The sequence below is a fragment of the Phyllobates terribilis genome, unplaced genomic scaffold (genome assembly GCF_046119375.1).
Source record: "Phyllobates terribilis strain yellow unplaced genomic scaffold, ASM4611937v1 Scaffold_1__5_contigs__length_1240528914, whole genome shotgun sequence".
NCBI lineage: Eukaryota > Metazoa > Chordata > Amphibia > Anura > Dendrobatidae > Phyllobates > Phyllobates terribilis.
Genome location: NW_027362761.1, coordinates 1,039,922,670 through 1,039,994,758, shown reverse-complemented (window position 1 = coordinate 1,039,994,758; position 72,089 = coordinate 1,039,922,670). Strand labels below are relative to the sequence as shown.

Below are 72,089 nucleotides of genomic sequence, written 5' to 3'. Positions count from 1 at the left end.
TCTTTGTGAAGGTCTTTTACAGTCAAGCGGGGGTTCTGATTTGCCTGTCTAGCAATCCTACGAGCAGCTCTCACTGAAATTTTGCTTGGTCTTCCAGACCTTATCTTGACCTCCATTGTTCCTGTTAACTGCCATTTCTTAATTTCATTTTGAACTAAGGAAAGGGCAACTTGAAAACGCTTTGCTATCTTCTTATAGCCTTCTCCTGCTTTTTCGGAGGAGGCTGAATTTTTATAAAGCTGGTGTGGTAAAGCAACTTGCTCGGCTCTCCAGAGACGGACACAGGACACACAGTTCGGGTAAACTTCCTGCGGGTTTATTGTGCGGTATAAACTCCAACAGTGTCCCAAAAAAATAAACAGTCCCTCTCGGGGTTAACGGGAAAACAAAAGTTAACGTATAACAGAGTCCTTTAGCTAGCAAGGCTCTGCCCGCTGCAGGTAGCACAGTGAAGTCTCAGCAACACCAGTCCTCCGGTGTTGCTCTCTGGCTTCAGCCCAACACAGCCTAGAGACTTCCCTCTCCAGACCACACACTACAGACAGTAAACAATAGTGACTGAGCATTTAAACCTTGCTCTGCCACACCCTGAGGGGAGGTAGGGGGAATGGCTTCACACCCTCTTTGCCATTCCCATAAAACCACACACTTTAAGAGAGTTAACTCCCAGCATATAACATGCTGGCAGAAATTTAGTAAGTTTTAGTTCACACAGGAGAGCAACCTGAATGACACATACCTCCCTTTGTATATCACACCAGTGACTCTGTCACATATTCCCCCCTCTGCCCAAAGCCGGGGGTTTGAGCACCTTCCAATACCAGGCAGGGAATTCTAGAGCGGGCATCTGCGTTCCCGTGTAACTTCCCGGGCCTATGCTATATGTGAAAGTTAAAGTCCTGAAGACCTAGGAACCATCTAGTTACCCTGGCATTTTTACCCCTCTTTTCCCTCAACCATCTCAAAGGGGTATGGTCTGACACCAGCTTAAACTTCCGGCCTAGTAGATAGTATCTCAGTGTATCTATGGCCCACTTTATGGCTAAGCATTCCTTTTCTACTATTGCATAGTTCTTCTCGCAGGACGAAAGCTTCCGGCTCAGATAGAGAATGGGATGTTCTTCTCCATTTATCTCTTGAGAAAGTACGGCTCCTATAACAACCTCTGAAGCATCTGTCTGGACCACAAACTCTTTCTTAAAGTCTGGCGCGACCAGGACCGGCTGCTTACACAGTGCTAGTTTCAACTGTTGAAATGCGGTCTCTGTTTCCTCCGTCCACTTCATCATGGTTGATCTGGTGCCTTTAGGAGATCCGTCAGCAGTGCAGCCATCATGGCAAAATCCGGGATAAACTGCAGGTAACATCCCACCATTCCCAGGAATGCTCTTATTTGCTTCTTGGAGAGCGGTTGTGGCCAGGTCTGGATTGCCTCCACTTTGTTGACATGCGGCTTTATTTCGCCTCTCCCAACGACAAAGCCCAAGTACTTGGCCTCCTCTTTCCCAACGGCACATTTTCTCAGATTTATAGTAAATCCCGCCTTCCTCAGGGCATCCAAAATGGCCTGTAGTTTAGGTAGGTGACTAGTCCAGTCTGGGCTAAAGACTACAATGTCGTCAAGGTAGGCTGCGGCATACTTCTTTTGTGGGGCTAGGATCCGATCCATAGCCCTCTGGATGGTGGCTGGGGCCCCCTGTAGCCCGAACAGCATCCGAGTATATTGAAAGCACCCATAAGGTGTCGAGAAAGCCGTCTTCTTCTTGGCCGTCTGGGACATGGGGATCTGTCAATAGCCCTTCGTCAGGTCAAAAGTGGTGATGTACCTCGCCGGTCCAAGCCTCTCGATGAGTTTGTCGACGCGGGGCATCGTGTAAGTACCACACTTAGACACCTCATTTAGCCGGTGGTAGTCATTACAAAACCTCCACTCTCCGTTGGGTTTTGGCACGAGGGCGATTGGGCTCGACCACCCACTCTTGACTCCTCTATCACACTGACGGCCTCAGATTCCCTCTTACATGTGGCTCTGTTAGCACATCATGTTCTACCTCCTGAGTATGTGAGAACAGCTCCCGATTCCGCTGTAGTAGTTCTCGACACTGTTGCTTCTGGGCCAGCGATAGAGTCTCTGCTATAGTGACCTCCACCTTGCCTTCGGAAGTGGCTCTCTGGCAAGGAGTTTCCAAGGGTTCCCAGTCCCGCCACGAATTGAGCAAGTTCACATGGTATATTTGGTGCGGCTTTCTTCAGCCAGGCTGGTGGACTTTATAATTAACCTCGCTGACTTTCTCCACCACCTCGTATGGACCTTGCTATTTGGCCAGGAACTTGCTCTCAACTGTAGGGATTAGCACCAAAACACTGTCCCCAGGCTGGAACTGCTTCAGCCTCGCCGATCGGTTATAGACCCTTGTCTGAGCTTCCTGCGCCTGGAGAAGATGCGTTTTCACGATCGGCATCACTTTCACTATTCTTTCCTGCATCCTGGCGACATGTTCAATGATGCTCTGGTGTGGTGTAACCCCGGCTTCCCAGGCTTCCTTAGCGATGTCCAGGAGCCCTCGAAGCTGTCGCCCATACAGGAGCTCAAACTGAGAAAAACCGGTAGAGGCTTGTGGAACCTCCCTTACTAAGAAAATCAGGAAGGGCAGCAGGTAGTCCCAGTCACGTCCATCCTTCGCTATGACTTTCTTGAGCATCTTTTTCAGGGTCTTGTTAAAGCGCTCTACTAAGCCATGTCTGCGGATGGTAAACAGAGGTTTGCAGCTTGGTAATATGGAGGACCCTACACAACTCCTTCATTACCTTGCTCATGAAAGGGGACCCTTGGTCCGTTAGGATTTCCTTCGGCAGAAAGATTCTGGCAAATACACTGCTCAAAAAAATAAAGGGAACACTTAAACAACAGAATATAACTCCAAGTAAATCAAACTTCTGTGAAATCAAACTGTCCACTTAGGAAGCAACACTGATTGACAATCAATTCCACATGCTGTTGTGCAAATGGAATAGGGAATAGATGGAAATTATTAGCAATTATCAAGACACCCTCAATAAAGGAGTGATTCTGTAGGTGGGTGGGGACCACAGACCACATCTCAGTACCAATGCTTTCTGGCTGATGTTTTGGTCACTTTTGAATGTTGGTTGTGCTTTCACACTCGTGGTAGCATGAGAAGGACTCTACAACCCACAGAAGTTGCTCAGGTAGTGCAGCTCATCCAGGATGGCACATCAATGCGAGCTGTGGCAAGAAGGTTTGCTGTGTCTGTCAGTGTAGTGGCTGGAGGTGCCGCCAGGAGACAGGCCAGTACACCAGGAGACGTGAAGGGGGCCGTAGGAGGGAAACAACCCAGCAGCAGGACCACTACCTCCGCCTTTGTGCAAGGAGGAACAGGAGGAGAACTGCCAGAGCCCTGCAAAATGACCTCCAGCAGGCCACAAATGTGCATGTGTCTGCACAAACGGTTAGAAACCGACTCCATGAGGGTGGTATGAGGGCCTGACGTCCACAGATGGGGGTTGTGCTCACAGCCCAACACCGTGCAGGACGCTTGGTATTTGCCACAGAACACCAGGATTGGCAAAGTCGCCACTGGTGCCCTGTGCTTTTCACAGATGAAAACAGGTTCACGCTGGGCACATGTGACAGACGTGACAGAATCTGGAGACGCCATGGAGAGCGATCTGCTGCCTGCAACATCCTTCAGCATGACCGGTTTGGCAGTGGGTCAGTAATGGTGTGGGGTGGCATTTCTTTGGAGGGCCGCACAGCCCTCCATGTGCTCGCCAGAGGTAGCCTGACTGCCATTAAGTACCGAGATGAGATCCTCAGACTCCTTGTGAGACCATATGCTGCTGCGGTTGGCCCTGGGTTCTTCCTAATGCTGGACAATGCCAGACCTCATGTGGCTGGAGTGTGTCAGCAGTTCCTGCAAGATGAAGGCATTGAAGCTATGGACTGGTCCGCCCGTTCCCCAGACCTGAATCCGATTGAGCACATCTGGGACATCATGTCTCGCTCCATCCACCAACGTCACGTTGCACCACAGACTGTCCAGGAGTTGGCGGATGCTTTAGTCCAGGTCTGGGAGGAGATCCCACAGGAGACCATCCACAAGCTCATCAGGTGCATGCCCAGGCGTTGTAGGGAGGCCATACAGGCACGTGGAGGCCACACACAATACTGAGCTTCATTTTGACTTGTTTTAAGGACATTACATTAAAGTTGGATCAGCCTGTAGTGTGTTTTTCCACTTTAATTTTGGGGGTGACTCCAAATCCAGGCCTCCATTGGTTAATAAATTTGATTTCCATTGATGATCTTTGTGTGATTTTGTTGTCAGCACATTCAACTTTGTACAGAACAAAGTATTCAATGAGAATATTTCATTGATTCAGATCTAGAATGTGTTATTTGAGTGTTCCCTTTATTTTTTTGAGCAGTGTATATGGACGATTTCCCTGGCTATGCATTTGCTTGATGAGTTTCTTAGCAGTCCCACTTCTGGATATCGGGTCGCATAGTCCGTAATCACCAGAATGTATTGGTGGCCTCGGGCTGATTTGACTAAGCAATCCTCTCAAAGGGGATCTCTATCACTGGTAGTGGAACTAATGGACTACCATCTCACCCTCATCACTGGCAAGGACGCACAGTGGGAACTCATCCACTTGAGACTTCGTCGGGGGTTTTTCTCCAGGGACCTGGCTTTTGCCCATGCTACTTAGTCCATTTCCATGTCCCCAGAAGTCCCAAAACAAAGAAAAATCACGGCTCAGTATGACGGGATGTATCAGGTCCTTAACCACGCCGAGCTCGTGGGACTGGGCACTACAGTCTGTTCCCACTGTCACTGTGGGCACGGGATAGTCCTTGGCATCCCCATGGATGCACTGAACGCCCACAATTGTGGAAGGGACCAACTGGTGGGGAAAGGTAGCTCTGATTAAGGTCACCAGACTCCCAGAGTCCAACAGTCCAAGCATGTTTACTCCATTAATGGACACGGCACACGTCTGCGGCCCCTCGCCGGGTCGACCTTCACATTGCAGGCTGGATAAGCATAACAGGAGACCCATCTGCCTAGACTGCAGTCCATGGGCTCAGGGGACATATGACACCTGGCGGCTACGTGTCCAGGGTTGTGACACCGCCAACAGACTATCTTTCATAACAGTCCTTGTGGCACCTTCAGTGGTAGTGGGATGCCCACCAGTGGTGGCTCTAGACCCCTTCTGTGGTGAACCCGGCCCCTTTTGGGTATCCCAGTACAGGGAAGTGACTGTATCTGGTTTCCTGAGGGATTTCTCAACCACCTGGTACTTCTCTACCAGGCCGATGAAGTCATCTGCATTCTGGGGATCGCCCTGGGCTACCCAAGTCTGTACCGACTTGGGAAGGGAGTGCAAGAATCTATCAATCACCACCCGCTCGACCATCTGGGCCGGAGTGGAGGATTCTGGCTGCAACCACTTCTGGACAAGATGCAGTAGGTCAAACATCTGCGAGCGAGGGGGTTTGTCGCTGACGTATGCCCAGTGGTGGAGTCGTTGGGCTCTCACCTCCATATTCACTCCCAGGCGTGCCAAGATCTCTGTCTTTAGCTTGGCAAATTCCTTGGCATCCTGCAGTGCTAAGTCGTAATATGCCTTTTAGGGTTCACCCGACAAATATGGCGCCAGAACCTCTGCCCACTGTTCTGGTGGAAGTCTCTCCTGATCAGCCACCCTCTCAAAGACTGTCAGAAAGGTTTCTACATCATCCCCAGGAGTCATCTTCTGCATGGCTCATCTTACCGCCTTCCTAACGTGTGAGTCATCAGTTGGCCCTGGGGGTGGGGCGGTTGCTCTGCACTGGATGGTGTCCGCCAGAATCTGTATCTGGTGTTGCTGCTCCTGCTGGTGCTGCGCCTTTTGCTGCAACTGGATCTATTGTAGTAACAGTTTGGTTGTGTCCTGTTGAGCTTGCTGCTGTTGCAGGATCTGTTGCTGCTGTAGCTCCTGGTGTTGCTGTAATTGTTGCAGGTGCTGCTGATGTTGCTGCTGCTGGCTCTGGACTAAATGCTTGATAACCTCTTCCATGCTGCCGGACATCTCTGGCTGGCTGACGGCCTTCAGCCAGGATATCCACCGCTCTCTGTGGCAGGTACACGTGTTCCTGGATCTTTGCCTGCATTCTCCACCAACTATGGTAAAGCGATTTGCTCGGCTCTCCAGAGGCAGACACAGGACACAAAGTTCTGGTAAACTTCCAGCGGGTTTATTGCGCGGCATAAACTTCAACAGCGTCCCATAAAAATAAACAGTCCCTCTCGGGGTTAACGGGTAAACAAAAGATAACGTATAACAGAGTCCATTAGCCAGCGAAGCTCTGCCCGCTGCAGGTAGCACAGTGAAGTCTCAGCAACATCAGTCCTCCGGTGTTGCTCTCTGGCTTCAGCCCAACACAGCCTAGAGACTTCCCTCTCCAGACCACACACAACAGACAGGAAACAATAGTGACTGAGCATTTAAACCTTGCTCTGCCACACCCTGAAGGGAGGTAGGGGGAATGGCTTCCCACCCTCTTTGCCATTCCCATAAAACCACACCTTTTAAGAAAGTTAACTCCCAGCATATAGCATTCTGTAATGCACACGCCCGGGCTGAGTGGCGTGTGCGTGTATATGTAGTGATTCCACTGGACCGTGCCGGACAGTGAATGCCTGGAGGGGCGTAACTAAGTATCCACCCGATGCGACCAGGGTCGCACGACGGCATACGACGCCAGTGCACCAAGGAGGAACCGAGCAGAGGGACCAGGTGCTAATCCAGGACAGACCCCGGACACGGCTGTTGACCCACACAGGGGAATACAGGAACAGGCAGGTTAGGCTGGCACACAGATTGCTGGGTATAGGCAGACACGGCTGGTATGCAGACTGGCGGATGCTGGTAAGCACGACTGGTATGCAGGCAGGGAAGTACTGGCAGGTACGACAGGTTGGAGCACCGAGTGGATAGGACCCAGTACAGACTGGGACTCAGGAACAGAACCGCAGATGCGGTGGACAAAGACAGCAGAGTGAGGCCGCCCAGAGCGGCGAGCAATAACAGAACAAGACGAGACCGCCTGGAGCGGTGAGCGAGAGAAGAGCAGGACAAGGCCGCCTGGAGCGGTGAGCGAGAAGAGCAGGACGAGACTGCCGGAGCAGCGAGCAAAGGGTCAGAGCAGAGCGAGACTGCCGGAGCAGCGAGCAAAGGGTCAGAGCAGAGTGAGACTGCCGGAGCAGCGAGCAAAAGGTCAGAGCAGAGCGAGACTGCCGGAGCAGCGAGCAAAGGGTCAGAGCAGAGCGAGACTGCCGGAGCAGCGAGCAAAGGGTCAGAGCAGAGCGAGACTGCCGGAGCAGAGAGCAAAGGGTCAGAGCAGAGCGAGACTGCAGGAGCAGCTAGCAAATTGTCAGAGCAGAGCGGAAACCACAGGAGCGGTGAGCAAGGCAGAGCAGAGCGGAAACCACAGGAGCAGTGAGCAAGGCAGAGCAGGCAAGAACCGCCGGAGCGGTGAGCAGGTCAGAGCAGAGGGGACGGGGCTCTGTTCACACGGAACAGACTGGAAGGGAGAGGCAGAACCAGGTACACACAAGATACTTGCAATGAAGTAGCGAGTGGACTCTAAACTCACAAACGGGAGTACAGGGACAACGAGTAGGAGTTAGGTACGGGATCAGATTCTGCAGGAAAAGGGAAGGTACGGACATAGAGAAAAACAGGTAACAGGCTAGGAGAGTATTCAGACAAGAACAGACACAGCAGCAAGATACAGGAGCGGTTCTAGGTATGCGGCCCCTAGAAGGCGGAAAGAACAGGCTAGGAGAGTGTTCACATTGGCCTGGAAATACAGCCTCCAGGATAGGCAGAAGACAACAGGCTAGAAGATAGTTCAGACAGGACACAGTTCAGACACGGGAACTGATACCGCAAGGCAGAAAACATAGACAGGACCTGGCACATCAGTGACTAGATGCCAACTGACAGAACACAATGCTCAGGCATGGATTCCAGGGAGGAGCTGGGTTAAATACCAGGTGACAGACAGCAATAGGCTGAGGACGCACAAGGGGTGTGCCTGCAGCAGCTACAAGAAGCAGGAAGTGCTCGGGCGCTGCCCTTAAGCAGCAGAAACAGAGGCAAGCAGACAGCATGGAGGGAAGCCAGGCTAGCAGACTGGACTGGAGATCAAGTGCGCGCTCTTGCACAGTGGGAGATGGTCCACTATGCAAGGACGCCGCCAGGTATGTTACACATTCTGGCAGAAATTTAGTAGGTTTTTGTTCACACAGGAGAGCAACCTGAGTGACTCATACCTCCCCTTGTATATCACACCAGTGACTCTGTCACACTGGGAAATTTGCATCACCTGGCTTTTCCTAATGATGATAGTGAGCAAGCCATAACCTTAACATGCTAATTAAAATCTGAAGCCTTGGTCAAAGTTATCTGAGCACACAAATCTCCATGGGTGCCCAAGCTTTTGCATTGGCCCATTTTCCATAAAAAATGACTATATACGTGTGTGTGTGTGTATATATATATATATACTAGCTATTGAACCCGTTCTACGCCCGGGTGGCGAGCATTTTTATTGGTATATGGTCTCCCATGCTGGTATGTGCTGCCACCCTCCTGGTATTTGTGCTGCCCCCATCCTGTCCCCACCACCCTATCCTGGTATGCATGGCACCCCTCATCCCCAATCCCGGTATGCATGGCACCCCTCATCACCAATCCCGGTATGCATGGCACCCCTCATCCCCAATCATGGTATGCATGGCACCCCTCATGCCCAATCCTGGTATGCATGGCACCCCTCATGCCCAATCCTGGTATGCATGGCACCCCTCATGCCCAATCCTGGTATGCATGGCACCCCTCATCCCCAATCTCGGTATGCATGGCACCCCTCATCCCCAATCCCAGTATGCATGGCACCCCTCATCCCCAATCCCGGTATGCATGGCACCCCTCATCCCCAATCCCGGTATGCATGGCTCCCTCATCCCCAATCCCGGTATGCATGGCTCCCTCATCCCCAATCCCGGTATGCATGGCTCCCTCATCCCCAATTCTGGTATGCATGGCACCCCTCATCCCCAATCCTGGTATGCATAGCACCCGTCATCCCCAATCCTGGTATGCATGGCACCCTTCATCCCCAATTCTGGTATTCATGGCTCCCTCATCCCCAATCCTGGTATGCATGGCTCCCTCATCCCCAATCCTGGTATGCATGATACACCTCATCCCCAATCCTGGTATCCATGGCACCCCTCATCCCCAATCCTGGTATGCATGGCTCCCTCATCCCCAATCCTGATATGCATGGCACCCCTCATCCCCAATCCTGGTATGCATAGAACCCCTCATCCCCAATCCCGGTATGCATGGCACCCCTCATCCCCAATCCCGGTATGCATGGCACCCCTCATCCCCAATCCTGGTATGCATGGCACCCCTCACCCCCCAATCCTGGTATGTGTGGTACCCCTCACCCCCCAATCCTTGTATGCATGGTCCCCTCACCCCCCAATTCTGGTATGTGTGGTACCTCTCACCCCCCAATCCTTTTATGCATGGTCCCCTCACCCCCCAATCCTGGTATGTGTGGTACCCCTCACCACCCAATCCTGGTATGCATGGTCCCCTCACCCCCCAATCCTTGTATGCATGGTCCTCTCACCCCCCAATACTGGTATGTGTGGTGCCCCTCAACCCCCAATCCTGGTATGCATGGGCCCCTCACATCCCAATCCTGGTATGTGTGGTACCCCTCATCCTGGTATGCATGATCCCCTCACCCCACAATCCTGGTATATGCATAGTCCCCTCACCCCCCAATCCTTGTATGCATGGGCCCCTCACACCCCAATCCTGGTATGTGTGGTACCCCTCATCCTGGCATGCATGATCCCCTCACCCAACAATCATGGTATATGCATGGTCCCCTCACCCCCCAATCCTGGTATGTGTGGTCCCCTCACCCTCCAATCCTGGTATGTCTGGCCCACTCACCCCCCAATCCTGGTATGTCTGGCCCCTCATCACTTTCACGCTGTACACACATCTCGTATCTTGATGGTATGATGTGGTATATGGGGTACAAAGATAGTGGGGCCATTCTTCATCAATGGAAACCTCAATGCCACTGGATATCTGAAATTGCAACATGATGATGTGTTGCCTTCTTTATGCACTGAAGGTAGCACGTTGCCTGAGTTTTTCCAACAAGATGGTGCACCACCACATTATGGGTGTCAGGTCTGAACATTCCTACATGAACAGTTTCCTGGAAAGTGGATTGGTCGTCGTGGGCCAGCTGAATGGCCACCAAGGTCTCCCGATCTGACCCCCTTAGACTTTTATCTTTGGGGTCATCTGAAGGCAATTGTCTATGCTGTGAAGATACGAGATGTGCAGCATCTGAAACAACGGATACTGGAAACCTGTGCTAGCATTTCTTCTGTGGTGTTGCTATCAGTGTGTCAAGAGTGGGAGAAGAGGGTTGCATTGACAATCCAACACAATGGGCAGCACTTTGAACACATTTAATAAATGGTCATAAACTTGTAAAAAACTCATGAAAGAATAAAGTTACGTTAAAACAAAGCACACCGTTGTTTTTATTATGAAATTCTCAATAAGTTTGATGTGTCACATGACCCTCTTCCCATTGAAAAAAAAAAAACTTGGATCCAAAATGGCTGACATCAAAATGGCTGCCATGGTCACCACCCATGTGGAAAAGTTTTCCCCCTCCCATATACTAATGTGCCACAAACAGGAAGTTGATATCACCAACCATTCCCATTTAATTTAGGTGAATCCATATAAATAGGCAGATTATTAGATCATTTTTATTATATCTATTGACTAAAAAACAAAGTCCACTAACATGACATAGCATGAACCTCTGCTTTGCTTAGCTTCAGTTGGCAGTCATACCGTATACAGAGTATTTCCGTGCCTTCATGTGTCATATCCAAAATGGAATATTTAAAGAATAGATTGGATTAAATAATATTTCTTTCGTTTTAGTTTAATTTCATTTTTTTAAACCTGACGGTAATATATTAATGAATACATAGCTAAAGCGTGAGGTTTCCAGTGAATAATGATACAGTATCTTATAATCTGCATGCTGATAGCCCTAATATAGTATGATGGTATCTGATATACTTTATGGTATGAAGCAAAGTCCAAATATTACACTGCAAAATATTTCCTTATAAAGAAGCTGCATACACAAAGAAAGAAAAGACACAGAGAAAGAAGAGACGTGTGGGCAGAAGCACAGCCGGCTCAGTGGTAATATAATGTCTCGTGGTTTGCTGCATTAAAGGGATGTTACACTTGGAGCCTATTTAAGGCCTAATGCACTGGTCATATTACAGCCCTATGTTACACATACATACAGTTATATTGAGCTATAATACAGCATTGTTAGATTTCAACTACTGCGCCCTACTGCACCGTCACCTACAGTACAGACCAAAAGTTTGGACACACCTTCTCATTTAAAGATTTTTCTATATTTTCATGACTTTGAAAATTGTACATTCACACTGAAGGCATAAAAACTATGAATTAACACATGTGGAATTATATACTTAACAAAAAAGTGTGAAACAACTGAAAATATGTCTTATATTCTAGGTTCTTCAAAGTAGCCACCTTTTGCTTTGATGACTGCTTTGCACACTCTTGGCATTCTCTTGATGAGCTTCAAGAGGTAGTCACCGGAAATGGTTTTCACTTCACAGGTGTGCCCTGTCAGGTTTAATAAGTGGGATTTCTTGCCTTATGAATGGGGTTGGGACCATCAGTTGTGTTGTGCAGAAGTCAGGTGGATACACAGCTGATAGTCCTATTGAATAGACTGTTAGAATTTGTATTATGGCAAGAAAAAAGCAGCTAAGTAAAGAAAAACGAGTGGCCATCATTACTTTAAGAAATGAAGGTCAGTCAGTGTGAAAAATTGGGCAAACTTTGAAAGTGTCCCCATATGCAGTTGCAAAAACCATCAAGCGCTACAAAGAAACTGGCTCACATGAGGACTGCCCCAGGAAAGGAAGACCAAGAGTCACCTCTGCTTCTGAGGATAAGTTTATCCGAGTCACCAGCCTCAGAGTTCTAGCAGCAGACACATCTCTACAACAACTGTTAAGAGGAGATTTTGTGCAGCAGGCCTTTATGGTAAAATAGCTGCTAGGAAACCACTGCTAAGGACAGGCAACAAGCAGAAGAGACTTGTTTGGGCTAAAGAACACAAGGAATGGACATTAGACCAGTGGAAATCTGTGCTGATGTGTCCAAATTTGAGATCTTTGGTTCCAATCACCGTGTCTTTGTGCGATGCAGAAAAGGTGAACGGATGGACTCTACATGCCTGGTTCCCACCGTGAAGCATGGAGGAGGAGGTGTGATGGTGTGGGGGTGCTTTGCTGGTGACACTGTTGGGGATTTATTCAAAATTGAAGGCATACTGAACCAGCATGGCTACCACAGCATCTTGCAGCGGCATGCTATTGCATCCGGTTTGCGTTTAGTTGGACCATCATTTATTTTTCAACAGGACAATGACCCCAAACACACCTCCAGGCTGTGTAAGGGCTATTTGACCAAGTAGGAGAGTGATGGGGTGCTACGCCAGTTGACCTGGCCTCCACAGTCACCAGACCTGAACCCAATCGAGATGGTTTGGGGTGAGCTGGACCGCAGAGTGAAGGCAAAAGGGCCAACAAGTGCTAAGCATCTCTAGGAACTCCTTCAAGACTGTTGGAAGACCATTTCCGGTGACTACCTCTTGAAGCTCATCATGAGAATGCCAAGAGTGTGCAAAGCAGTCATCAAAGCAAAAGGTGGCTACTTTGAAGAACCTAGAATATAAGACATATTTTCAGTTGTTTCACACTTTTTTGTTAAGTGTATAATTCCACATGTGTTTATTCATAGTTTTGATGCCTTCTTTAAAATCTTTAAATGAAAACGTGTGTCCAAACTTTTGGTCTGTACTGTATGTATATATATATATATATATATATATATATATATATACACACATACACACGCATACATATACAACCCCTGGCAAAAATTATGGAATCACCGGGCTCAGAGGATGTTCATTCAGTTGTTTAATGTTGTTGAAAAAAAGCAGATCACAGACATGGCACAAAACTAAAGTCATTTCAAATGGCAACTTCAGGGCTTTAAGAAACACTAAAAGAAATCAAGATTAAAAATGTGGTACTCAGTAAGGGTAATTTTTTTCAACCAAGCAGAGGGAAAAAATTATAGAATCACTCAATTCTGAGGAAAAAATGATGGAATCACCCTGTAAATTTTCATTTCCAAAACTAACATCTGCATCAAATTAGATCTGCTCGTTAGTCTGCATCTAAAAAGGAGTGATCACACCTTGGAGAGCTGTTGCACCAAGTGGACTGACATGAATCATGGCTCCAACACGAGAGATGTCAGTTGAAACAAAGGAGAGGATTAACAAACTCTTAAAAGAAGGTAAATCATCATGCAATGTTGCAAAAGATGTTAGTTGTTCACAGTCAGCTGTGTCTAAAATCTGGACCAAATACTAACAACATGGGAAGGTTGTTAAAGGCAAACATACTGGTAGACCAAGGAAGACATCAAAGCGTCAAGACCGGAAACGTAAAGCAATATGTCTCCAAAACAGGAAATGCACAACAAAACAAATGAGGAATGAATGGGAGGAAACTGGAGTCAATGTCTGTGACCGAACTGTAAGAAACCGCCTAAAGGAAATGGGATTTACATACAGAAGAGCTAAACATAAGCCATCATTAACACCTAAACAAAAAAAACAAGGTTACAATGGGCTAAGGAAAAGCAATCGTGGACTGTGGATAACTGGATGAAAGTCATATTCAGTGATGAATCGCAAATCTGTATTGGGCAAGGTGATGATGCTGGAACTTTTGTTTGGTGCAGTTCCAATAAGATTTATAAAGATGACTGCATGAAGACAACATGCAAATTTCCACAGTCATTGATGATATGGGGCTGCATGTCAGGTAAAGGCACTAGGGAGATGGCTGTCATTACATCTTCAATAAATGCCCAAGTTTACATTGATATTTTGGACAGTTTTCTTATCCCGTCAATTGAAAGGATGTTTGGGGATGATGACATCATTTTTCAAGAAGATAATGCATCCTGCCATAGAGCAAAAACTATGAAAACATTCCTTGAAAGAAGACACATAAGGTCAATGTCATGGTCTGCAAATAGTCCGGATCTCAATCCAATTGAAAATCTTTGGTGGAAGTTGAAGAAAATGGTCCATGACAAGGCTCCAACCGGCAAAGCTGATCTGGGAACAGCAATCAGAGAAAGTTGGAGCCAGATTGATGAACAGTACTGTTTGTCACTCATTAAGTCCATGCCTCAGAGACTGCAAGCTGTTATTAAAGCCAGAGGTGGTGCAACAAAATACTAGTGATGTATTGGAGTGTTCTTTTGCGTGTTTGTTTTTCATGATTCCATAATTTTTTCCTCAGAATTGAGTGATTCCATAATTTTTTCCCTCTGCTTGGTCTGAAAAAAATTACCCTTACTGAGTACTACATTTTTAATCTTGATTTCTTTTAGTGTTTCTTAAAGCCCTAAAGTTGCCATTTGAAATGACTTTAGTTTTGTGCCATGTCTGTGATCCGCTTTTTTTAAACAACATTAAACAACTGAATGAACATCCTCCGAGCCCGGTGATTCCATAATTTTTGCCAGGGGTTGTGTATATATACACACACAACACACACACATATATACACACGCACACATATATACATATATACACACACATATATATATATATATATATATATATATATATATATATACACTGCTCAAAAAAAATAAAGAGAACACTTAAACAACACAATGTAACTCCAAGTCAATATCACTTCTGTGAAATCTACCTGTCCAGTTATGAAGCAACACTGATTGTGAATCAATTTCTCCTGCTGTTGTGCAAAGGAACAGACAACTGGTAGAAATGATCGGCAATTAGCAAGATACCCCTATAAAGGAGTGGTTCTGCAGGTGGTGACCACAGACCATTTCTCTGTTCTAATCCTTTTTGGCTGTTGTTTTGGTCACTTTTTCATTTTGCCATTGCTCTCACCCCTAGAGGTACAGTAGCATGAGGTGGTGTCTACAGTACAACCCACAGAAGTCGCTCAGGTAGTGCAGTTCATCCAGGATGGCACATAAGTGCGAGCTGTGGCAAGAAGGGTAGCTGTGTCTGTCAGCACAGTGTCTAGAGCATGGAGCAGAAACCAGGAGATGTGGAGGGAGCCATAGGAGGGCAACAACCCAGCAGCAGGACCGTTACCTCCTCCTTTGGGCAAGGAGGAACAGGAGGAGCACTGCCAGAGCCCTGAAAAATGACCTCCAGCAGGCCACAAATGTGCATGTGTCTGCACAAACGGTTAGAAACCGACTCCATGAGGGTGGTATGAGGGCCCGACGTCCACACATGGGGGTAGTGCTCACAGCCCAACACCGTGCAGAACGCTTGGCATTTGCCACAGAACACCAGGATTGGCAAAGTCGCCAATGGCGCCCTGTGCTCTCCATAGACATGCATACACATGCATACAGTGCTGAAAAGATATGGGAACAGCATGGGGAAGACCCCTGGAAGCATCTCTAACTCCCAGGTCACTGCCTAAAAGTGTGCCCATCAGAAGTGATCCTTGCCACATCAGAAGATGCAGACTTGCAACTATCCCCGTGCAAGTCCTTGTCCCAGGGCAGTGTTCAATAGTACCTCCCCCATTCCTTGCAATGCAAGCGCAAATATGCAGCCAACAACCCACCCACCCCCAGGCTGCAATACCATACTGCTAGCTTGCACTTGAAATGGGGCCTTTTAGTTTGGAGGAGGCCGAAGCTGGCCACTACCTCATGGCTGCTTCAGCAGCGAAGTATCCATACTCAGTCCCCAGCCGCCCGGCGGCCGGGTGTCCACACACGGTCCCCAGCCACCTGGGGGCGGCCAGGTGTCCAAAAATGGTCCCCAGCCGCCCCTATTTCTCCTGTCACCTTCCCACACACTTTTCTTAGCCTTGCCTGCTTTAGGGCAGCATTGGACGAGCCCACCAGAGAACCAGACTCCTCCGGTGGGCCCTGGCTTCTCCATCAGGGGAGTTGAGAGTGCCAAGGTGAGGAGCATGATGATGATGATAGAAGTTAGCATCTGCTTTGTTTTCTTGGAATGCAAGCGTAAGTGTGCAGCCTGCCACCCACCCACCCCCAGGCTGCAATACCATACTGCTAGCTTGCACTTGAAATGGGGCCTTTAAGTTTGGAGGAGACAGAAGCTGGCCACTACCTCATGGCTGTTTCGGCAGCGAGGTATCCATACTCAGTCCCCAGCCACCCGGCGGCCGGGTATCCACGCTCGGTCCTCAGCCGCCAGGGGGCGGCCGGTTGTCTATACTCGGTCCCCAGCCGCCCCGCGGCCGGGTGTCCACACACGGTCCCCAGCCACCTGGGGGTGGCCAGGTATCCAAAAATGGTCCCCAGCCGCCCCTATTTCTCCTGTCACCTTCCCACACACTTTTCTTAGCCAGGAGAAAGAGAAGGAGGAAGAGGGACCATTCACATCAATATCAGGCCAGTCAACCACATATGTCTTGTAGGATATGTTTCTGTAACAAAAGGAGCGGTTCGGCTACACAGTTATAGGGTATACAGTGAGTGCAATGCCTACCAAAAATTTTGAGGCACTCCAATGCCCCTTGGAAATTACATGGAGGTCAGAGGGCCTTAACTAAACCGTTTTTTCCATTTATAGCAACTGGGTCTCCTGTACACTGTTGGCCTAAGCAGTGAATGGAAGGCTTTCCAAAAATTATGAGGAACTGCAATGCCTCTTGAAACAGACGTGGATTACAGCGTACTAAAAACCTTCTACCCGTTATTGTGGAGTGGGTCTCCCTTAGTTTTCGCCTTTGCATTGAAAAGCAAAAGCTGGCTAAAATTAGGAGGAAATGCAATGCCCGTTGGAAGAGTTGTGGAGGTTAGAGGTAATTAAAAACAACATTTCAATGCCCCTTGGAAGAGCTGTGGAGTTCAGAGTGGTTTAAGAAGACGCTTTTAATGCCCCTTTGAAGAGACGTGGAGGTCGCAGTAGCTTAACAAGACGGTTTTAATGCCCCTTACAAGAGCCATACAGAACAGCATCTTAAAAATATTCTTCCCATTATTGGGGAGTGGGTCTCCCACAGTCTTTGCTTATGCCTTCCAAGCAAAAGCTGACAAAAATAAGGACTGAGGAACTTTCAATAATGGCAACACGGACCACGGTCTCCCTGGTGGTATAGTGGTGGTGGAGGCTGAGGATAAGGAGAAGAACATAAAACAGCCGAAATGAGGAAGCGTATACCCATGTGTGGGTGTGAAGCGGTGCATGTGAATACACCTCCCGAAATAACACAGTGGATTTGACTTTATGTTACTCTGCTGTCATTTGGTGATGATGAGAAGTCTGGCCCAATCCAGCCCTTGTTCATTTTGATAAGGGTCAGATTGTCAGCATTGTCAGTTGACAGGCGAGTGCGCTTATCAGTTATAATTCCCCCAGCGGCACTAAAAACACGCTCCGATAACACGCTAGTGGCAGGGAAGGCCAGGACCTCCAAGGCGTACAGAGCGAGTTCATTCCAAGTGTCCAGCTTGGATACCCAATAATTAAAAGGCACAGAGGAATCACGGAGGACGCTGGTACGGTCGGCAAGGTACTCCCTCACCATCTTTTGAAACTTTCCACTCCTTGTGAGAGTACCCCGCGCCTCAGGGTCTGTCCGAAGGGAGGGTCTGAGTAAACTGTCCCAGAACGTTGACAGTGTTCCCCTGCCTCTGCTGGATTGGAGTTGCGTCTCTCTCGCATGTACGCCTTGGTTGGGCAACGAACTGTGAGCTCTGCCGCTAGCGTGTTCAGATGGGAATTTTTTTAACAGTTCTGCAGCAAGGGTCTTCTGGTACTGCCCCATTTTTGTAGACCTCTCCACCTCAGGAATAAGAGCGTGAAAGTTCTCCTTGTAGCGGGGGTCTAAAAGTGTCACCAACCAGTAATGACTGTCACCCAACATTTTGACAACGCAAGGGTCACGGTTAAGGCAGCGTAACATAAAGTCAGCCATGCGTGCCAGACTGGTAACGGGCAAGACTTCCGTGTCCTCACCAAGATGACGACTGACCATGCTCTCCTCCTCCTCCTCCCCCCTGTCCTCAGGCCACCCACGCTGAACCAACGGTATGACAGTTGTACAGGTACTACCGTCTACAGCGCATGATACAAGCTTCTGTTCTTCCTCCTCCTCCTCTCCCTCATTGTCCCCGAATGCACATTGGGATGAGATGAGGCTGGGCTGTGTGTAATCGACCGCTACGGCTTCTTCATCCATCTCATCATACTCTGGCTGCAATGCCTCCTCTTTAATTCTCTACAGAGAGCGTTGCAAAAGACAGACAAGTGGAATGCTGACGCTAATGATGGCGTCATCGCCACTCACCATCTTGGTGGACTCCTCAAAGTTTGTCAAGATGGTACATATGTCAGACATCCAGGTCCACTCCTGAGGTCTTATGTGTGGAGTCTGACCAGAATATCGACGGCCTTGTTGCAGCTGGTACTTCACAACTGCTCTCTTCTGCTCACAAATCCTTTGCAACATGTGGAGGGTAGAGTTCCAACGTGTGGGGACATCACACACCAGTCGATGTGACGGAAGCTGCAAACGCTGCTGCAACACAGCAAGGGCGGCGGAAGCTGTAGCCGACTTGCGAAAATGAGCTGACAGGCGGCGTACTTTGATGAGCAGATCTGGCAACTCGGGGTACGATTTAAGAAACCTTAAATCCTTTTCAAAACAAGCAGTAATTTTCATCATTGAGAAAAGGAAACAGCATTTAAGAGACAGTCAAATAAAAATCTCCAATCTTTTTAGAGAAATCAAACCCTATCTAATAATATTAAACTGAGAATTAATAGTAAAGAAAAAGAAATCATCCAAAAGAAAAGAAGGAAATTTTGGCAGAGATTCCATCCCAGAACCAACCTCTACAACACCAATAATTGAATTTGAGATCATTGATCAAATAGATGGCTCCACTAACTTTGACAGTCCGGAAGATGACTTCTCTATACACCCTACTTCGGACAATGAAATAATGGAAAATTGCCCTGATATCCCCCCAAGGTGATACCATTCATCCGGAGCCTAATATGTCCAATACCCCAATCTCCACTCAAAATCGTTTTGAGATTTTGGAACAACTAGAGGAATCCTCTCCCCTTCTAGCCCTACCCTCGTCCTCTAATTTTGCTCTGAACAATACTCACCGAACCAACAATAGGGCCAATGAAATCACCACTAGACCCCAGGACAAAACCAAAGGTCCACAAGTAAGAAAGACACAATCCACCACTAATTTTTTTCACAGGGGCACTCAAAGAAACGGAAAAGAGGCTGTAGGGTAGGGAAACTCTCCAAAAAAAAGATACAACCTAAGGAGGTAGAAAAAGAAAATCCCTATCACCCCCCCCACTACTATTTACAACCTTAGCAAATACCAACTACAGCCCAATGAAATACAATTATTAAACAAAGGCCATAAGTATACACCCGCCACGAGATTCAACAAGTTTGAAGCTTTCATAGGGGTCAAAAAATTTATGAGAAAATTATATATAAAAAAGCACTTTACCAAAAACAAACAACCAAATACAGCATCACCCAATATACTGTAATTACATCCATACAAATGTGAAAAAGAAATCCAACTTCCACCCCACTCATGAATATTCAGAAGCATTTGAAACTTTTCAAAAAAATGTGATTGATGACATCAGAAAAACAAGTGATAAAAATGCTCGAGATATAAATATAATCTCACAGTCAGTGAACAAAAAGCTATCCAACAACTGTCCAACAATAAAAATGTGGTCATACGCCCAGCAGACAAAGGAGGGGGAATTGTCGTGCTGAACTATGAACAATACCACGCAGAATCCATGAGGCTATTAAATGACCCACGTACTTATGAGCTATTAAGTAATGACCCCACAAAACATTACCTTAATGACATGAAAATCTTAATCAATAAGGGCTTAGGTATGGGCTTTTTAAACAAACAAGAATTTGATTATATAAACACACCATTCCCCAGAACTGCCATTTTTTATCATCTACCAAAGATTCATAAAACCCTGGAAAACCCGCCAGGTAGGCCAATCATTTCTGGGATCCAGAGCCTGACCTCAAATCTATCCAGATATGTGGACTGCCATATTCAGCAACTAGTACACCAACTACCGGCTCATCTAAAGGACATCAAACACACTTTACAATTGCTCAGCCAAATTCAATGGCAGGACCACTATATCCTAGGAACCATAAATATCACTTCTTTGTATACAGTAATACAACATGACAAAGGGTGCCAATCAACATGTTTTTTCCTGAAAGAACTTAGTGATATGCCAAATGCCCAAATTGGCTTCATCAAGGAATGTATGCTTTTTATTTTAAATCATAACTGTTTTAAATATGAACATAATTTTTATACACAGAGATGGGGCACCGCCATGGGGACCATGTTCGCACCAACTTATGCAAATTTATACGTAGGGATGTGAGAACATTCCAATATATACCCCAATGGAAAGTTACGTGCGAACCTGGTCCTCTGGCGTAGTTTCATAGGTGATATTCTATTCATCTGGTCAGGAGACCGACCCTCTCTGGACACTTTTTTAATTGATCTTAATAAAAATGATTTTTATTTAAATTTCACCTCTTCTATCAGTCAAAATGAAATAAGTTTTTTGGATCTCAACATTTTTATCAATGAAGGACAGTTATGCACTTGGACACACTTTAAACCCACAGACACAAATAGATACATCCATACAGATAGCTGCCACCTACCAAGTTGGCTGCTAAATGTACCTAAGAGTCAATACTTGAGACTTCAAAGAAACTGCTCTCATAGCCAAGATTTTACAAATGAAGCAGACATACTAACAAAAAAATTCCTTAACAAAGGATACAGTGAAGAATTCCTCAATAAAACCAAAGAAGATGTAAGTAGAATACCCCGCTCCACTATACTTATGGATAAAAAACAGGAACCAGCTAGACCCACAATGGACATTCCCCCCATTATAACTACATACAACTCCAATACCTTAAAAACATGATAAAAAAACATTGGAGCATATTGAAAGATGACCAAGTACTGGGGGGAACAAATACCCCCATATCCTAAATTTATATTCAGGAAAGCTAGAAATATAGGAAATAAGGTAGCTCCCACGGTAACACATCCACCAATGTCTCTTTCTCTTAAGCCACCTGGCTTTTTCCCATGCAAAAAATGCTTAATTTGCAAAACTTTACATACTATAAAACAGAACACCATCTCTCATGGAAAGATTGAACACTCAATAAAAGATTTCATAACCTGTACCAGCAAGGGAGTGATCTATGGGCTCAAATGTCCCTGCAAAAAACTTTACATAGGACGTACCATTCGCCCTTTGAAAAAAAGACTGAGTGAACATTTACGAAACATCAAAAATAAATTTGAAGGCCACCCTTTATCCAAACATTTTAGAGATAAACATGGTGGCTCAATTCTTGGAAGTGAAGTGACTGGTATACAGATTATCCAGAAAGACTGGAGAAAAGGGAATTACATTAATCAAATGTCAAGAAACGAAACCAAATGGATTTATGAAATGGACTCTCTAAAACCAAGAGGCCTCAACTGTGGTATAGAATTGTTTGCCTTCAATTGACTACATCTGCCAATCATCACTCTCTGATTGAGAGGGTATTTAAACAAGCACCATGAGACCAGAGGCTATCCCTGATGAAGGATACCGTGTATCCGAAACGCGTAGGAAAAGCCTTTCTGGTCCTCTCCGCTGCCAGTAGCACGTGACTGCTACCACTGACGTCACGCAAGGCCCAGCACGAAGGTCCTTGTATGCCTCTCAGCGCTTCTTCCGGAAAGTGCCCGCCGCACGCTGCACCGTGGTGTCGGAGTCTCTGGCCGGGGCTCTGACACCCACTCTCTCTATCATCCTCCCCTACTTACCAGCAAGTAACTTCGGAGGAACAGAAGAAACCATTACCGACAACGGACCGCCAGCAGCACCCGGACACCACGGGACTGCAACCAAACACCGTGGTCGCATATACAGGTATCGAGCTGTATCACCAAAGGGTGGTGCACCTTCACCCTTGGCACACATAGAGGCCCTCCCCTTATCCATCCCTGTACAAAGCTAATTTTCAAATTAACTCACCCATTTATGCCATCCTCTGACTAATGCCATTTAATTAATTATTTCTTTTCACCAGCAGCCACCGGCTGTTAATCCAACCAGCTGTTACTCCCCTTTCTGTTAAGGGGCTATCTACTTGGTACCGATACCCACCATTGAGGTTGCCAAATCATCTCTATAAGACAAAATAATACCCTAATCGGGTCCAGGATCACTTATTAGCAACTTCCTAATGGTATCAGGTAAACTGTTGAACTAACAAATACAATATTTAATGAGCCCTAAATAACTTTAAATTTAAAATTGCTAATTTTCGATTCAGGCCGCAGGATTAACCAGTTACATTAATCAGAATCAAGCCTCAATAGCCCCCCAGGAGCATATCAAGGTTCATGCTTTACATGTAAGTCCTTCAATAAGCTATTACAATTTATATAACCTAAGAGAGATAAAGCCTGTTTTTAATGGAAATTTTTTCATTACAGCATTTATTCTGACATTCTATTTAACAAGAAGACCCACAATCCCGTTTTTATCCTCTTCTTCAATATCCAGTAAGATCCTCTTGCGTTTTAAGGTAAATAAATACATGCATAGTAGCTCTATCAAAAAGCATCATACCTATACAGGCCAGTAACGATAGTCCTTATATATCCTATTACAGGTCCTAAACAGCTCTGGATCCCTGGAAGACTAATCCCATGGTCTATTTTTAACATAGCTCTAATTTTTGATTTTATACTAATTTATGCATTCATGAAACCTTTAAATAACAATTTTGAAATAATAAAATAATAATATTCACTGAACAATTGTCAATTCTATTACTCTCTTATATTCCTCACCTATCTTCCTCAGTATATAAGCGCAATGGTTTTATACATTTTATTTATTTTTTATCCCCTCAGTGGTTTATGGTGACACATACCATTTGCAGCAGACCTACTGAGTTTTCTTACCAGCGCCCCTATTTTTAGATTTAAGAAACCGCTGAACCACGAGGTTAAGCACATGAGCCAGGCATGGTACGTGTGTGATCTCACCTCGCCTCAGAGCCACCACCAGGTTACGGCCATTGTCACACACGACCATGCCTGGATGTAGGTTCAGCGGTCTCAGCCACACATCTGCCTGCTCTTTCACAGCTGTCCACAACTCACAAGCAGTGTGAGGTTTCTCACCTAAGCTTATGAGTTTCAGCACAGCCTGTTGCCGCTTGCGGAGGCAGTACTGCAGTGCTTCCATGCTTGTAACCGATGTGGTGATATCTGAGATGGAGGCTGAACATGAGGAGGAGGAGGAGGATGATGCGCAGGAGCTGTACACTGTGGGGGCAACTCTGACTGACATAGGACCTGCAATCCTCGGTGTGGGGAGGATGTGTTCCGTCCCAAGGTCTGACTGGGTCCCGGCTTCCACTATGTTTACCCAGTGTGCCGTCAGGGAGATGTACCGTCCCTGGCCACAAGCACTTGTCCACGTGTCCGTTGTCAGGTGGACTCTCCCAGTAACTGCGTTGTTGAGGGCACGGCAGATGTTTTGGGACACGTGCTTGTGTAGTGCGGGGATGGCACACCGGGCAAAATAGTGTCGGCTGGGGACCGAGTACCGAGGAACGGCCACCGCCATAAGGTTGCGGAAGGATTCAGTCTCCACCAGCCTAAAAGGCAGCATTTCCAACGCAGTCGTGAAATGTGCGAATTTAGGACTGTGGCCTGTGGGGCGTTAGCTGCGAATTTCAGCTTTCGTTCAAAGGTCTGGGATATGGACAATTGAACGCTGCGGTGGGATGTGGACGTTGATGCTGTTTCTTGAGAAACTGCCATAACAAGTGAAGACTGAGAGGAGGGGGCATCTTTGCATGCAGTATGGACAGGGGATTGCCTTGCACACACAACAGGGGGTTCTATTGCACGCACAACAGCGGAAGAAGCAGTGGTGACACCCGCTGACACTGGTCGTGGACCCTGGGGTTCACCCCACAAGGTCGGGTGCTTTGCTGCCATGTGCCTGATCATGCTGGTGGTGGTCAGGCTGGTAGTTTTGTCACCCCTGCTGATGCTGGCATGGCAGGTGGTACAAATGCCCTTTTTGGGGTTATCAGCAGAGCCTTTAAAAAAATTCCAGACTCTGGAAGACCTACAGGTTGTACTGGCAACGTCCCTCGTGTTGGTGTTACGGGGAACTGTTGCCTGCCTTCTGTGTGCGGCCACCACACTGCTTCTTCCTGCCTGTTGGGGTACTCTGCCTCCCTCACCCTGTGTGCTGCTGGCCTCGCTCTGCATGTCCTCCTGCCACGTTGGATCAGTTACTAGATCATCCACCACCTCCTCCTCTTCCACTTGCGCACCACGATCCTCCTCCTCACTTCCTGGCAATTGTGTCTCGTCATCGTCCACCTCTTGTGACAAATTGCCAGCGTCGACTTCCTGTGGCCGTGGCTGTTCAAATATTTGGGCATCGCTACATGGGATCCCCTCTTCCACCACTTCAAGCGGAGCAGGCGAGTGGCACAAATCTGGAAATGGACCAGTGAACAGCTCTTCAGAGTGTCCAAGTGTGGGATCAGTTGCTGTCTGACGACACTCGGCATGGTGGGAGGAAGGAGCATCAGGGTGAGGAGGAGTATGCGGTCGAGACTCACGGCTACTAAGATTTGACCATGTGGAAGACAGACCGGAGGTGGTGGTGCCCAGGTAACTGGAAGTATTATCTGCTATCTAATTAATAACCTGTTCACACTGATCAGTTCGCAATACTAGTGTTGTTCTGTGCTTCCCTAGTAATTCGGTCAAGAAGTGGGAGCGAGAAGATGTGGCTGTTGGTTGTGGCACATTTTCACCTTGGCCACGGCCCCGTCCTCTGCACACACCATCACCAGAACGTCCAGTTCCACGTCCCTTGCCACGCGCCTTGCCCATTGTAAAGGAAGTAAAATAGCTTACACTCGCACTATCAATTGAAAAAGGGTAATAAAAAGTAGATTAGAACCGTGTAAGAGGAAAACCACAGTTCTATTTCTCTGGCCTACACCCGACTCTTTTAAACAATCTGAACAATCAGGGAGAAACTATTACTGTTTTTCTTTACGGAAAAAATAACAAAATCTGGATAACAGAGATTTTTTACCGTGGAACAGCAATACCACAGTTATAATTTAGTGGTGTATACCAGACTTATTTAAATATATATATTTGCGGCTGAACAGTGAGCGACACACTTAAACTGTTTTTTTTTAGATACAAATGGACAAAAAGTGGATAATACAGAGGTTTGAACCGTGGAACTGCAAAACCACACTTCTGTTTCTCTGGCCTACACCAGACTATTTTCAACAGATATATTTGTGTCTGAACAATCAGGGAGACACTATTAGTTTTTTTTTTACGGCAAAAAATGCCAAAAGCAGGATAATAGAGATTTTTTACCGTGGAACAGCAAAACCACAGTTATAATTTACTGGTGTATACCAGACTTTTTAAAATATATATTTGTGTCTGAACTGTCACGAGGTGAAGCTGTGCGGCCAGCCAATCAATGTAATGCCCACAACCAACATGGATGCGGCATTAAAGTGACTGGCTGGCAATTCCTGCATGTTCATTTGCTCTGTAAAGAGCGCCAAACATGAAGGGCGGAGACCCGAGCTCCCGCCCGAGTAACCCGGAAATGCTCGGTGCTCGCCAAACATCCCGAGTAGTGTGATGCTCGGGCGAGTACCGAGCAGTGTCGAGCATGTTCGCTCAACACTACTAAGCATCTCTGGGAACTCCTTCAAGATTGTTGGAAGACCATTTCCAGTGACTACCTCTTGAAGCTCATCAAGAGAATGCCAAGAGTGTGCAAAGCAGTCATCAAAGCAAAAGGTGGCTACTTTGAAGAACCTAGAATATAAGACATATTTTCAGTTGTTTCACACTTTTTTGTTAAGTATATAATTCCACATGTGTTAATTCATAGTTTTGATGCCTTCAGTGTGAATGTACAATTTTCATAGTCATGAAAATACAGAAAAATCTTTAAATGAGGTGTGTCTAAACTTTTGGTCTGTATTGTATATATATATATACACACACATATATATATATATATATATTTTTTGCCTAAAATACAAAGGACATGTATCACCTTTAACTTTAGGCCTCTTAGAGATCATTTCGTCTTCAACTTGCTTTACTCTTCACAATAACAGTAATTTTGAACAGGGGTTCCCAAACTTTTACATGCCACTGTACATGTATTTAGCTAATAAATCAATAAATTAAAGAAAAAAATTATGTGGTGTACCCCTTATTTTTATTAACCAGCTGAGGGAAATCGGACAGCTGGTCTTAATAGTCTGGGAAGGGGGCAATAAACATGGAGCTTCCCAGGCTATTAATATAAGCTCACAGCTGTCTACTTAAGCCTTTACTGTTTATTAAAAAGAGAGGACCCCCCCACAAAAATGACGTGGGGTCCCCCTATTATTAATAACCAGCAAAGGCTAAGCAGACACTTGCGGGCTGATATTAATAGGCAGGCAAAGGCCATTGGATATTGGCCCCTTTCAGACTTATAGCACCAGCCCTCAGAAATGCCTTAGCCTCGGCTCTTCCCACTTGCCCTGGTGTGTTGGCAAGAGGGGTAATGGTTTTGGGGTTGATGTCAGCTGTGTAAGGGGGGGACCCCACATCATTTTTTGGGGGTTCCCCTTTTTATTAACCAGTAAAGACTAAGTAGACAGCTGTGAGCTGATATTAATAGCCTGGGAAGCTCCATGTTTATTGCCTCCCTTCCCAGACTAATAAGACCAGCTCTCAGCTGTCTGCTTTCCCTCAGCTGGTTAACAAAAATAAGGGGGACCGCACGCCATTTTTTTCTTTTATTTATTGATTTATTAGCTAAATACAAGTACAGAAAACTACACAAGCAAAGCACTGATTATATATCTCACTGACATATTCCTATCTATCTATATCTGTATATAAGATTGTTTTATTAGGTTTGTAAAGTAGCTTGAAATGACAGAGAATTACTATATTTAAAAGCTGATGTTAAAAATGCATTGCAGACTGCATATGCCCGTCATACGGATGGTAGTGAGTAAAATCTCATTGTAGTCGCATGACACTTGTCCTACTTTTCAGGAACAACATCGGAGCGATTTTATTTACGCAGATGATTGCGACTCCTTAAGCTGTTCCCAGTGCCGCTCCGCCATCTTGTGACCGCAACTTCTGAATGACTGGAAGTCAGAGATAACGGACACAAGCTCTCAATGTAAGTCCATGACACTGTTATCCTGGCTCTCATAGACTTATATTAAAGGGAACCAGGTTTTTCCCATATAAAGTAGGGCCAGTACCTGTAAAGCCCTCATATACAGTTTTCTAGAATGCTGTGTGTCCCCAGTGCACTCTCCATAAAACAAAAAATAGCTTTTATTATACCCACTGTAGGGGTTTGGTGCTCACTCAGCCACTTTTGAGGTAGTCATAGGAGTCAGTTTCTTTAAAATGTCCAAGGCAGGTTTATTCGGACTTCATAAACCGCACTTTCAAAGTAAATGAAGCATAGCCTTGTCTGGCACAAAGTAACAAAACACAGCCTTGTCTGGGACAAAGTAACAAAAACAGGAAAATAAACAGTCCATACAATACTGCGGGTTCACCCGCTCACAGTCAGTGTCCTATAGCACAGACACGCTGGAGGTCTCCACACCCCCAGCCATAGACACTGAATGAGACACTCGGTCTCCATTTTATACACACGCCCTGGGGTGGGGATACGTGAGCAACCAATCCCACCCGTCTCTTATGACTGCTCGTAAAAACAGGCCCTGATACACCCAATTAACCCTCTCAGCACTATGTGTGCTGGAGCATGCTTTTTCCTGGTTTTACATCATTGAAGCTACCAACCTCAGCGATACATATCTTCCCTCAAGGACATGTCCGGGGGCCATCTTACACCACTATGGGGCAGCCTGGTCTGATGGGTGTCGCTGGTCTAGGTCTGACGCCTCCTCTCTTCTTGCTTTGTGTGGACTACGTGTTCTACATCATCCACACATTATCCTCAATAGCGCCCCTGCACAGGCACACTTCTGCTAAGGGAAGAGAGAAGTACTGTAATGCGCATGCGCCGGAAAGGCCAAAGAGTGCTGACGCATGCGCACTACAATACTTTGCTCTGCCCTCGGCATGGCAGAGAGCAGTGCGCCTGCGCAGGAGCGTGATGCCGGGGACATTGTGTGGATGATGTAGGACATGTCATCCACACAAAGCACGAAGAGAGAAGGTGCCGGTCCAAGAACAGCCCATCAACATTTTTTTTAATGGAGAGCGCATTGGGGATATATATAAGCATTCTAGAATGCTCTATATGAGGGCTTACAGGCAGGGTTGCCACCAGGAATTTCAGGGCCCCATACTGGCAACATTTTCGGGCCTCTTTGAAACTCCGCCCAGGTTTCACCCCAGCTCCGCCTCCACCCCCGTTTCGCCTCCACCCCTCGAATGTTCCACAGTCCCACCGCCCACTCTTTGAAAAACTCTACTTTCTGCACCACGTCTTCACCAATCACACATAACAGTTCCCATCGAACACCATATCACACACATAGCCAACAGCTTTTGTTTTGGCCAAAAGATTTTTTAAGCCGCGATCACGACAAGGAGACTCTTCTGGCCGGGCCATACTCTATTCTAACCTAATAAACATTTCTTCTAATACCCAATACTCTTTGAGGTATATTTTTATTTATGGGAATGTGTCACAAACATTTTTTAAAATGGCCAATAATACCACATACAAGGGACAAATACCACCACACTATGACCACACCACATATTACCACCACATAGTGACAGAATAATACCACATACAAGGGAAAAATACCGCCACACCATGACTGGACCACATATTACCACCACATAGTGACCGTATAATACCACATACAAGGAACAAATACCACCACACCGTGACCAGATTACATATTACCACCACATAGTGACCAAATACTACAATACTGATCATTAATAAAAAAAACAGAATTCTAGTATTACCATAAGTACCATTATACACAGGATCTCTGTACATAGCATGTAGTGTAAGTGTAGAGATAACACACTGACTCACCGGTGACGTCTCTAGTTGAAGTCTTTCATCTTCACTTTTCCTCTTTATCCTGCGCAGACCGCCATCAATTATTCCAGACAGTACTCGTCTCTGCATAAAATAACAGTTATCTAGAGCAGCTTACACACCACATTCCCTAATTTTTCCCAACTTCTACACTCCAGATGAAGAAAAAAAAGTGACATAGTGCCGCCCTGCACAGTAACAGGACCCCCCTCACTGAAAACAGTATCCTCAAAATAGCATACATCACAGCATTAATAATATCCTTTAATTAGCCCCTACAGTAATAATGTCCCACATCCTGCCCCCATGTCTCTCCATCCTGCCCATCATGTCTCTTCACCCTGCCCTCTATGTCTCCATTCTACCTCCATGTTTCCATTCTTCCCCCAATGAGTCACATTCTGCCTCCATGTTTTCCATTCTGCCCCCAATGTCACATTCTGCCCCCATGTTTCCATTCTTCCCCCAATGAGTCACATTCTCCATGTTTCCAGTCTGCCCCCTATTTGTCTCTCATTCAGCCTCCATGTTTCCATTCTGTCCCAGGTCTCTCCTTCCTGCCCCGTTTCCATTCTGCCTCCATGTTTCCATTCTGCCCCCATTGTGTCACATTCTGCCTCCATGTTTCCATTCAGCCTCCATTTGGCCTCCTTGTTTCCATTCTGCCTCCAATGTCTCACACTCTGCCCCCATGTTTCCATTCTGTCCCAATGTCTCACATTCTGCCCCCATGTTTTCTGCCTCCAATGTCCCCCATGTTTTCTGCGGTTGCCCCCAGTGTTCCCCATCCTGTCCTGGTGCGTCTTTAAAAAAAAAAAAGTCTCTTCTTACCTTGCGACGCTCCCGCGGCGTTCTGGTCTGCCATCGCCGGAAGCACGATCGCTGGCGCAGGACAGTGATGTCATGCACCAGCGACGAGCGCGCTGATGTCAGCCGCTGGCCAATTACTGTGATTAACTATTGGAGGACACACGTTCACTGAACTGGCAGAATGCTGCCGCTCGGGCCCGGTGGGCAGAAGAACGAGGCCCTAACCGGGCCCTCTCTTGACACCGGGCCCCACATGCCAGTAAGGGTAGTAATGCCCTAATGGCGGCCCTGCCTACAGGTGCTGGCCCTACTTTATATGGCCCTACCTGATGACAGGTTCCCTTTAAGAAGTGACTTAAAGTTCACCCAGCAAACACTGGAGTGATCAGGTAGGTCACAACCTGCAGAAGACACACCAGAGTGGCACCATTAACAGATGAAGATGGCAGCTGGGGCAGGAAACTTAGATTACTGGCAACACGCCAGCATTAAAATAAAAAACGTGCAGTAGTGGTGCTTTAACATTAAGGCTATGTTCACACGCAGTGGTTTTTATGTAAACAAGAAGTTGTGTTTAAAGTACAAAAAAAGCTGAGATTTCAATAAACTCATGCATATTTAGGGTTTTGTCTGACTTTAATTTGAATATTTTGGTGAATAAAACTAACTTTATTAACCATGTACTGTAGACAAATCATACATGCAATCCACACCCAAAAATGCAGCAAAAAAGGTCACAAAATCTGCGTTTTGAAAGTAGCATTTTTACTGCCAAGAGAGCAGGTTTTGACTGGAGGAAAAAAATACTGCAAAAATGCTGCATATGAACACAGCCTAACAAGCCATATTTAAACCTTACTTCCTTTTCGTTGCTTATTGTTCAAATCTTCCACTATAGACCTTTTTATTATATGAACTGTGTGCAGTTTTATTTTGTATAATAAATATGTAAATGTCATATGTGATGTTGTCCTGCTCAATTTTTTTGGGGCTATGCTCTATAACATCCACACTTTACTTTGCACTGACACCAATGCAGTGTATCCTCCTGCAGAAGATTGTGCAGAGCTAGCTGCCGCATAGAGAAGACAGATAAGATTCATTATAGTTGTCTCCTGATCGCCAAGCACTGTGTGTACAAATCCTCCTCAGGACCCAGTGATCATCACAGGCTGTAGGGAGCAATGATCAGCCTGGGTGACTCACAGCTCTGCTGTGCAGCATGAGGCTGGAATGTCCCTGTAGCTTGGCTCACAGAACAGCGCCAGTTACAGGGGACAGCGCCAGTTACAGGGGACAGCGCCAGTTACAGGGGACAAAGCCAGTTACAGGGGACGCCAGTTACAGGGGACAGCGCCATTTACAGGGGACAGCACCAGTTACAGGGGACAACGCCAGTTACAGGGGACAAAGCCAGTTACAGGGGACAACACCAGTTACAGGGGACAGCGCCAATTACAGGGGACAGCAACCAAGAAAAGAAGTCTCTTAAGATCTTATGGAGGGGCAGAGTGTGTGAACTAAATGAAAAAAAGAAACCTATAAAAACCCCAAACAGAAACACTGCAGGGCATGAAGCGGCTTATGAAACCCAACTACAAAAATGATTGTCATCCACAAGTATTTGTGTCCAAGTAAAAACTAGTCCACCAAGGTGCCAGCTCCTCTATGGGCTGCGCTTCTGTCTGCATAAAACGCCATTTGCAGAAGCCGTAGTCTGTACAGGCAGCAGGGTTGTCAGAAAACTGAGGTCACACACAGTGACAGACCCTCCGCTCTCCTCAGACTAGCTGCAGTGTCCCCACGTCATAGCGGCGTCCTAACTCCGCGCTGGTCGGCGGCTCCGGCCACAGTGATGTAGCCGCTGAGGCCTGCACAGCATGACAGCCATTCCGCGCGCTGTGATTGGTGGAAATTCCCGCTTCAGCCTTACACTGCCGCGCTGACTTCTGGGACTGCGGTGTTGGCGACGAGTAGGCGGAGTCACAGGGCAGTTTTGGCGGTTATTGGGCACAGTGTCGCATCATCCTTATCTCCTGCGAACGCCATTATCTCCTGTGTCCGCGGAGCCAGCACCGTTATGAGCCTCAGGGGGAGACACACACTAGGTCAGTGGAAATCATATTTCCCTTATGGTTAAAATGGCGGACAGTCCTGTGTAGTTATAGGCTAGTCACTGCCTGAACTACTGATCCCAGGATGGCCGGTCTGCGCCACCAGTGACAGCTGTCTCCGGCCTTGTCCTCAGTGTGCAGCCTCGGGGATACTGCAGGAACAGTGACTGCACTGTGGAAGCTGTCAGGTATGACCAGGTCTGCTGACACAGCCGGGCTCTACAGCTGATCACCATGTACCAGCACTAATGGCTGAGCCCACCAGTCCTGGCCCCTGAGCGTCTCTACAGCTGATCAACATGTACAGTACAGACCAAAAGTTTTAACACACCTTCTCATTTAAAGATTTTTCTGTATTTTCATGACTGAAAATTGTACATTCACACTGAAGGCATCAAAACTATGAATTAACACATGTGGAATTATATACTTAACAAAAAAGTGTGAAACAACTGAAAATATGTCTTATATTCTAGGTTCTTCAAAGTAGCCACCTTTTGCTTTGATGACTGCTTTGCACACTCTTGGCATTCTCTTGATGAGCTTCAAGAGGTAGTCACCGGAAATGGTTTTCACTTCACAGGTGTGCCCTGTCAGGTTTAATAAGTGGGATTTCTTGCCTTATAAATGGGGTTGGGACCATCAGTTGTGTTGTGCAGAAGTCTGGTGGATACACAGCTGATAGTCCTACTGAATAGACTGTTAGAATTTGTATTATGGCAAGAAAAAAGCAGCTAAGTAAAGAAAGACGAGTGGCCATCATTACTTTAAGAAATGAAGGTCAGTCAGTGCAAAAAATTGGGAAAATTTTGAAAGTGTCCCCAAGTGCAGTTGCAAAAACCATCAAGCGCTACAAAGAAACTGTCTCACATGAGGACCGCCCCAGGAAAGGAAGACCAAGAGTCACTTCTGCTTCTGAGGATAAGTTTATCTGAGTCACCAGTCTCAGAAATCGCAGGTTAACAGCAGCTCATATTAGAGACCAGGTCCATGCCACACAGAGTTCTAGCAGCAGACACATCTCTACAACGACTGTTAACACAAGGAATGGACATTAGACCAGTGGAAATCTGTGCTTTGGTCTGATGAGTCCAAATTTGAGATCTTTGGTTCCAACCACCGTGTCTTTGTGCGACGCAAAAAACGTCAACGGATGGACTCTACATGCCTGGTTCCCACAGTGGAGCATGGAGGAGGAGGTGTGATGGTGTGGGGGTGCTTTGCTGGTGACACTGTTGGGGATTTATTCAAAATTGAAGGCATACTGAACCAGCATGGCTACCACAGCATCTTGCAGCGGCATGCCATTCCATCCGGTTTGCGTTTAGTTGGACCATCATTTATTTTTCAACAGGACAATGACCCCAAACACACCTCCAGGCTGTGTAAGGGCTATTTGACGAAGAAGGAGAGTGATGGGGTGCTACGCCAGATGACCTGGCCTCCACAGTCACCAGACCTGAACCCAATCGAGATGGTTTGGGGTGAGCTGGACCGCAGAGTGAAGGCAAAAGGGCCAACAAGTGCTAAGCATCTCTGGGAACTCCTTCAAGATCGTTGGAAGACCATTTCCGGTGACTACCTCTTGAAGCTCATCAAGAAAATGCCAAGAGTGTGCAAAGCAGTCATCAAAGCAAAAGGTGGCTTCTTTGAAAAACCTAGAATATAAGACATATTTTCAGTTGTTTCACACTTTTTTGTTAAGTATATATTTCCACATGTGTTAATTCATAGTTTTGATGCCTTCAGTGTGAATGTACAATTTTCATAGTCATGAAAATACAGAAAAATCTTTAAATGAGAAGGTGTGTCCAAACTTTTGGTCTGTACTGTACCAGCACTAATGGCTGAGCCCACCAGTCCTGGCCCCTGAGCGTCTCTACAGGTGATGAGCCGTACAGATACCAGCACTAATGGCTGAGCCCACCTGTCCAGTCCTGGCCCCTGAGCGTCTCTGCAGGTGATGAGCCGTACAGATACCAGTACTAATGGCTGAGCCCACCAGTACTGGCTCCTGAACGTCTCTACAGGTGATGAGCCGTACAGATACCAGTACTAATGGCTGAGCCCACCAGTCCTGGCCCCTGAGCGTCTCTACAGGTAATGAGCCGTACAGATACCAGTACTAATGGCTGGTCCCACCAGTACTGGCCCCTGACCGTCTCTACAGGTGATGAGCCATACAGATACCAGCACTAATGGCTGAGCCCATCAGTCCAGTTACTGGCCCCTGAGCGTCTCTACAGGTGATGAGCCGTACAGATACCAGCACTAATGGCTGGTCCCACCAGTACTGGCCCCTGACCGTCTCTACAGGTGATGAGCCATACAGATACCAGTACTAATGGCTGAGCCCCCCAGTCCAGGCCCCTGAGCGTCTCTACAGGTGATGAGCCATACAGATACCAGCACTAATGGCTGAGCCCACCAGTCCAGTACTGGCCCCTGAGCGTCTCTACAGGTGATGAGCCGTACAGATACCAGCACTAATGGCTGAGCCCACCAGTCCATTACTGGCCTCCGACGGTCTCTACAGGTGATGAGCCTTACAGACAGGGCTGTGGAGTCGGTAAGCCAAACCTTCGACTCCTCAATTTCCATGCCACGGACTCCACGACTCCAACTCCCTCATACATAGAATCATAGAATCATAGAATCATAGAATGGTAGAGTTGGAAGGGACCTCCTGGGTCATCTGGTCCAACCCCCTGCTCAAAGCAGGATTCACTAGATCATCTCAGACAGATGTCTGTCCAGCCTCTGTTTGAAGACGTCCATTGAAGGGGAACTCACCACCTCTCGTGGCAGCCTGTTCCACTCATTAATCACCCTAACTGTCAAAAAGTTTTTTCTAATATCTAATCTGTGTCTCCTCCCATTTAGTTTCATCCCATTGCTTCTAGTCTTTCCTTGTGCAAATGAGAATAAAGATGATCCTTCTACAATGTGACAGCCCTTGACATATTTGTAGACAGCTATTAAGTCTCCTCTCAGTCTTCTTTTTTGCAAGCTAAACATTCCCAAATCCTGCAACCGTTCCTCATAGGACATGGTTTGCAGACCAGTCACCATTCTGGTCGCTCTTCTCTGAACTTGCTCCAGTTTGTCTATGTCTTTTTTAAAATGTGGTGCCCAAAACTGTACACAGTATTCCAGATGAGGTCTGACCAAAGAGGAGTAAAGACCGATAATGACTTCACGTGATCTAGACTGTATGCTTCTGTTAATACATCCCAGAATTGTATTTGCCTTTTTTGCTGCTGCATCACACTGTTGACTCATGTTCAGTCTATGATCTATTAGTATACCTAAGTCTTTTTCACATGTACTGTTGCTTAGCTCTATACCTCCCATTCTGTATATGCTTTTTTCATTTTTATTGCCCATATGTAGTACTTTGCATTTTTCCCTGTTAAAAAACATTCTGTTGGTTGCTGCCCACTGCTCCAGTTTATTTAGGTCTTTTTGAATCCTCTCTCTCTCTTCTCTAGTATTAGCTATCCCTCCTAGCTTTGTGTCATCAGCAAATTTAATCAGTTTACCCTCAATTCCTTCATCTAAATCATTGATAAAGATGTTGAACAATACAGGTCCCAGGACAGAGCCCTGTGGTACCCCACTTGAGACATTCATCCAGCTGGATGTGAAGCCATTTACAACCACCCTTTGAGTCCGATCACTAAGCCAGTTATGAATCCACCTAACAGTTGCCTGGTCCATTGCATACTTGGTCATTTTCTCAATAAGACATTGCAGATGTTTAAGTGACAAATTTACTGTAGCACAGATTCATCTCAGCTAAAAGTCTAGACCCTTAGATCAGGAATAGGACAGACATTTATAGGACATTTCATAACTTTCCCAAATTCTTATGAAAAAATATTCCCCACAAACTGCATTGAACTACTGTACCCAACTTATTATATATTTTAAAAGTTGGTCCATTTTATACCGACTCCGACTCCATCAAAATGGGCTCCGACTCCATGACTCCGACTCCACAGCCCTGCTCACAGATACCAGTACTAATGGCTGAGCCCACCAGTCCATTACTGGCCTCCGACGGTCTCTACAGGTGATGAGCCTTACAGATACCAGTACTAATGGCTGAGCCCACCAGTCCATTACTGGACTCTGACAGTCTCTACAGCCATGAGCTATACAGATACAAGTACTCATCGCCGAGCCTCCCAGTCCATTACTGGCGTCTGCTGTGGCCAATAAGTGGGGTTCTAACACTGCCAGTCTCTAAGACTGATGAGCCCACCGGTCTGTTACTGGCCTGAGCTGTGGCCAGTAGTCAGGTCCTAACACTGCTGGCCTCTACAGTTGACAAGCCTCATCGTTGAGCACATCACTTTATTACTGACCTCCGCTGTTGGCAAAAGATGGGTCCTGACCACAAGCCCCTAATCAGGCATGAAAACAACACTGTTATGATAGAAAATGCTCCAGGACGGTTATGTTTAACCTCTCTTGTCAGACAATTCACCTTTTTGCTTTTTTATCTCCCCTTCTCTATAAGTTTTTTGTTTTTCCGTTTACATGATGGCTTATTGTTTTGCAGGGCGAGTTGTAGTTTTGAACGACTTCATCCACTTTACCATGTGGTGTATATAACCCCTTCCCAGCGTGTCGTACATGTACAGTACAGACCAAAAGTTTGGATACACCTTCTCATTTAAAGATTTTTCTGTCTTTTCATGACTATGAAAATTGTACATTCACACTGAAGGGATCAAAACTATGAATTAACACATGTGGAATTATATACTTAACAAAAAAGCGTGAAACAACTGAAAATATGTCTTATATTCTAGGTTCTTCTAAGTAGCCACCTTTTGCTTTGATGACTGCTTTGCACGCTCTTGGCATTCTCTTGATGAGCTTCAAGTGGTAGTCACCGGAAATGGTTTTCACTTCACAGGTGTGCCCTGTCAGGTTTAATAAGTGGGATTTCTTGCCTTATAAATGGGGTTGGGACCATCAGTTGTGTTGTGCAGAAGTCTGGTGGATACACAGCTGATAGTCCTACTGAATAGACTGTTAGAATTTGTATTATGGCAAGTAAAAAGCAGCTAAGTAAAGAAAAACGAGTGGCCATCATTACTTTAAGAAATGAAGGTCAGTCAGTCCGAAAAATTGGGAAACTTTGAAAGTGTCCCCAAGTACAGTTGCAAAAAACATCAAGCGATACAAAGAAACTGGCTCACATGAGGACCGCCCCAGGAAACGAAGAGCAAGAGTCACCTCTGCTTCTGAGGATAAGTTTATCCGAGTCACCAGCCTCAGAAATCGCAGGTTAACAGCAGCTCAGATTAGAGACCAGGTCAATGCCACACAGAGTTCTAGCAGCAGACACATCTCTACAACAACTGTTAAGAGGAGACTTTGTGCAGCAGGCCTTCATGGTAAAATAGCTGCTAGGAAACCACTGCTAAGGACAGGCATTAAGCAGAAGAGACTCTTTTGGGCTAAAGAACACAAGGAATGGATATTAGACCAGTGGAAATCTGTGCTTTTGTCTGATGAGTCCAAATTTGAGATCTTTGGTTCCAACCACCATGTCTTTGAGAGACGCAGAAAAGGTGAACGGATGGACTCTACATGCCTGGTTCCCACCATGAAGCATGGAGGAGGAGGTGTGATGGTGTGGGGGTGCTTTGCTGGTGACTCTGTTGGGGACTTATTCAAAATTGAAGGCATACTGAACCAGCATGGCTACCACAGCATCTTGCAGCGGCATGCTATTCCATCCGGTTTGCTTTTAGTTGGACCATCATTTATTTTTCAACAGGACAATGACCTCAAACACACCTCCAGGCTGTGTAAGGGCTATTTGACCAAGAAGGAGAGTGATGGGGTGCTACGCCAGATGACCTGGCCTCCACAGTCACCAGACCTGAACCATATTGAGATGGTTTGGGGTGAGCTGGACCGCAGAGTGAAGGCAAAAGGGCCAACAAGTGCTAAGCATCTCTGGGAACTCCTTCAAGATTGTTGGAAGACCATTTCCAGTGACTACCTCTTGAAGCTCATCAAGAGAATGCCAAGAGTGTGCAAAGCAGTCATCACAGCAAAAGGTGGCTACTTTGAAGAACCTAGAATATAAGACATCTTTTCAGTTGTTTCACACTTTTTTGTTAAGTATATAATTCCACATGTGTTAATTCATAGTTTTGATGCCTTCAGTGTGAATGTACAATTTTCATAGTCCTGAAAATACAGAAAAATCTTTAAATGAGAAGCTGTGTCCAAACTTTTGGTCTGTACTGTACATCACACTTCAGGTGCCCGCTCCATTCTTGGCAGATGCTGGTTGTATTATACAGCTGGCATTTGCCTGCAACAGCAGCAAATGGAGCTTCCGCTGATTGCTGCTGTTTTAACCTGCTACAGGGGTTGGCCAATTCTGGACATCCACTTCTTAACTGCTAAAATGCCCCAATAAAAAAAAAACGCACACATACCTCTAACAACCACATTGTCCCAGCGATGTCTGCTTTGTCTCCTGGCAGTCATGTGACATAATCAGCAGCCCCTCATTGGCTGCATCTTTTCATTGTTCCATCAGAGGGGACATCCACTGACAGAATAGTGAAGGCTGCAACTGTATGTGGTTGCCAAGCCCTGCGCTCATTTTTTTTTCTTGCAGCCACATAGAGAATGAATGGAGCGATGGTTGGGCATGCGCACTGTCACTTAGTTTTATAATGGGGATAAAAATCAGGGCTGTGGAGTTGTTAAGCCAAACCTCCGATTCAGACTCTGACTCCTCAATTTCCATGACACCGACTCCACGACTCGGACTCCCTCATACATGGCTCATGTTTAAGTGATAAATTTACTGTAGCACAGATTCATCTCAGCTAAAAGTCTAGACCCTTAGATCAGGAATAGGACAGACATTCATAGGACATTTCATAACTTTCCCAAATTTTTAGGAAAAAATATTCCCCACAAACTGCATTGAACTGCTGTACCCAATTTATGATATATTTTAGGAGTTGGAGTCGGTCCATTTTATACCGACTCCACCAAAATGGACACCGACTCCACAGCTCTGATAAAAATACTCTATTTTGCCGATCGTTGCTGGTCCCAGCGGTCGGACCCCACTAATCTGTAAATTATCCTCTATCTGAATAGGTTATAAATTGTTTTCACTAAACAACTTTAACCCCTTAATAACATCTGACGTACTAATACGCGTCTGTGCCCTGGGACTTAAGAGCCAGACCCGTATTAGTACGTCATCACGATCGCGCGCGCACACAGGCTGTGCGGGCGCGATCGCTGCCGGGTGTCAGCTGATTGTCACAGCTGACACCCGGTACTATGTGCAGGGAGCGGTCCTGCACCGCTCCCAGCACATTAACCCCTGCGATGCTGCAATCGAAGTCGATCGCAGCATTGCGGGGGCAAGGGGAGGTGATCGCAGATACTCACCTCTTCTTCCGGCTTCCAGCGCTGTCTGCAAAGGCTTCCCGGGTGTTGCCATGACGACCCGATGTCGTCATGACAACATCCGGCTCACCAGACAGCAGGAAGATTGTTTGGACATGCGCAGTGCATCTCCAAACAATCTTCTCACTGTGCAGCGCTGATAGCCTGTATGACACAGGGATGGTGCTGCATTCCTGTGCCATGCAGGCGATCAAAGAAAAAAAAGTCAAAGTCCCATAGTGGGACAAAGTAATAAAGTATAAAAACTGTCAGTAAGTGAAAAAAAAAAAAAAAAAAAAAAATTGCAAAAATATAAAAAATAAATAAATAAAATAATCCACCAAAAATAAAAATATAATGTACCCATCAATAAATATTATTAGAAAAAAAAACAATAAAAGCACACATATTTGGTATCGCCGCGCCCGGAACAACCTGACCTATAAAACTGTCCCACTAGTTAACCCCTTCAGTGAACACGGTAAAAAAAAAAAAAAAAAAAAAAACGAAGCAAAAAACAATGCTTTATCACCATATCGCCAAATATAAAATGGAATAACACGCGATCAAAAAGACGAATATAAATAAAAATGGTACCGCTGAAAACGTCATCTCGTCCCGCAAAAAACAAGCTGACATACAGCTCCATCAGCCGAAAAATAAAAAAGTTATAGCTCTCAGAATAAAGCTATGCTAAAAAATATTTTTTTCTATAAAATTGCTTTTAGTATGTAAAAGTGCAAAACATAGAAAAACAATATAAATGTGGTACCGCTGTAAACGTACTGACCCGAAGAATAAAGCTGCCTTATCACTTTTACCACACGCGGAACAGAATAAAAAAAAAAAAAACAATTCCTGAATTGTTGGTTTTTGTTTATTCTGCCTCCCAAAAATCGTAATAGAAAGCGATCAAAAAATGGCACGTGCCTGAAAATGGCACCAATAACAACGTCAACTCATCCCGCAAAAAACGAGCCGTCACATGACTGTCTGCCAAAATCTGGAAAAATTATAGCTCTCAAAATATGGCGATGCAAAAACTAGATTTTACAAAAAATGCGTCTTTTTGTGTGTGACAGCTGTCAGTCATAAAAACCCCATATGATTCTGGTATTGCTGTAATCACACCGACCCGAAGAATAAAGTCGTCTAATCACTTATACCGCACGAGGAACGGCGTCAAAAATAAACTCTTGGGTTAGGATTGGGCTAGGGTTAGGGCTGGGTTTGGGGTTAGGGTTGTGCTAGGGTTAGGGTTGTGCTAGGGTTAGGGTTGTGCTAGGGTTAGGGTTGTGCTAGGGTTAGGGTTGTGCTACGGTTAGGGTTGTGCTACGGTTAGGGTTGTGCTACGGTTAGGGCTGGGGTTGGGGTTAGGGTTGTGATGGGGTTGGGATTTTTTTCAAAAGTAAGAAAAAAGATGACGATATGGCGACTAGTGTTGAGCGCAAGTGCTCGCTACTTGAGTTTGCATCGGGTGCTCTGGTATGCATTGAGTATCGTGGGTATTTGAGTGACATGCTCGAGACTCTGCCCCATATGCTTCGCGGCCAAAAAAACTTTACGGGGATTGCCTGCCATGCACGAGCGATCCCCGCATGTTTTTTTTTGGGTGTCTAATAACCGTGAAACATGCGGAGCAAGGACTCGAGCATGTCACTCGAGCACACGCTGTACATGGTGCATACCTGAGTACCCGATGCAAACTCAAGTAGCGAGCACTTGCGCTCAAGACTAATGACAACTTATTCAATATGATGACCTAATGTAAACAAATTCTGTGTCGTACCTCTGGGTTCAAAATGTTCACTATACACCTTAATAAAATCCTTGAGGGGTATAGTTTCCAAAATGCGGTCACTTGTGGGGGAGCTCCAAAGTTTGGGCACACAGGGGCTCTCCAAACGCAACTTGGTGTCCGCTAACAATTTGAGCTGATTTTCCATTAAATTTTTTAGCGGATACCATGTTGCATTTGGAGAGTCCCTGTGTGCCCAAACATTGGAGCTCTCCCACAAGTGACCCCATTTTGGAAACTAGACCCCCCAAGGCACCTATCTAGATGCATAGTGAGCACTTGGAACCCCCAGGTGCTTCACAAATTGATTCATAAAAATGAAAAAGTGTTTTTTTTTTTCACTTTTTCATTTTTACGAATCAATTTGTGAAGCACCTGGGGGTTCCAAGTGCTTACTATGCATCTAGATAGGTGCCTTGGGGGGTCTAGTTTCCAAAATGGGGTCACTTGTGGGGGAGCTCCAATGTTTGGGCACACAGGGGCTCTCCAAACACAACATGGCGTCCGCTAATTATTCAAGCAAATTTTACAATCAAAAAGTCAAATGGCGCTCCTTCCCTTCCGAGCCCTGCCGTGCGCCCAAACAGTGTTTTTTCCCCACATATTGGGTATCTGCGTGCCCAGGGGAAATTGTACAACAAATTTTGGGGTCCATTTTTTCTTGTTACCTATGTGAAAATAAAAAAAAATGGGTCTAAAGTAACATTTTTGTGAAAAAAGTTAAATGTTCATTTTTTTCTTCCACATTCAAAAAATTCCTGTGAAGCACCTGAAGGGTTAATAAAGTTCTTGAATGCATTTTTGAGCACCTTGAGGGGTGCAGTTTTTAGAATGGTGTCACTTTTGGGTATTTTCTGTCATAAAGACCTCTCAAAGTGACTTCAAATGTGATGTGGTCCCTAAAAAAATGGTTTTGTAAATTTTGTTGGAAAAATGAGAAATCGCTGGTCAACTTTTAACCCTTATAGCTCCCTAACAAAAAAAAATTTTGGTTCCAAAATTGTGCTGATGTAAATTAGACATGTGGGAAATGTTATTTATTAACTCTTTTGTGTGACATATCTCTCTGATTTAAGGGCATAAAAATTCAAATTTTGAAAATTGCAAAATTTTCGAAATTTTTGCCAAATTTCCGTTTTTTTCACAAATAAACACAAGTGATATCGAAGAAATTTTACCACAATCATGAAGTACAATATGTCACGAAAAAACAATCTCAGAATCAGGGGGATCCGTTGAAGCGTTCCAGAGTAATTACCTCATAAAGTGACAGTGGTCAGAATTGTAAAAATTGGCCTGGTCATTAACGTGCAAACCACCCTCGGGGCTTAAGGGGTTAAATGGAGCCTCTCACCAGGTTTTCCCTGCATAAACAAAATAGGCAGAGTTTGGACGGGATGTAATGAAGCCCGCTTGGCTAATTCATAGAGAGTTTGTCATCAAGATTTTATGCCCCAAACTAAGGGCATGTAAAGGCGCTTTAATGCTGATTAAATCCTTACCTTCATTGTAGAAATCTTTTTTTGCTGTTTTAGAGAAATTCATAGTTTAAAGGGGTTGTCAAGTACTATTGATAATTGGCCAATGTATTTTTATGTTGAAAAGAAGTTTCTTTGTAAATACCTTGCGCTGATGTTACTACCTGTGAGCGGCGCTATCGCTGGCCGCTCACAGGCATCACGTGACCCCCCGCTGATGTCACGGCAAGTGAGGCGTGACATCAGTGACGTGGTCCCCACGGTGGACACTGGGCTGTGGGCAGGGTTAACCCGTGCGTCACTTCCAGCATCCACTGTGGAATGCAGCACTGAGTCACGTCTAGCTGCAGCCGGAACTTAATGTGACATCAGCGGATGTCAGAGCCGGCTGCAGCCAGGGGTCACGTGATGCCTGTGAGCGGCTAGCGATAGCGCCGCTCACAGGCAGTAACAGCAACGCAAGGTATTTACAAAGAAACTTCTTTTCAACATAAATATACATTGGCCAATTATCAATAGTGCAGGAGAACCCCTTTAAATTATATGATAGTAAGTTGCAAGTGCAGTGGGAAGGACAATGTACCTCCTTCTCTCCCTATTCCCTGTCTGTTTCTGTCTCTGGTTGACAGATCACACCTGTTTCAATGACCTGTCAATAAGAGACAGGAGGCCGGCAGTAGGCGGGGAATAGGGAGAGGAGCAGGTATTGTCCTTCCACTGCACTTGCATCTTATTAGCATACAAAACAGCAAAAAAGATCTCTACAAAAAAGGTAAGGATTTAATCAGCATTAAAGCACCTTTACGTACATGCCATTAGTTTGATATATAAAATCCTGTAAGTAGGATCAACCCTCCTAAGCCGTCTATATGGGCATGTAGGTCATAGGAAGCTGAATATAATGATACCTCATTGATATCAGCGATAACCAGAAATGTACTCCAGTTTCTGTATGATTTAACATTTTTGGCGGAGGTGCACTGTCAAAATGATTTTCATTCCTCGCACATCCCTTTTAAAATACCACTCTAGGAATTTAAAAACAATGGACCCGATTGATTGGGATTTGTTAGCTTGTGCTGACTAGCAGGACCTGGGCAAGCATCGGAACAACACTGCGGGGATCATTGATGGTTACTCTCACCAGTATGTGTTTTTCCTTAGCTGCATATACATTCCTGTATATTAATAGTTTTTCCATTTCCCAGATGACTTTGCAGCCATGAGTGAAGAATTCTCAGATATTCTTAATGGATGTAGCACAGTTAACAATGGGACGCAGAATGAAGCTGCCTTGCTTGCATTAATGGAAAAGACAGGATACAATATGGTACAAGAGAATGGCCAGCGCAAGTTTGGTGGTCCTCCTCCAGGTATAAGTGCTGACTGTCTCCTAAATCTACACCTGTACATACTTCACCTGACAGAGAAATCCCCCCTAAACATTTTATCTTTCTAGCATACTCTGTGGATATGTCATAGATGTGTAAAAAGCAAGTAACCCTTAATAAAAAATACTGGATATCAACCTGATATGACAAAAACATAGAGAAATTAAAATTGTTTGCAGTTTACTCTGGTGTTTAGAATTACAAGTTGAGATTTAATTTGTATTTTAGGTTGGGAAGGTCCTCCTCCTCCTCGGGGCTGTGAAGTGTTTATTGGGAAAATTCCCCGTGACCTGTATGAAGACGAACTCATCCCAGTATTTGAAAGAGCTGGAAAAATCTACGAATTTAGGCTAATGCTGGAATTTAGTGGCCAGAATCGAGGTTATGCATTCGTTATGTATACAAACAAAGACGAAGCCTTGTTCGCTATTCGAATGCTGAATAATTATGAGATCCGTCCTGGCAAATTCATCGGAGTCTGTGTTAGTTTAGACAACTGCAGACTGTTTATTGGTACCATTCCAAGGGAAAAGAAGAAAGAGGAAATATTGGAAGAAATGAGCAAACTTACAGAAGGAGTAGTGGATGTCATCGTGTACCCAAGCGCCACTGACAAAACTAAAAACCGAGGCTTTGCCTTTGTAGAATTTGAATCTCACAAAGCGGCTGCCATGGCCAGAAGGAAGCTGATTCCAGGTGATTACGTTCTTCTGTGACTCATATCCAATATGTGGTGTGTCTGCAAAATATGGCTGGGCTGCATTAGTTGCGGCGCGTCTGATAACAGAAAATGAAAATTGTGGTTTTCCTTGACCTCTCTGGTTTCATGGCAAGTACAAGTGAAGCATATAAAAAACATGGCAGATTCATCAAGGCTTTTATGTCAGAAAAGTTGCATAAAAGCTTTGAAAAGTCACATCATTTTTGCACAACAGGGAGCTAAGTAAAAATGTTGCGACTTTTGTCGTTTTCAACCCAGTTTGAATCAGCTATGCTAAAATTGGTGGATCTGGAGAGGAGGAGGGATGGGGATGTGGCCACAAACTTCCGTCAAATACATCAAATATGCTAACGTTTTGTATGCCAGAAATGGTGAGGTGCACGCTACTCAGAAGATGTGCCGAATTCATGAAGTGGAGTGTGCCTCCTAATGAATTTGCTGCCTCCTATTCCAGCAAATCTTGTGTAGTGCGTGTGCCCTACGCCAGTCTTGCTGATTCAGCTCCATGGTCTTTGCCTATACTTGTTGTGAAACTTCATGCGGTTTTTGATGGCATGTTCTTGGTAAGACAGTAGTTACCATGACTCGGCTGCATCATTTGTAGGACAGAATTTTATGATGTGGATATTTCCTTCTAAGAGAGAATCTATCACCAGGTTTTCATTGTACCATTTAAGAGCTGCGTTAAAGAGATTAACCATGTTCTTTTGTTAGTGCAACTTTCCTCACAAACTGATGAGCACTTCTGTCCATACAATGGCTGCTGGTGGAGGAGTATGTGATGAGACAGATCCATCAGCTCCTTGCAGTTGTAAAATACATCATGTGGGAAAGCTGTTTTTCTATTGGAGGAGGCTGATGGACAGGATGGGTCACACGCTCCTTCACCAGCAGCCATTGTATGGACAGAAGTGCTGGTCAGTGTGTGAGGAAAGCGCACTAGTGAGAAAATTCCAGAAGTGGGTCACTTACTGGGCTTCTTGCTATAGTATTGCTAAAACAATGTTTTCTCTCCTACACCTCTGCTAGTCCTTTCCATAATGATCTCCTGCAATGTAGTCATTCATATTCATGAGCTTTGGCTTAGCTATCCCTGCCTCCGCCATCTATCAGCAAGTTTCTGCCTGTGAACAGTATAGGGAGCATGATGTTAATTAGTGCTGCAATCGGGTTTAGAAGGTCATTATTGAGAGGACTAGCAGAAAAGAGATATTATCAACTACAATATGTTACCTGGTGCTGAAATCCAGGATTCTTGCCTATTTTATGTTGTCCTCAGATTGAGAAGTATACCGCTGGTCACATATTCCCTATAAAAGAATTAGCAAAGTAGCCTTGCAAAAGGAAGAAATCTCTAGTGACACCTTTTGTAGGTGGCCACCTTATCAGCCAATGTTAGCCTTATGAGGAACCTTGAAAAATGTGAAAATTTAGCCAAACCAGAGTTTTCACAAGCAGGAAAAGACCTTCATCTTGTAATGAAGCTCTGTCAATGGTCGCCTGGCAGTAAGCCATTCCGTTTTTCAGATCCCAGGGGTTGCCCTGCCCTTCACCCTTTAACCCCTGTACATGGATCTGGACTTAAACAGGGACCTCTGCATTGGGTCAGAACCAAGAGGGCAGGAAAAGTACAAAAGCAGAAGACACAAGAATAGTCAGAAAAATAAGCCAAGGTCAAACCAGGAAACAAATACACTATACTGAAGCTGAACAGACAGAACTAAACTAAAGGAACAAGGCTATAGCTGGCAGCTTTCAGAAATAAGCTGGACGCTGAAGTAGGGTGTGGTGCTCTCCAGTTGGCTGGAGCAGGAGCTGATCACTCCAGATGAACAATACGCACACCCGTACTGTCAGACTGGATGGCATTGCAGGTCCCAGCCACCCTAATCTTAGTGGCTGGACAGAGCCTGCGCCGTCCAGAGATGCTGCTTCCGACATCTCTTCTATCACCAGCGCCAGCCGCAAAGTGAATACAGCAGCCCCTGGCGACAGAAGCAGATGGAGCATGTGTTGGTGGAGATGTGACACATCTGCAGACAGTTGTTTTGGGATCCTGTCTCTTGTCAGAGCCGGGTAACTGATTGGCTGGGTGAGAAATCATATGTATAAGTCATGTGGCAAGACATGGTATATGGTTGACGTTGACTTAAAGGTTAGCTGCTTTCAATAGGTGGCTCTTGGAAAAGGGCTAATTAGAATTCTTTTTTTTTCCCCAGAGGGCATTGCCTGGCCTAGTAAAAAAAACAAAATGCATTATGTGAATGAAATTTTAAAAATCGCATTTATCTTGTATCTACTGTAAAACCCAACGTTTCTTTCCCAGTAAAGAACGACTGTAATATAAAAAAAAAAAGCAACAAAAGTGCTACGTGTGAACAAGCCATTAGACATACAGGGCTGCAGTCACACAGCTGGTGTTGGATTTATGCTGCTCATGGTTCAAACAGCATGAGTCTAGTGACAGGTTCCCTTTATTTAAGGATTTTCTTTTTCAAGACCCTCATTTATGAGCTACAATAGAGAACAGCTTTAGTATACAGAGGATGTAGAAGCCAAATGGTTCAACAGTGTTAACGAAATCCTTTTGCACAAATGCTTTTTTTCTTAAAAATACAAATATTCAAATGTCAGGAGAAAACGCATCTTCGCCTTTCCTCAGAATAGATGGTAACTTTTTGATCAGTTGGGTCTGACTGATATGATTCACACCAACCAGCAAAGCAGAGAACTTTTATCACAGTTGGAATGGAACAGCAGTTCCCACACCCGACCGCCGCTTCATTTTGTAACAGGGATAAAGGAACCCTGTTGGGAAAAAAATTCCCCATTCTGCCGATGGGGCGGATCCCATTGGTCGGAACTACACCGATCACAAAGTTATCACCTATATTGTAGATAGGTGATAAAAGGGTTGACCAATGAAAATAAAAATAAATAGGAGTCCCATAAGATTTCAATAGTCTCCTAAGGCAACATAAAATGTATATTTTGTTAAGTAAGTCAAGAATTTCAGTATGACTAAGGGCTCGCTCACACGAGCTTATAAATCGGACGAGTACAATCCGATTAAAAATCGTATTGCACTTGGCCCAATGTTATTCTATGGGGAAGTGCAGATCTGCCTTTATTTTCTCATGCCAATTCGGCATGAGAAAACAATCACAGCATGCTGCGGGTGCATCTGAGAATCGGATCACACGTACCCATACAAGTCTATGGGTACGTGCAAAATATTGGACTGCACTCGGACATCATCCAAGTGCAGTCCGATATACGCTGAGACAGGCAATGGAGAAGATGGAGAGATTAATTTCTCCTCCTCACCTGTGAGCTGATTCTCACTTGTGAGAGGATTGGATCACAGTAAAATGACATTCGGATCACGCTCGCAGCAGAGTTTGAGCCGAGTGTCATTAGCTTATCGCATGGGATGCTCTACGCTAATGTGACCGCGGCCTAATAATGAGAGGAGGAGGAGGAGCAGCCGGGGGATTGGGGGAATATATCTGATTAGTGATCACATAACTCTGGCTCCAACAAAATGTTACCTGGAGATGTACCGCACTATATCAGGATCCAGATGCCACATGAAGTAACGATTCTGGAGCATCTTTTCATAAAACAACGTTGTGCTGTTCCTCTGTTGTTCCTCCTAGAAATGTATAAAAATATATATTGATTTTGGGAGTGCCAGGCTGTGCAGAGTGACCCCTCTTAGATAAAGGGAGAGTATTAGCAGGTTGTAAATAAATGTCAATTAGGAGAAACAGAAAACAAGCACCGTTCACAGTAAGGCTATGTGCCCACGATGCAGAAATGCTCTGGATTTTTCCTGAGCGTTTCTGCATCTCCCTGGCAGAAAAAAACGCATGTGGATTGTACATGCGGATTGTACATGTGTTTTTCCTGCCAGGGACATGCGGAAGTGAAGCGTTCTTCACATGCATTTCCGCATGTGAGTTGTCAAGCGCTTTCTGAGCGATTTTAGCATCACTTGGAAAGTGCTTGTCAACTTGGTCACACTGTATAAATCCATGCAAACGGCATGGATTTATATAGTGTGACCATATAAGAATGGTTAAAAATAAAAAAATAAATCTATACTTACCTTCTGGTGGCCCCCGGAGTCTTGCTTCGCTCCGTCCTGGCTGCCGGCAGATCGTGGTACACTGAAGGATCTGCCGTCACATGACTATGATGGCAGCAGCGCAGGTCCTCCAGTCCACCGCGAGCTGCCGGCATGGGAGGACGAGCGCAGCTGCGGCCATCAGAAGGTAAATATAACATTTTTTATTTTATTATTTTTTTCATAGGTTCTATGATACCCGGGTCCGGAGGAGAGTCTCCTGTCCTCCACACCCGGGTACCATCCGCACATTGAAACGCGTGGAATGCGCATCTACATATGCAGTGATGCTTAATCCATGCGTTTCAATGCAAGTCCATGACGCAGCACTTCCGCAAAATAATTGGTAGTGCTGCGTTTTTTTCCGCAATGATAATCCGCAGCGAAAATTTCCGCAGCATGTGCACAGCACATGCGGATTATCATTGGGGAACATGGCAGGCCTTCTACCAAGCATTTTTTAAGCGTTTCTGCAGCGTTTTTGCCGCTGCGGAAACGCTTAAAAAACGCATCGTGGGCACACAGCATTATGAAAAAATGCTTGTTACTTCATGCTAATTTTACTAAAGCAGACATTTCAGGATTGCCAACAGGTTCCCTTTTAACTAGTACAATGAGTATTTTTCTGTTAAGCTAATTCGCATACTCATATTCAATTTCAATAAAATTTATTGAAATTTTCATTCCAGGAACTTTCCACTTATGGGGCCGTACTATCCAGGTTGATTGGGCCGATCCAGAGAAAGAAATTGATGAAGAAACAATGCAGAGAGTGAAAGTATTGTATGTTAGGAATTTGATGATATCCACAACTGAAGAAACTATTAAAGCCGAGTTCAACAAATTCAAGCCTGGAGCTGTCTACCGTGTAAAGAAATTGAGGGATTATGCATTTGTTCATTTTTTTCAAAGAGAGGATGCAGTTACAGCAATGTCTGTAATGAATGGCAGATGCATTGACGGAGCCCACATTGAAGTTACCTTGGCTAAACCTGTGAATAAAGATGCTAACTTTCGACATTTGATTGGCCAAATAAATTGCAATGCTGAAAGCTTGCTCACATATATAAATGATGAGGAAGGATGTCGGAAATCCATAGGAAGATGTTCAAGTTCTCCTGCAGTGCTTGTTGGTCCGTACAGTCCCAACACTTCAGATCCAGAAAGACGCACTTACCCTTTCCACTCTGGAACAAAGCTTACGCCAACAAACATGCTTTCTTTAAGGCCAAATCAGTTCCACTCCGCTGTCATGCATTTAGAGTATTACTGTCACAAAAATAATATAGAGCTTCCTGAATACCATTTGTATTCAACTACCAGCCAGGATGGAAAAGTGCTTCTTATATATAAGGTTGTTCTTCCGTCATTTGGAAATATCTTCTACAGTTACATCATGCCTGACAAGTTGTGCACATCTTTGGAAGATGCCAAGGAATTGGCAGCACAAGTTGCATTGATACATTTAGGTGAGTGGAAAATAATATTGCTGATTGTTTTTTTTTACTTGAATTACTTCTATTATATGTTACAGCATTTTTAAACATAGCAGCTTTTTACAGTATACTTCTTCAGGTGGTATCCGATAGCAATAGAGTCTGTTAGAAATTACTGGAGCACAGACATCCTGGTTTGTGACTTGACTTTCATAGTGACAGTTGTCTTTTTGATAATAATGCATCCATTATTATTAGTGATGAGCAAGCAGTAAAATGCTCGGGTGCTCGAAGCTCAGGTCGAGCACATTGGAATACTCGGGTGCTCGGCCCGAGCAACGAGCCCAATGTAAGTCTATGGGAGACTCGAGCATTTTTCTGGTGGTCCCCCCCCGGCGGTCTGCAGAAGGTCAAAAATTGCCCAAATCGATGGGAACGGTGCTCAATTAAACGTCAGGCAGGCAGAATATATAGGCAGACAGGCAGGCAGGGTATATAGGAGGGTGCATGAAAAACATAGCAGGGCACTTGGAACACACTAGTGCCCTCCGATTTTCATGCACCCGTCTCTTTAAAAAAGACGGCCGGCAATTCATCAGCAGCATACACTGGTACCCGACAATTTAGAACAGAAAGAATAGAGCATCACGCATAGATTAGATAGATAGAAACATGTCAGTCACATATATAAGAAGTACAGTGACATTGTTGGTTACTGTACTTGTTATTTAGTGTTAAAATAAAGGATTTATTAAAAAAAATAATAGTGTTTTTGTCTCTTTAACAAAGCCGGCCGGCAATTCATCAGCAGCATACACCGGTACCTGACAATTTAGAACAGAAAGAATAGAGCATCACACATAGATTAGATAGATAGAAACATGTCAGTCACATATATAATAAGTACAGTGACAGTGTTGATTACTGTACTTGTCATTTAGTGTTAAAATAAAGGATTTATTAAAAAAAAATTGGTTTGGGGTTCCCCGTAATTTTAGTCTCTAGCGAAGGTTAAGCAGACGGCTGGGGCAGACGTTTGAAGCCTGGGAAGGGGGTAATACCCACGGAGTTTCCCAGGCTACTAATATCAGCCCCCAGCTGAATACCTAGCCTTTACTAGCTATTAAAATGGTGGACCCAAAAAAAAAATGACTTGGGGTCCCCCCTATTTTAATAGCTAGCAAAGGCTAGGCAGACAGCTTGGGGCTGATATTAATAGCCCAGGAAGGGTGCTATGAATATTGGCCCCCTCCCAGGCTAGAAACACCAGCCGTCAGCCGCCCCAGAAATGGCGCATCCATAGGATGCGCCAATTCTGGCACTTAGCCTCGCTCTTCCCACTGCCCTGTAACAGTGGCAGTGGGGTAATAGGGCTGGGGTTGATGTCAGCGTATAATGCCAGCTGACATCAAGCCCAGGTTAGTAACGGAGAGGCGTCTATAAGACACCCCCATTACTAACCCCATAGTCAAAGTTAAAAAAACACAAACACCCATAATAAAGTCCTTTAATTGAAATAAACACACAATTCTTTAATGTTCTAAATTAAACCATACTTACCATCACGCCCATTCCAGCTGAAGCCAACAATCTCCTGCAATAAAAATAAAATAATAAACCAACCTCATCCTTACCTTTCCATGGTTCCTAGGACGGCTCCAGCTCTGCTACATTCACATGACAGGCTGGATCGCAGCCGAATGCTGCCATCCAGCTTGCCATGCCGCAGACACTGAGAAACGCAGGCATGCTTGCGCTCCTCAGTGTCTGGCTGTGACGGCATCCAGATGAGCCGAGTCCAATGAACTCAGCTCACCTCATGCACGTCACTGACAGCGTGGGAAAATTCTCCTGCGCTTGCTTTGAGCTTGAAAGAAGAGCGAGACTAAGTGCCAGAATTGGCGCATCCTATGGATGCGCCATTTCTGGGGCGGCTGACGGCTAGTGTTTCTAGCTTGGGAGGGGGCCAATATTCATGGCACCCTTCCTGGGCTATTAATATCAGCCCCCAGCTGTCTGCCTAGCCTTTCCTAGCTATTAAAATACGGGGGACCCCACGTCATTTTTTTTGGGGGTCCCCCATTTTAATAGCTGGTAAAGGCTAGGTATTCAGCTGGGAGCTGATATTAGTAGCCTGGGAAGCTCCGTGGGTATTACCCCCTTCCCAGGCTTCAAACATCTGCCCCAGCCGTCTGCTTAACCTCCGCTAGAGACTAAAATTACGGGGAACCCTACGCCAATTTTTTTTTTAAATAAATCCTTTATTTTAACACTAAATGACAAGTACAGTAGCCAACACTGTGACTCTACTTATTATATATGTGACTGACATGTTTCTATCTATCTAATCTATGTGTGATGCTCTATTCTTTCTCTTTCTAAATTGTCAGGTACCGGTGTATACTGCTGCTGAATTGCCGGCTTTTCATGTTTCACTGTGAGCACTGTTCCCATCGATTTGGGCAATCACTGTAATGCCACAACCACCATGGCTGCGACATTACAGTGAGTGGCAGACAATCCCTGCATGATTGGTGCTCTAAATAGCGCCAGACATGCTGGACGGGGACCCGAGCTCCCGCCCGAGCATTTAGAAAGTATTCGGCGAGCTCCGAGCATCTCGAGTACTGAGATGATCGGGTGAGTACCGAGCAGTGGCGAGCATACTCGCTCATCACTAATTATTATTTATATATTAAGATTAACTTCCAGAGCATTGTAACACTTCCTTAGGCTCTGCTCCCACAATAATTAAGCTTTTCATCAGGACCAATACAGTTGTCTGATTTTCCACTAGATACACTTACAGTGGCAACTGTTACGGGTCCGGGTGGTGGAACCTCTGTGCATCGGTGCAAGGAGGGACCAGAGGGGCATGACTAAGTGCCTACTCGGCCTGACCCAGGTCACACGGCGGCTTAGTCGACTCCGTGAACCAGGGAGGGACCGGGAGGTGAACCAGGTGCCACTCTGGGACTGACCTTGTGTGAGAGCAGGCGACTCCCACGGGTCAGATGACAGGAGCTGACCGCTACAGCGGATGAGCACGGCAGGCAGGCTGGCGGGTGGTCCGGGTAGATAAGCAGGCAGGTACGGCTGATAGCCAGACAGGTGCTCCGGGTAGGCAAGCAGGCAGGTACGGCTGATAGCCAGACAGGTGCTCCGGGTAGGCAAGCTGGCGGGCACGACAGGTTACTTGGCAGGTGCTCCGGGTTAGCAGGCTGGCGGACACGGCAGGTAACTGGCGGGCTGCACTGTTAGACAGACTGGCGGGCAAGACTGACAGGCAGCGGGACCTGAGTGCTGAAGCAAGTGTTAGCACACGGAACAACAACCTTGCACAGGCACCTCCATTTTGGAGGAGGTTCCTTATATAGGAGAAGTCCTCCGGCCATTGGCCGGGGAGTCTTTAGGACAGCGCACGCGGCCCCTTTAAGAGGTAGGGAGCGCGCACGCCCTAAGCACAGTGCCTGGGAAGCTGCGCGCGGTGCGTGCCACAGGAACAGGGGAGCAGGAAGACGCCGGACCAGGACCGCGGCGGTGAGGGGAACGGAGTCTCTGCCCGGCAGGAGGCAGAGACGCAGATGTTACAGTACCCCCCCCCTTTACGCCTCCTCTTCTTTAGGCCCGTGAGAAATTTTTTAAGAAGTTGAGGGGCATGAATGTTCTCCCTCGGTTCCCAAGACCTCTCCTCAGGGCCAAACCCCTTCCAATCCACAAGAAAGAAAATCTTTCCTCTTACCCTCTTGGTGGCCAAAATGTTTTCTACCTCAAAGATGTCCTCAGCGGAGACTGGAGCTGGAGTGGTACCTGGATCGTCAGAGAAGGAATTAAGGACAACTGGTTTGAAGAGAGAAACATGAAATGAGTTGGGAATCCGTAAGGTGACCGGGAGTTTCAGCTTGTAAGTCACAGGATTGATTTGGTTCAGAACCTCGAACGGACCCATGAACTGCGGACTCAACTTATAAGAAGGTATCTTGAGACGGACATATTTGGAGGAAAGCCAGACCTTGTCTCCCGGACGGAATTGAGGCGGATCCAGACGTCTCTTATCAGCATGTCTCTTCATCCGCTCGGAGGACTGAAGAAGTGCAGATCTAGTGTCTTTCCAAATAGCTGAAAATTCACTGACAAGAGACTCCGCAGCAGGATTGTCCACTGAAGAGGAGACGGGAAACGGAATCTGAGGGTGTCGACCGTAGACCACAAAAAACAGGGATTTAGAAGAAGACTTGCTCTCATGGTTGTTATAGGAGAAGTCGGCCCAGGGCAGGAGCTCAACCCAATCGTTATGGTGAGAGTTGACAAAGTGCTGAAGAAAGCTGGTAAAGATCTGGTTGACACGTTCCACTTGACCATTGGACTGAGGATGATAAGCAGAAGAGAAATCCAAAGAGACATCCAGCAGCTTGCACGTAGCTCTCCAGAACTGAAGTGAACTGAACCCCGCAATCAAACACAATGTGGAGGGGTAGGCCGTGAAGACGGAAGATGTGATGGATGAAGTCCTTAGCCAGCACAGATGCAGACGGAAGACCAGGCAGAGGGATGAAGTGGGCCATTTTAGAAAATCGGTCAGCGACCACCCAAACGACAGTACAACTGGCAGAATCAGGGAGATCCGTGATGAAGTCCATTGCAATGTGTTGCCACGGAGCGGAAGGTACGGGAAGAGGAAGGAGACGGCCGGATGGAAGGTGCCTGGGAACCTTGTTAAGGGCACAAGAGGAACAAGCCACGACAAAGTCTGCAACTTCCTTGCGCAGGGAAGGCCACTAGTAATGTCGGGCGACGAGCAGAAAGGTCTTCCTCTGGCCAGCATGACCGGCTAGTTTGGATGAATGGCCCCAGAGTACAACCTTCTTTCGATCCGGAACTGCTACAAAGGTCTTGCTGGGTGGAAGATGAGACAGGTCAAACGGAGCAACAGTCATTACTTTGGAGGGGTCAATGATATGTAGAGGCTCCTCCTCTTGGTCAGAAGACAGGAATGAGTGGGAAAGAGCGTCAGCTTTAATGTTCTTGTCCACCGGGCGGTAATGCAGAGTGAAGCAGAATCGGGCAAAGAATAGAGACCACCTGGCCTGACGCGGATTTAGTCTTTGGGCGTTCTGCAAATAAGCAAGGTTTTTGTGGTCAGTGTAGATGACCACCGGGTGCAGCGCCCCCTCCAGTTAGTAGTGCCACTCCAGTTCTAATTTGATGGCCCGCAGCTCACAATCTCCTATGGAGTAGTTGCGCTCGGACAAGGAGAAGAGCTTGGAGAAGAAGCCGCAGGTTACCATTCTCCTTGACGAGGATTTCTCGGTGAGCACCGCTCCGGCTCCGGAGGAGGATGCATCAACCTCGAGGAAGAACTGCTTTTTGCAATCCGGACGGTGCAGCACAGGACCGGTAGAGAAGGCTTGTTTAAGGGAGACGATGTCCTTCTCCGCTTCTGAAGTCCATTCCCTGGGATTTGCTCCTTTACGGGTGAGCGCGGAGATGGGAGCAGTCCGGGAGGAGGAATGAATAGGCGGTAATAGTTTGCGAAGTCCAAGAATCGCTGAATCGCCTTCAACCCCTCCGGTCAGGGCCACTTTAAGACGGCAGACACCTTCTCGGGATCCATCCGCAGACCAGTCTCGGAGATAATATAGCCCAGGAACGTTAGGGAGGTCTGCTCGAAGAGGCATTACTCGAATTTAGCATATAGGTGATTCTTCCGGAGGCTTAGCAGAACCTGACGAACATCCCTACGGTGTGAGGGCAAATCCGGAGAGAAAACAAAGATATTGTCCAGGTACACCACTACGCAAGAATACAGGAGATCACGGAAGATGTCGTTAACCAGCTCCTGGAAGACGTCTGGAACATTACAGAGACCAAAAGGCATCACGCGGTATTCGTAGTGACCTTCCCGGGTGTTGAATGCCGTCTTCCTCTCGTCTCCCTGGCGGATCCGGACCAAATTGAACGCCCCACGAAGATTGAACTTGGTGAAGATCTTCGCGCCTTTAAGGCGGTCAAACAGCTCCGAGATGCGAGGCAGGGGGTACTTATTTTTTATAGTAATCTTGTTAAGGCCCCTGTAATCGATACAGGGACGTAGAGAGCCGTCTTCTTGACGAAGAAGAATCCTGCTCCAGCCGGAGAGGTGGATTTCTGGATAAATCCCCTAGCAAGATTCTCTTCTATGTACTCAGACATGGCCCGGGTCTCAGCCAACGACAAGGGGTAGATTCGCCTGCGGGGAGAAGCACCAGGTACCAGGTCGATGGGGCAATCATACGGCCTATGAGGTGGTAGTGTCTCCGCTTCCTTTTTGTCAAAGACGTCCGCGTAGGACCAGTAGGGTGCCGGCAGACCAGGTAGATTAGCCGGAGTAGATGGGGGTTGAGCAGGACGAACCAGAACCAGGCAGGACTCATGGCATTCCTGACCTCAACGGAGCACTGCACCAGATCTCCAATTCAGGACGGGCTCATGTCTTTGTAACCAGGGTAGACTAAACAAGAGGGGGTGAGAGAGACCGGACAGCACATGAAAGGAGATCTTTTCCGAGTGCAGCATTCCCACCTGAAGGTTTACAGGCTCTGTGACAAGCAAGATGGTCTCCGGAAGAAGCCTTCCATCCACGGAGGCAACCGCCAACGGTTTAGCCAGACGTACGGTGGGAATCTGATACCACTCCACAACAGCCTGTTGAATGAGATTCATAGCGGCTCCGGAATCCAGATGGGCAGTCTCGAAGAAGCGGGTCTCACCACTCAAAATAGAAACGGAGTCAAGGACGGAGAGGATTTACTCTTGCCTAGGACGACCTCTCCGAGCGGTCCTAGATACTGGAGTTTCCCGACCTCACTGGGCCGGAACGGATCAGATACTCTATACTGCCACAGTAGAAGCAACTCCCCTCGGCTCGGCTCATCTCCTGGTGAGACTTGACCATCTTGGTTTGGTCAATTTGCATAGGCTCAGGCGAACATGCCTGGGGAATTGCTGGTTGCGAGGCTGGCCTTTGGAATGTTGGAGAGAGACGCGGAAATCTTCTCTACCGGGTAGTCTCCTTAGCACGTTCCAGAAAACGGATGTCAATCCAGGTTGCTAATGACACCAGATCGTCCAGGGTGGAAGGGATGTCACGACCGGCTAGCTCATCCTTGATCCGTCCAGAAAGACCCTCCCAAAAGGTGGACACCAGGGCCTCGTTGTTCCAGGCAAGTTCAGATGCGAGGGTTCGGAAACTTATGGCATACTGGCCCACAGTGAGACTCCCTTGGCGGAGACGGAGAAGTGAGGAGGCAGTAGAAGATTTATGTCCGGGCTCATCGAAAACCTTCCGGAAGGCAGCAAGGAAAGCCAGAAGATCCCCACTCTCCCACAGAGAGTTTAGCCATGCCAATGCCTCCCTGGTGAAGTGAGACATGATGAACGCCACCTTGGCTCGGTTGGAGGTGAACTGGTGTGCCAGGAGTTCAAAGTGCAGCGTGCACTGATTTATGAAGCCCCGACATAAGACGGGGTCACCACCAAAACGTGGAGGCGCAGAGAGCCGGGGTCTAAAACCGGGTGCCACAGTGCCACTGGGTTGAGGTGCCGCTGGAGCGGGTGCTGCTCGGCTAGAGACGGACACAGACGGGGTGGACAGCGTGTCCAGGCGGGAGTTGACAGTCCACAGATAGGACAGGATGGTTTCCTATTGGGATCTCTGACGTGAGACCTCCTGGTACAGGTCAGAGAGCGACGGAGCCTGGGGGCCACTGGGTTCCATGGCCTGTGCAAACTGTTACGGGTCCGGGTGGTGGAACCTCTGTGCTTCAGTGCAAGGAGGGACCAGAGGGGCATGACTAAGTGCCTACTTGGCCTGACCCAGGTCACACGGCGGCTTAGTCGACTCCGTGAACCAGGGAGGGACCGGGCTGGTGAACCAGGTGCCACTCTGGGACTGACCTTGTGTGAGAGCAGGCGACTCCCATGGGTCAGATGACAGGAGCTGACCGCTACAGCGGATGAGCACGGCAGACAGGCTGGCGGGTGGTCCGGGTAGATAAGCAGGCAGGTACGGCTGATAGACAGGCACTCCAGGTAGGCAAGCAGGCAGGTACGGTGGATAACCAGACTGGTGCTCCGGGTAGGTAAGCTGGCGGGCGCGACAGGTTACTTGGCAGGTGCTGCGGGTAGGCAAGCTGGCGGGCGCGACAGATTACTTGGCAGGTGCTCCGGGTTGACAGGCTGGCGGGCACGGCAGGTAACTGGCAGGTGCTCCGGGTAGGCAGGCTGGCGGGCACGGCAGGTAACTGGCAGGTGCTCCAGGTAGGCAGGCTGGCGGGCATTGCAGGTAACTGGCAGGTGCTCCAGGTAGGCAGGCTGGGCAGGTAAGTGGCAGACTGGCGGGCAGAACTATTAGACAGACTGGCGGGCTGGACTGTTAGACAGACTAGCGGGCAAGACTGACAGGCAGCGGGACCTGAGCGCTGAAGCAAGTGGTAGCACACGGAACAACAACCATTGGCCGGGGACTCTTTAAGAGGGAGGGAGCGTGCGTGCTCTAAGCACAGTGCCCGGGAAGCTGCGCGTGGAGCGCGCCATAGCAGCAGGAGAGCAGGAAGACGCCGGACCAGGACCACGGCGGTGAGGGGAATGGCGTCTCTGCCCAGCAGGAGGCAGAGACGCCGATGCTACAGCAACCACCTTATTTTAGTTTTGGTATTTTCCCCTTAAAATGATTTCAGGTTGTTTCTCAATGGATTTATACAGATTATGGGTTATATTAACCCCTTCACGACATATGACATATACAGTATTTACTTGTGGCCTGTGTTCATAGGAGATCGTGATTTCTTCTATAAATAGCAGTGCTGAAGTACTGCTATGAATAGCACAGGCAAGGGGTGGGTAATTAATGTTCCCGAGGGGTCACATTGGAGACCGTAACTGTTGTGGAGGGCCGAACCAATAGGCTGAAATTAATTCTGCTCCAATTTGTACTGTGAGCCCCACATAGCCTCCCATATACAGTGTGAGCCCCACATAGCCTCCCATATACAGCGTGCGCCCCACATAGCCTCGCATATACAGAATTAGCCCCTCATATCCTCTTATGTACTTAAAACATCCCATAATTATGGAAAAAAACAACAAAACATACTCACCTTGTTCCCATTCTCTTGGCGCTCTGCTCCTTTCTCCTGTGCACTGGCTCTCGACAGTACACAGCTGATGTGATGAAATGACGTCATCGCCGGTGGCCCCTCCTCCACCAATATATTCACTGCTGTCTGCATCCAGAGGATGCGAAGAGCGGCAACAGTGAGCGGCGGATGGACGTGGGAGGAGGGCATGGTGCGGGCTGTGGGTCACTGTTTCATCCCTTTGGTCTCTTGCACTTTGTCCAGGTCTAGCACAGACGATATTTTTAAAAATATAAAAATAATAAAAAAAACCCACAAAAGTTCAAATCACCCACCTTTTGCCCCATTGAAAATAAAACAAAAAAATACATATATTTGGAATCGCTGCGTTCAGAAATGTCTGCTCTATCAAAATATATACTGAGACTGCTGTATATACATCACATAGGAGACACTGAGACTGGTATGTATACAGTGGGGGAAATAAGTATTTGATCCCTTGATGTTTTTTTAAGTTTGCCCACTGACAAAGACATGAACAGTCTATAACTTTAAGGGTAAGTTAATTTTAACATTGAGAGATAGAATATCCCAAAAAAATCAAGAAAATCACTTTGTATAAATTAGATACATTTTTTTTTGCATTTTGTCGTGAGAAATAAGTATTTGATCCCCTACAAACTATTATGAAGTCTGACTCCTACAGACCAGTTTGACACTCCTAATCAACTCGTTACCTGCCTTAAAGACAGCTGTCTTACATAGTCACCTGTATAAAAGACTCCTGTCCACAGACTGAATTAATCAGTCAGACTCTGACCTCTACAACTTGCTTTCTAAGGATGTCAGGGACAAGATCATAGACGTGCACAAAGCTGGAATGGTCTAAAAAACCATAAGTGAGACACTGGATGAGAAGGAGACAACTGTTGGTGCAATAGTAAGAAAATTGAAGAAATACAAAATGACTGTCAATCGACATCAGTCTGGGGCACCATGCAAAATCTCACCTCGTGGGGTATCCTTGATCATGAGGAAGGTGAGAGATCAGCCTAAAACTACACGGGGGGGGACTTGTTAATGATCTCAAGGCAGCTGGGACCACAGTCACCAAGAAAACCATTGGTAACACATTACTCCTTAAAGGTTTAAAATCCTGCAGTGCCCGCAAGGTCCCCCTGCTCAAGAAGGCACATGTGCAGGCCTGTCTGAAGTTTGCCAATGAACACCTGGATTATTCTGTGAGTTATTGGGAGAAGGTGCTGTGGTCAGATGAGACAAAAATTGAGCTCTTTGGCATTAACTCAACTCGCTGTGTTTGGAGGAAGAAGAAGGATGAGTACAATCCTAAGAACATCGTTCCAACCGTGAAGCATGGTGGGGGAAACATTATACTTTCGGGGTGCTTTTCAGCAAAGGGGACATGACTACTGCACCGTACTGAAGGGAAGATGGATGGGATCATGTATCGCGAGATTTTGGCCAACAACCTCCTTCCCTCAGTAAGAGCATTGAAGATGGGTCGTGGCTGGGTCTTCCAGCAAAACAATGACCCAAAACAGCAAAGGCAACAAAAGAGTGGCTCAAAAAGAAGCACAGTAAGGTGATGGAGTGGCCTAGCCAGTCTCCAGACCTTAATCCCATAGAAAACTTATAGAGAGAGTTGAAGCTCCGAGTTGCCAAGCGAGAGCCTCAAAATCTTAATGATTTAGAGATGATCTGCAAAGAGGAGTGGACCAAAATTCCTCCTGACATGTCCGCAAACATCATCATCAACTACAAAAAACGTCTGACTGCTGTGCTTGCCAACAAGGGTTTTGCCACCAAGTATTAAGTGTTGTTTGGCAGAGGGATCAAATACTTAGTTCTCACTGCAAAATGCAACAAAAATTATCTAATTTATACAATGTGATTTTTTTAATTTTTTTTTTGAATATTCTATCTCTCAATGTTAAAATTAACCTACCCTTAAAATTATAGACTGTTCATGTCTTTATCAGTGGGCAAACTTACAAAAACAGCAAGGGATCAATTACTTATTTCCCCCACTGTACATCACATAAGAGACACTGAGGCTGGTGTATACATCACATAGGAATGTTTGAGAATCAGAAAAAACTTGCAGGATAGAGTTTTTATTGTATTACGTCTTTCGGTGCTGATCCAACTCCTTCCTCACACACAAGGAATTGGATCAACTCAGAAACGCGTAATACAATAAAAACTATTCATCTACCTGACTTTGGACATCCTTCATTCACTGGCAGCGCCTGGAATATCTTGCAACTTTTTTCTTATTCTCAACTGTTCATTCCAGTTCCTGCAGTACACGCCTAGGAACCAGCGGTCAGAGCTGCAGCCATCTGTAGTGGACTCGCTCCCTCTCCAGTGTTGTGTCTGTTATGCACAACCTCCTCAGGTGAGCAGTGCAGTATTGAAACTAGATCCACAGATTTACACAACAAGGGCTTTCCCTATTTTTGCCTTACATCACATTGTAGACACTGAGGCTGGTGGTACATCACATAGGAGACATTGAAACCTCCGACTCTGACTCTTCAATTTCCCTGACTCCGACTCCCTCATACATGGCTCATGTTTAAGTGATAAATTTACTGTAGTAAAATGTTTGCATTAAGCTTTTCATCACCATTATGATACAATAATCAAACTATTTACTTGACTGTTTTCCTGTTCACTCTAGCAGTTCTGAGATGAGTGCTGGCATTCCTTCCCAGTGCCTTTTTCCTCTGATCTGTGGAGGAGCTTCACTACATAGCATGCACATAAAGTGCAGCACAAGTTCATCTCAACTAAAAGCCTAGATCCTTAGATTAGGAATAGAACATACATAGGACATTTCAGAACTTTCCCAAATTCTTATGAAAAGATATTCAGCACATCCTGTATTGAACTACTGTACCCAATTTATTATATATTTTAGGAGGTTAAGTCCGTCCATTTTATACTCACTCACTCCCGACTCCACCAAAATGGACACCAACTCCACGACTCCTACTCCACAGTACTGGTGTATACATTACATAGATACTGAGGCTGGTGTGTACATCACATGGGAGACACTGAGGCTGGTGTATATACATCACATAAATACTGAGGCTGGTGTGTACATGATATAGGAGACACTAAGGCTGGTGTCCATACTTCACAGGAGACACTGAAGCTGGTGTACATACAGCACATAGTAGACACTGAGGCTGGTGTACATACATTACAGGAGACACAGTGAGGCTGGTGTGTACATCATATAGGAGACACTTAGGCTAGTTTATACATGCCATAGTAAACACTGAGGCTGATGTGTACTTCATATAGCGGACACTGATGTAAATAGATCACATGAGAAACAGGCTATTATTCATACACTGAGGCGTAGTGAACACTGCGTGATAGCACTTTTGGAAAAGAATTAATGGGCCGGCAGACGTTAAATCAGTGCCAGGGGCCCAAAGACTGTGTCCCATCGGAAATCTTCCCAAGAGCCAGAGCAAATGATGTTGCAGGTGTAATGCAGCGACTTGCTGGCATTACGGTAATGGTCCAGGATGTGTTTTACCTGACCATGTACCTTCCCCCTCAGGTGACTGGTCACATGACTGTGACATAGCACAGGTCCTGTGCGCACAGAATGTCTGTCTGATCACATGACTGTGACATCAGCAAGGTCCTGTCAGTATCTGTGTGTGTGCACGGGATGCATATATAAACCCTGCATGATGGGAGACAGGTGTGTTGTGTGAGAGAGGCCTAAGGCCTGTTCCCGTGTGTGTGGGACACCGACCATGTGAGGCCTAGTGAGGCCGAGTGAAGCCTGGTGCCTGAAAGGCAGAGCCTGGATCCTGTGTGGATGTCAGTGGCCTTTGAGGGAACAACGGCTAGAGACCCCCACCTGGGAAGCCGCAAAGCCACAGTGGTGGCGGAGTAATGGACTGAGACAGCTAAACCCGGCAAAGGTAATACACTACGTTATATGGACATTGCTATGGAAATTGCTATATGATTACCTTGCTGAAGGCTGTACCTGGAGCAAGTGGGCCTGTGTGTCACTTGGCTCATGAATATTGTATATATGTGTGTCGGCGTGCCACTGAGTTGGACCCGGTCATATGCGGTTTATGAAGTAATAAACTGCAGCATTGTGGAAAAACCGGAAAGACATTGCACGTGTGCATTGATTGTCGCAGCGAAGCGAGTATCCCCCACTATGATGACTAGTGCTGCCTTACATATGGTTCGAGAATGCGGGCAACTGCAGCCCGGTTGCTAGCGGCAACGACAACCCGGTTGATATGGGCAACGGCACAGGACGACGAGTGTGGATTAAAGCATCTGGCTGCAACTCGGTGGGGTTGCGAAGATTGTCGTCGCACTCAAACCTGGTTTGCTGTGGCTCGGCGGGGCTCACGAAGTTTAAAGCATCTGGCTGCAACTCGGCGGGGTTGCGAAAGTTGTCGTCGTACTCAAATCCGGTTTTGCTGTGGCTCGGCGGGGCCACGAAAATTTTCGGGGAGAGCGGTGTAAAGTGTCTAGTGTGTACCGTGATGGCCATGAATGGTGCAGTATCTCCAGACGGAATGGAGAAGGAGTTAGATGACCGTGTGCAATCGCTCTTCGGCATAATGGAGTTTCCTGAAGAAATGCAGGAGCAGATAATGATGGCTGTGAAGGGAGCAGCAGATGAGTCTGAAGCTGTTGAGCGATTGAAATGCCTGTGGGAGTCGCAGCAGCAGGCATTGGAGAAACAACAACAGGACTCGCAGCAGGCATTTGAGAAACAACAGCAGGTATGGGAGAAACAACAACAGGACTCGCAGCAGGCATTTGAGAAACAACAGCAGGTATGGGAGAAACAACAACAGGACTCGCAGCAGGCATTTGAGAAACAACAACAGGACTCGCAGCAGGCATTTGAGAAACAACAGCAGGTATGGGAGAAACGACAAGAGGTCGTGGTGCCGGAATGGCAGGAGCTGTTGGCCCGTTACAGAGAGGCGGCAGCGGACCATTCCTTGAACTCTCCGGGGGCGCCCTTGTTGTCCCAGAGTGTCCGGGGAGGTGGTAAGAGCTGTTGTGAACTGAGCCCTAAGACTATTGTTGATTTTTCTTGTAAAAATTCCCCTGCCGGTGTGGTTGTTAAAAAGGGGGTGGAGACTAAAAAAGGGGCGGTTGTTCAAAACAGCGTGGAGGATAGAAAATAAAAAAAAATTACTGGTGGTGGGTTGGTACCTCCTAAAAATGACAATGTGACCGTTGATAACGGGGTAGCTCCAGTAGAAGGGGGTGACGTCAAAGTGGGAGGTGACCTGTTAGTCCACAACACCATGGGGAGTGACACAGACCCCGTAGCTGACGGTGACACTACGAAAGTAGAAGGAGAGGTCAGTCAGGAGGGGCTAGACGAGGCGAGAAAGTCCCCATCTCGTAGACGGCGCAAGGGCCACAAAAAGGTTGCTCCTGTAGACTTGGCTGAAAGTGAAAATAAGGAAAATGTAGTACTGTGTGCCTTTGTTTCAGGGGTGGATCCTCCTTCCGAGGCAGAAGAGGAGGCGGCCAGTCGTGACCAAGAGCTGGAGCCTATCAGCCAGCAGTGTCAGAGTGACGTGCAGCCACTATGTGGAAACCTGGAGATCGTGTCCTCAGACCAGCAGAACCTGGAGTCTGAAAGGCAGAAAATAAACCAGGTTGTGAGGAACTTGCAGCGTGAACTTGAGGAAAACAGCAAGGAAGTCAACAATTGGAAGAAAAAGTTCCAGAGAAATGAAGACGAGGTTTTTCAGTTGGAACTTGACAAAGCGGAGTTTGAAGATGAGCTGTGCGAGTTGAAAGATAGGTTCTCCCTGGTACACGTAGAGCTGATACAAGTGAAGCAAAAGCTGGATGAGGGACTACACCAGAGGGATAGAGAGCTGTCTGCCTTAAAAGAGGCACTGCAGGTTGAAGTTTCCGGACGTGACCAAAGCCTAAAACGACTGCGCGATCAGTTCAACTGGGAGCTATGTGACTCCAAGAAGGAATATGGTGAAAAGCTCAATAGGGAACTGCAACAAATCAAGAGAGACTATGAGGATCTCCTCAGGGTTAAAGGAAAACTAGAGGATGATAAGGTGGATGCAGAGCACATACGCCAAGTGGTTGAAACCACTCTGCAGGACACCCGTAATGAAAATGGTTATCTCCACAGAAAGACCTTAGGTCTGGAAGCTCAGGTGAAGTAGCTGCAGACGTTCTGTGATAATCTCCAGAGGGCAGAGACGTGCCTTAAGGAAAGGCTCAGCAAAATGGAGGCTGAGCAGAAGCAGATGGAGGAGTCTATCAGAGAAGCCACAGACCAGGGCCAGGAGTTGGCTGCTGGTGATGGGAGGTATGAAGCAGACACCTCCTCGAGTGATGTGAGCTCGGATGATTCGGTGGATGTAGGAGCCGAGATCAAGGAGTCGCTGCAAACCCATTGGAAGCAAGAGGTGCTTCAGAGACGGGCCACTGAGAGGCGAGTGGCGGAGCTAGAGGAAGAAGTTTCCGGGCTCAAAAGTAGCCGGACAAAGTATCACTCAGTGAACGAGGCCTTCTTGGAGAAGGAAAAGGGCGAACACGTTGCACTCACTCCCTTATACCAAGAGAGGGTGGGCCTGAGGAGAGCTAAGAGAGTGTTAACCACAGATAAATATGAGATGGAAGTGGTCAAGACGAAAATTGGTGAATTTGTAGCTGTGAGTCAGCTCAGGGGAAGCGTAAAGGTGGAAGAAGCTGAAAGTCAGTTGTCCCTGAACCCTGAGCTGGTTGATCGTATGGAAACCACTGGTGAGACCGAAACATCTTGGTACAAGTGCCTCGTAGATGTGCCCGAGGATTTGAGGGAAGAATGCACCAGTGAGTCCGTGCATGAGGAGTTTAAGAAGGCCGTGGGAGCCTGTAAGGTGTACTTGACCTCAGAAGCTAAACAGCTGGTGGTCCTGTCCACGACCGAAGTCACAGTGAAGAGGGTGGCTATCCTAAGTGACATGCACTGGCGATGTATTCGCACAAAGCGGTTTCTCCGGTTGAAGACGGAACAAGCCGTTAGACAACTGGAGTTGATGTGGAAAGCTCACAGTATGCGTGAAGAGGTCATCCGGGTGCCTCATGTTCTGGTGAGGAAGCTTGTTGGGAGAAATGGTCAAGCCATGCAGATGATGGTCAAGAAGTCTGGGGTGGTGAAAGTAAGCAGTCCACGTGATTGTCAGGACTGGATACCCGACGAAGACGGCATGGTATCATTCTCCGCTGTAGAAACAGAAGAAAGCCTGGGATATATGCGCATGCTGTTGAAGTACCGAGTGACCTACCTGCGAGGGGTAGAACAGTTGAATCTCGCTAGACTGCGAGTGGATAGACAGCATCATCTGAGTAGCAGAAGAGGGCAGCCGTCTAGAAGTTATGAAACCAGACAGAGAAAGGGCCCCTTAAATAACAGAACAGCTATAGCTGGAGTTAGGGACCTTTCAAGATGTCCTGAGAGTAGTGGGCGTGGGTTTAGAGGTAGTGAGACCTCCAGTAACTCAGGTTTGAGCAGCCCATACAAACGACCCAATAGAGGACGGGACAGTACGGAGTCGAACCGGACCTTAGATACCAGGGCATGTGAGTCACACCGCTGTATGACTGGGAGCGGGGGAGACCTGACAAGGTTACGACTGACCGCTGGGAGCGGGGGAGACATGACAAGGTTACAACTGACCGCTGGGAGCGGGGGAGCTCTGACAAGGTTACGACCCGGAAAGGTGACCTGACTAAGTCAGTGACAGTGACAAATGGTAGGTCCCTAAGGAATGGGCTAATGTCGTTGACTAATGTTCCAGGGGCTGAGTAGCACAATTGTAAAGTACATGGTCTCTATGTGAACTGGGGGTTATAATGTCATTGTGTATATTATGTGTTCAACCCCACAAGTTTGAACAGAGCTGGGGGTTATAGTGATTGTGTATATTATGTGTTCAACCCCACAAGTTTGAACAGAGGGGGGGGGATATGTAATGCAGCGACTTGCTGGCATTATGGTAATGGTCCAGGATGTGTTTTACCTGACCATGTACCTTCCCCCTCAGGTGACTGGTCATATGACTGTGACATAGCACAGGTCCTGCGCGCACAGAATGTCTGTCTGATCACATGACTGTGACATCAACAAGGTCCTGTCAGTATGTGTGTGTGTGCACGGGATGCATATATAAACCCTGCATGATGGGAGACAGGTGTGTTCTGTGAGAGAGGCGTAAGGCCTGTTCCCGTGTGTGTGGGACACCGACCGTGTGAGGCCTAGTGAGGCCGAGTGAAGCCTGGTGCCTGAAAGGCAGAGCCTGGATCCTGTGTGGATGTCAGTGGCCTTTGAGGGAACGACGGCTAGAGACCCCCACCTGGGAAGCCGCAAAGCCACAGTGGTGGCGGAGTAATGGACTGAGACAGCTAAACCCGGCAAAGGTAATACACTACGTTATATGGACATTGCTATGGACATTGCTATATGATTACCTTGCTGAAGGCTGTACCTGGAGCAAGTGGGCTTGTGTGTCACTTGGCTCATGAATATTGTATATATGTGTGTCGGCGTGCCACTGAGTTGGACTCGGTCATATGCGGTTTATGAAGTAATAAACTGCAGCATTGTGGAAAAACCGGAAAGACATTGCACGTGTGCATTGATTGTCGCAGCGAAGCGAGTATCCCCCACTATGATGACTAGTGCTGCCTTACACAGGCCATAAATGGCCCGCGGGCTGGAGTTTCCCCACCCCTGTCCTATTTACTAGAAAGAACATAAAATACACAACACATCATTGCAGTTCCCTGCGGCATGCAGACAGACCCTAAATGTATGTGATGAAAGTAGTACAGGTGCAATAACTGATGTTCTCCTGGTGTCTCCATCAGTATTTTTTTTCTATTAAGTCAACCTTATTAAGGCGGCACTCCTGCTATCACTTTGCATTTAGTTTTACATTGAATTTTTGGGTTGTCTACCATGTGCAGATAACATTTTCCTGTGGTGCTTTGCAGAGGGGGCAGGAGTTGCATCACATTGTGTTTGCTCCTACATAATGACAGCAATTGATGGATAAGTGACAGAACTGCTGCCTCTTAACTCGCATTGCGGTCTCGGTGTTATTCTATGTAATGCAGCATCAGCCTATCTGCTCTGCCTCCTGCTTGTGATAGATTTTGTCATGTGAGTTCGTACTAGCAGGAATACACACAGTCTGTATAGCCAGGAAGTTTTATAACTACATTTAATCAATGTATAGACTCATCTAATATATCACTGCTTTCTTAAACTAAATAAGGCAGAAATTATACACTGCTCAAAAAAATAAAGGGAACACTCAAATAACACATCCTAGATCTGTATGAATGAAATATTCTCATTGAATACTTTGTTCTGTACAAAGTTGAATGTGCTGACGACAAAATCACACAAAAATCATCTATGGAAATCAAATTTATTAACCAATGGAGGCCTGGATCTGGAGTCACCCCCCAAAATTAAAGTGGAAAAACACACTACAGGCTGATCCAACTTTGATGTAATGTCCTTAAAACAAGTCAAAATGAGGCTCAGTATTGTGTGCGGCCTCCACGTGCCTGTATGAACTCCCTACAAGGCCTGGGCATGCTCCTGATAAGATTGCGGATGGTCTCCTGTGGGATCTCCTCCCATGCTTGGACTAAAGCATCCGCCAACTCCTGGACAGTCTGTGGTGCAACTTGACGTTGGTGGATGGAACGAGACATGATGTCCCAGATGTGCTCAATTGGATTCAGGTCTTGGGAACGGGCGGGCCAGTCCATAGCTTCAATGCCTTCATCTTGCAGGAACTGCTGACACACTCTAGCCACATGAGGTCTGGCATTGTCCTGCATTAGGAGGAACTCCGGGCCAACCGCACCAGCATATGGTCTCACAAGGGGTCTGAGGATCTCATCTCAGTACCTATTGGCAGTTAGGCCACCTCTGGCGAGCACATGGAGGGCTGTGCGGCCCTCCAAAGAAATGCCACCCCACACCATTACTGACCCACTGCCAAACCGGTCATGCTGAAGGATGTTGCAGGCAGCAGATCGCTCTCACGGTGTCTCCAGACTCTGTCATGTCTGTCCCATGTGCTCAGTGTGAACCTGCTTTCATCTGTGAAGAGCTCAGGGTGCCAGTGTCGACGTTGCCAATCCTGGTGTTCTGTGGCAAATGCCAAGCGTCCTGCACGGTGTTGGGCTGTGAGCTCAACCCCCATCTGTGGACGTTGGGCCCTCATACCACCCTCATGGAGTCGGTTTCTAACCGTTTGTGCAGACACATGCACATTTGTGGCATTTTGCAGGGCTCTGGCAGTGCTCCTCCTGTTCCTCCTTGCACAAAGGCGGAGGTAGTGGTCCTGCTGCTGGGTTGTTGCCCTCCTACGGCCCCCTCCATGTCTCCTGGTGTACTGGCCTGTCTCCTGGTAGCGCTTCCAGCCTCTGGACACTACGCTGACAGACACAGCAAACCTTCTTGCCACAGCTCACATTGATGTGCCATCCTGGATGAGCTGCACTACCTGAGCAACTTCTGTGGGTTGTAGAGTCCGTCTCATGCTACCACGAGTGTGAAAGCACAACCAACATTCAAAAGTGACCAAAACATCAGCCAGAAAGCATTGGTACTGAGATGTGGTCTGTGGTCCCCACCTGCAGAACCACTCCTTTATTGAGGGTGTCTTGATAATTGCCAATAATTTCTATCTATTGTCTATTCCATTTGCACAACAGCATGTGAAATTGATTGTCAATCAGTGTTGCTTCCTAAGTGGACAGTTTGATTTCACAGAAGTTTGATTCACTTGGAGTTATATTCTGTTGTATAAGTGTTCCCTTTATTTTTTTGAGCAGTGTATAACCTCACTATCTTGTTGCCCTTATTGTTTAGTCATTATACTTTCTTTATTTAAATCATTGTTTTTATTCTTTTTGTTTTTATTTCTTTTCATGGTTTCAGGCTACAACTTTCATCACAATTCTCTGATGTCTGTCAGCGGTGCTCAGTCATCTGTATCATCAAGCTTGTCATCGCTCACGTCTAGGGCTTATTCTTACCCAAGCTACTCAGTGTCACCGACATTGCCCGTCACAAATGGAAGCCACATGGAGCAAGGACTTTTTCTCCCTAATCAGCCTTCCTATTTCTAGATCAGTTATACATTTCTTATGTTTTCATGTCTTTGTTGATATCATTTATTTTTGGTTCTTTTAACTTGTATTCATCAGCAATGTTTGAGCTTTAAGTGGTCTTAATTACACTGTTGTGTTCATATCTGCACGTGTAGGTTAATGCTACAAGATCTCCAGATTTCTGTTTTATGTTTTTATTCATATTGGTATCATGGATTCTTTTTTAAAGGATCCTTGGTGTATAGGACTGTACTGTTTTGTAAGAAATCTTGATAGATTCAATTGACTTATAGGTTTGTCAGGTTTCTGTTTTTTATTCATTTTTAACTTTTTTTAGGTAGCAGAAAAGTCCAGTATACAATACTCTTCTGGCCGCCAGTGTGAATAAAATCTTAGCAATTTAAGAGCAGGTTTCCTAATATACAGAATTTATTCTACCTTTACTGGGTACCATAGATCCTATTTCTCAGGCTAATATTTCATGCATTTTTTTATGCCTTTATAAATATGGGCTTGTTCTCTACATACAGAACACCTACAACTGTACAACAGAAGATCTGAATGGGCTGAGCAGATGAGGCTGGAAAAGTCAAGAATCTGTGAAACATTTTGAGACATTCATAATGGAAGGTGTATTTCCATTTACATTTTCCTAGATCTTTCTAGTAATACATTTTTGAAGGAGGCACAAAATAAATTAAGGATATATATACTTCCTTAAAGATGACCTGTCACTAGGTGAATTGGACAGTTTTTGTCCCTTTTTTATTCCCACTACTCCCCTGAGTATTCTTTTTTTTTTTTTTTATTAAATCCGTCATACAATTTCAGAGATATGGGCCTTTTATATTGTTTTAATGTTTCTGGACTTTACTAAAAAAGCATGGCTCACAGCATAAGACAGAGCAGTCAAAAGGCACGTCCCCAATAAATCCTGTGAGCAATCTC

The 72,089-nt window shown here is 46.3% G+C and overlaps 1 protein-coding gene across 1 annotated transcript; it reads left to right on the top strand.

The window, feature by feature from the left end:
* Nucleotides 1-32,300: 32,300 nt before the first annotated feature.
* Nucleotides 32,301-71,159, top strand: RBM46 (RNA binding motif protein 46). Its single transcript, XM_073656547.1, has 5 exons — nucleotides 32,301-32,427; nucleotides 44,364-44,528; nucleotides 44,775-45,242; nucleotides 50,086-50,865; nucleotides 70,969-71,159. The coding sequence occupies exons 1-5, from the start codon at nucleotides 32,400-32,402 to the stop codon at nucleotides 71,157-71,159; spliced, it is 1,632 nt and encodes a 543-aa protein (XP_073512648.1). The 5' UTR covers nucleotides 32,301-32,399.
* Nucleotides 71,160-72,089: the final 930 nt, after the last annotated feature.

Bases quoted from the DNA above. Each gene is read 5' to 3' on its own strand.
- RBM46 (XM_073656547.1), top strand. From the start codon at position 32,400: ATGAGCCTCAGGGGGAGACACACACTAG. The intron at 32,428-44,363 runs GTCAGTGGAAAT...TCCATTTCCCAG, and splicing joins CAGGGGGAGACACACACTAG to ATGACTTTGCAGCCATGAGT. The intron at 45,243-50,085 runs GTGATTACGTTC...TTTTCATTCCAG, and splicing joins CAGAAGGAAGCTGATTCCAG to GAACTTTCCACTTATGGGGC.